The following is a 72,089-nucleotide window of genomic DNA, read 5'->3' as shown; positions in this document are numbered from 1 at the left end:
AAATTCGTCGAGGGTTCTTCTTACCAAGATACCGTCTATGGGGGCTATTATCCTGTTAATGTTGGTAGCGTCGAAGATTTTCACACCGGGGGGAATTTTAGGAAGAGGCAACCACGAGAGAATTCTTTCGTTAATAAAAGTAAAAGCGAACATTACCAGGTTAAATTTGTGGTTATTCATGAGGTTGATGGCGCTGTGGATCAGAGGCTTGTGTTTGTTATCTCCGTACCATCCTTCGTCGGTGGTAAAATCTGATTTTTTTGGTTCCGGTAGTTCTGGAGGAGCTTCCTCGTGCCAACCTGGAATAATAAAATCAGATTTTTCTGGTTTTGCCAGAGGTGCGATTTCGGGCCAACCTAGAACTGTCCTAATCGATGACTGGTAAATATCAACGATATATGGCGATTTTACTTCGATTATCGACGACAACGTTGGATCGTGCGAGGATATTTTTATTCCTGGAGTAGCATCGCCGGTTATATTTGATATTCTACTGGTAAATTCCTTACCTAGTTGCTCAATTTCGTAACTGCCTGTTGGTATGCCAACGACGATCCAATCGGGAGTTCCATCGGGGCGGTTTTTATTGGCAAAAACAAGCGAATTATTCGATGATAATCTACCAAATGATTTCGACCTAACATTGGGCCAGCTGTTATAGACGCGTAACTGTGACAGCGCAATTTCCTTGACGCTAATTGGTATTGGAAAATCGATACTAAATTCTGGCCTGGTTGAGCTTGCCGATATCAGCGTTGTTATCGGCGGTGTCGTGTTTGTCACGATTTGAGTTAGTTCCGACATTATTGATATTCATTTGTTCAATCTCGGAGTAAATGCTTATCATCGAAGAAAATTCTAGGTCGGATATAACGCCATCGTTGAGACTCTCAGAAAGCAGCGATGATAATTTCGAATACGCATTGTTGACCTGGGATAATTTACTCGTGTATAGAGACAATTTCTCATTCGTGCATGATGATATTTTTTTCGCGATGATATTGAGAACACCGGCAATTGTCGTTGTCGACGAGATTATTATCGTTGCAACGATTGGCGCGATTGTTGTTACCGCGGATAAGATTATTCCCGCACCGGCGACTATTGCACTTACCGCGTACACAGCAACATCGATGGCAATTAATCTGCGTTGATATTTCTTTATTTTTACCTGATACTCGTCGAGGAGCTTTTTTAGCGAATCCTGCCATAAACGCGCCTGATTGTAACGGTAATCCGATGCGGTCATTTATTAGTTATTTATCTAACCAATTGTGTGGTATGTTCCGGATAAATATTCGATAATTACAACATAATTGGTTGGTTCTGTCGTGGTTCTATCTGGTGGTTCTAGCGTAAATGTTTCCGGGTAATCTGTAAGTATCAAAATATTTAAAAATTCGTCGTAGATATTATAAACTCCAGTTATTATCTTGAATTTTATCACGGAGAGAAAAAATATTCGATATACTCCATTAATTGGCGCGGTAAAGCTAAATGTGTTATTCTCGGGTGTCCATGTACCCTTATGTACCTTTACCACAAATGGTACATGGCAGGGGATATTTTTTGTTTCTATCTCCGCTGGTATCGAAATACACGCTAATCTTCCAAGATTCATTGACGATATTTTTGTGTTAATATCGTTAATTTTTGTAGTCACATCGAGAAGATCCGAGCTCAATTTTGGTATATCAGTGGCGTAAACGAATCTATCGATCTTTTGGTTAATAGCTCTGTCGTACACTGATGTATCGACCTTTTGACGCGCTAATTCACGTACCACGTTAATTTCATCGTTGATTTTTTTTATTTTCTCATCTATCGATTCACGTATCGCGTTAACCCCCTTGGCAAATTCGGGAGCAACAACATCGCTGAGTTTATTAATTTCCTCGCTGATTTTTTTGTTGAGATCGTCGATTGATGTTTTCTGACCCATCGAGATATTTACTTCGTTAATTTCGGCAAGAATATTAGTAATTTCCTCGTTGATTTTTTTTATTTTCTCTCTGAGATCGTCGATTGATGTTTTATCGATTTTCTGACCCATCGCGGTATTTATTTTGGTAATTTCCTCGTTGATTTTTCTTATTTTCTCGATGAGATCGCTGTGTGTAGTTGAGGAGGTATCGATGAATTTTTTTATATCATCGTCGATTTTTTTTGTTGAGTTTATTTGATACCTCCTCGAGTTTTTTAAGATCGCGATTTAAATTGTTAAATCTTTTCGATATTCTGTCTTGAATATCGTCATGTGATGTCTTATCGGACTTTAGGAGCAGCGCCGCTGATAGCTCGCTATTTTTTGTTTCATATCCACGATATCGGCCTTTGGGGGAAACTCCGCGATAATATCGGTAATATCAGCGATAGATTTTAATACCATCTCCGATTGGCGAGTAAATTGACTAATGTGATCATTATATTCGTCTCGCTTGATTATATCAGCTATTTTGACGTTGCTGGTGTGTAATCTCCCCTCGGTATTTTGAAAAACAGCAACTTCGCCAGGATCCACTTCTGACAGCTATAGAAGATTATTAATATCACTCTTGGTTGCAAATTTTGATGTATCGATGTCGCTTATTTCTGTTTTTTCCTTCCTAAATAGAGATCTACCGTAAATATCAACCATGATATTTATCTACGGCGTATTCAAATACAATTTTATGATACGGACCGGATGATTTTGAAATTGCGTCAAGAACATTAATTGACTCTGGGCCGCATATCGGTGGATCCGCTAATGTCTGTGTTGGAAGCGTCGAATACCAAATCGGAATATTCAACGAAGACACGTAGTTGATAAATTCTTTCGGTGGTGCTAATCCATACGAGTCAAAATAAACAACTTCGCGAGGATTAATCGCGTAGGCAACCCAGTGTGTGCCAGGGCCGGTATTTGCATCAAGATTTATTATTCCTGTCTCGGTGGAGTTCGGTTTTTCTGGTAGTTGATCCCGCATAAATACGCCTCTGAAAAATTTTATTTTTTTTTTTTTTACTTCGCTAAGTAGATCTAAATTTGAGGATGGTAGACTCGACTTAGGCCGGATCCGTACGGGGGTCGTCTTAGGTAAAGGCCGGATCCCTTTTTTTTACCGTATCTTCCTCCCATCACTTTTTGTGCTAATTTGGAACCTACACCTCCGAGCGCACCTAACCCTACTGCTTTTGCAATTGCCGGAATAGCCCCAGCTAGTAGCCCTGGAAGAGCGGCAAATAGGGGGAAAATGCCGCCTGTTTTGACCATGTCTCTGATGGCGCCTATGGAAAGGCTCACATGAACGCCGGAATTTGCTGATTTGGCCTTGGAGAAACGTTCACGTTGACTCTTGGTTAGCGATAGTTTGTTAGGCCCGCCCTGAATTTGATCGTTTTTCAAGGTTAATTTCATACCGCATCGCTTTGATATCGCTGATTGGAGCTTTTTCATCTGACCCGGGGTCAGAGTTACACTGACGTGTTCGTATGGCATATTAATAATCGCTTAATCTAAATTTAGAAATATTCGATTTTGTCACATTTTCTCGACAGGAGCGTCGATGATTCTCATTCTGCCGCTGATTCCCTCCAAGATCATTGTTCTATCGCTGAGAATTACCGCGATCGCTTTGTGATTAAGTCCACCTGTGTTAATTCTGGCTTTGAAATGGATATCAACAACAGATTGCTTTACCAGATCAAGATGCTCCAGGGAAAAGTAATAGATAGGATAAAAATTATTAAAATCTAGCTGCGATATTTGCAATCCCGTATCGATATTTTGATCGCGACCCATGAAACTTAACAAGCGATGATACGCACGAGCCGTCGAATGATTTTCAAAATCAATTGATATTTCCTCGGATGGTTCTTGTTGGCCATTTACTCTCAACGACACATTTGTCGCTCCAATGTGATCAAATATCATATGACTGTATAATTGATGATACCTATTGGCACGCAAAAACGCGATAAAGATATGCCTAGGTGCAGAGGTACCTTGCTGCGATGCAATACGCCAGGTAAAATCACCATTAATATTGGTAGTTGTGGAATCTGTTGTTGTTGTCAGCCATGACATGACAGATTTACCGCCTTGGTTCATGAATGATAATAATTTTTCTTCCTCGATTATTGATGGAGTTATCGCTGGCATCCACAAGGTAAATTTTAGTAATCTTACTATGCCGTTATTATTCGCGGCATCATTGGGACCTATCACGCCGGTAGCGTAATCGACAGCACCTTCTCGCCAGATAGCATCGTTGCTATTTTCCTTTCTAACAAACGTAACGGTGTGTTTTGCTCCGTAGATAATTTTCCTGAAATGCCTGCAAAATCCGAATATATGAGATAACGGGATAGCACAAGCGAATCTTCTGTTACCTGGTGATAGCATGGACTTTCGCGTGGTAAATCCGAGATTATAGTCAGGATAAGGTTTAATGATCATATCTTCGACATCATTATTGGGAACAGCAGGATTGGCGCGATTGTTGGGTTGTCTGATAAGGAACGGCCTACTTTCGGGACGATCAGTATTATCCTTGGCAAACATCATACTAGGGCCAGCTGATCTAGTAAAATCATCCGAGTATCTAGCTAGGCCTATTATCGTTGTTGCTAAGTCAATATCGTTGGTAATTGACTCAATCTCTCTTCCGTCGATCATGTAAGTGGCGCTCTTGAATAATGCCATAATACCGTTATTGACGAATCCGACTCTAAAATCTGCCCCATAATTGGTACCATCCGTTTTAACAACTTCCCCAATAACTTCGATATACGCCTCAGATGGAAGAAAATATCTTGTTGTATCGTGAACTTGAATTTCCAAGCGATTAGGTGTATTTGGTTCAACTGCAATATACGAAAAATACTGGAAATCTCGTACGGATATATCTCTACCTACAGGCTCGTCCATGTCGAACACTTCGTTTGACACTTGTGCGAACATTTATTATTAAGAATATCATCTAAAACGAAGACCACTGCCTGAAATGAAGCTTGTATTTGCAACTTCATTTGCTAGATTTGCGTTAGCAACTTCCTTTGCGAGATCATTTATTTTTTTATTTGCTGCGTCGTTTATGGCTTTGCTGATCTCGGGTGGCATTTCATTGGTGCTAGGTAATTTGACGGGTTGTTTTTTACGCGTTAAATTTAATATTTTACTTTTGACAGCATTGAAGCCTTTGCTGGCCAAATTACCGATACCAGAAATGACAGTCTCGCCGATCTTTCCTATTGCTTTTGACGCGAATTGCTTGACCGTGGGTCCGATTTTAGGTATTACTCGCGTAACAAGACTTCCAATGATATCGCCGAGTCCATTGCCGTGAATATATTTGTACACGGGCAATCGAGAGTTTACTATGCGGACCTGTTTAGATCTGCGCTGATGCTTGTGAACAATCATGTTATTTCAATTATGTTGTTTTAATCGATGAGTTCGTCAACGAACTCCTTATAAATGTGAGAATTGATGATGCCACCGCGGAATAATCGCTGACAAATATCTGAGGCCTCGTTGATTATTTCACGAGAGTTATTTCCGGCTCGTTTTCCCCCGATTAATACCTCAAGGCGAGACACGTCATTGACAACACTGTCAGGGCAAATGGTATATCCGCTTCCTGTCTTTGATTCTGGTTCTGATGATGGCCCTGGCGAATCCGACGTCGGTGGTGAATATGTTTCTGGTGAAGTTTGGGGGGTAGCCCTAAGAGCCTTACCCTCTTGATGGATACCCCATCTTAATTTAGGTGAAGTGGGGCCCTTCCAGTTTGTCGGTGGATATGGTTCTGAAAAGGGGCGGTGGGGGGGCGGGGACGAGTAGGGGAACATAGATTCGTATGTAGGAATCTCCACCTCAGGTGATGGGCTTTTTGCCGCTGCCGCTTTTGTTAATTTATATTGATTAACCTTCAATAAAAAATTTGCAAAATTTTCATCACTGTAAGATATCGGTTTTCCTAAACTACCAAAATAAATTATCGCCTGCCAATCTATATTTCCGACTTTATCAACAATATCTTTTTTCAAAAATAAATTTTTAGTTTCCGGAGAATCATCCGCAGCGACTACCATTTTTTTAATATCGTCATCGATTAAATCCATATATTCTTTGTTCAAATATTTATCAGCGGGTATACTAGGATCAATTATTAATGAACCATTGTACACAGATGGTTTATATTCGCTTGGTTGAATTATCGGTTCCTGGTCACTCTGATCTTGTTTCTTTTTTGATTTTCTCTCTTTTTTCTGGGGTGGAATTTTTTCTTTTGGTCTAGCTCCTAATTCCTGTGGTTGAATATCTTCTTCCTGTGGTATTACTTTTCTCTTCCGTGTTTTAGCTTTTTCTTCCTTCTCCTGTTGTCTTCTTTCTTTCGCTAGCTTCTTTTCTTCCTTTTCTCGCTGCTTTTCTTCTTCCGCTTGTTGCTTATTATAATTATATCTATCTTTTGCTGCTGATATGAATCTTCTAAAAGATGGATCCGTTTCTCTCGCCTGTGGTTTTCCCGTGTAAACTTTATATAACATATTATACCAGTCTTTACGGTTTTTGTATTTTCCCCTTCCTTTATCAGTTAAATATTCTCCTCGACCATCAAAAAAATTTTCCGCAAATTGACCAAATCGATCTATATCATACTGTATCGAGAGCGGTTGTGATATTATTTCCCATCCCTCATCGGTGAAATTTTCTCTTAAATTATCAATATTAAACTTCCCCTTTTTTACTCCCGGTTTTCCTACTACGGGTTTTCCCTTACTACTTATTTTATAAGCAATTGCAGGTTGCCTTTGTTGTTGTGCTGCTATTGCTAATCGATCTGGTAATGTTCGTGATTGTTCCTCGATACCTTTCAACATGGGGAAAATTCCCTTTTTCCTGGTATCTGGATCTTTTTCGTCACCAAATACAACTTGCTCGATTGTTCCAGTCACTGGTTTTAGCCATTTCGACGATACCTCGGCAATTCCATGTTGCACATCTTCGTAACCACGAACATTTCTCTTAAATAATTGTTTTGTCGGGATAAGCTTCTTTAGTGCCGCTAATTGCTCTCGCGCTAATCTAGCAGAATGAGGCTCTCCAACTGTGCTAGTTTTCCGACTCATATTATTTTCAACTATATTATTTTAATGCGAGGTAAAATTAGGATTTGCAGCCCAACCTTGCAAAATCACACACAAAATAAATTTCCCCCCCCCCCCCCCCCGAAAAGTTCTGTTTTTTCCTTGTCCAGAATGATAGATTTTGCACACAAAAATTGCACTCGGTGGGGAATTTACGCAAATTAATTTTCGTAGGAGGCCTCAAAAGTGAAATCTGAGGCTTCTACGGAGAAAGTTTGCGCAGGAGGTTTTATTTTGGTCTGGAGATCTGGTCTGTAGAACTTCCCTGCTGCTAACTTCACAACAATGTGAAAATTATCTTCAAAATATATCGATCAACGTTTAACATAACTGGATAAAGCACTTAGAATTGCTGAGGAATCAAGTTTGAAAATCACATCTCAAAATAGCATGTATCCAATACAAATAAGTAAATGGCAGTAAATATATTAATTTAAGTATGCTTTTCGTTCTTGTTCAAAACAAATTAATGCTTATTAGAGGCATACTGGTGTGGAAACGGAACATATCGTTTATGATAGCAAAGAAAAGAACATTTCTATAATTACAAATGAACTATGTGTATCCTGTTTTAGATGGTTGTACAAGGATTCTGAACGGAAGATAGGAATTATATATATATATATATATATATATATATATATATATATATATATATATACATATATATATATATATATATATATATATATATATATATATATATATATATATATATATATATATATATATATATATATATATATATATATATATATATATATATATATTGCTGATCAACTTTGTTCATAATTTACAGGGAAGCAAGGACATCATGCGACATCCTCAAAGAACAGGGTGAATGGAAACAAGAAAATACAACAGGAAGGATTCGAAAAGAAAAATTTAAAAATGGTCGTCCAAAAGCTTCGTGTCTGTTTACAAGCTCCAGATCCAGCAGACTATTTAGAAGGGTTACAAAAGAGAACAATGAGATGGAGGTTACGAAAGAAATCCTCCTCCTTATGTCGGACCTTTCTGTGTGATGTCTATATACTATTTTTGTTGCAAAATGTGTTACTTAGCTATCAAAGTTAGCAGAATAATTTGAAATAAATATATAAATAATACATATATATAAATGTTTTGTTTTTATTGAAATCAAACAAACTTGTATATAATGCTTGAACGAAAGATTAATATGCATTCTGCCCAAGAATTTTATATGATGACTGACACTTCATGGAGCGTTCGTCTGTCCTATCTAAACGCGTGTACAATGTTGAGCACACGTTATATATGGAACCAATTGAAGCACACAACATGGATGTATATAACAATCACTATATCGATGTTTCACTCTAAGAAGCGATCTTGAACAATATACTACGCTCCCCCCCCCAAAAAAAAAACAAAAACAAAATCAAATGACGTATCCCTTCATGTATAACTTCGATATAGTTCATATTTGCAATAAATTGATGTTATCCAAATATCACAAATTACATCCAACTGCAGTGTTTGGATGATAATGTATTATGAATTACAACTTAAGAGATTATTTACCAAAGAGACTACAATCAGTAATTACAATGTTGATATTAACTTTGGAAACAAATCAACCGGTTGCCATTCATTTGAAAACAAATTAGTGATGATAAGTTAAGAGCTCCTTGTCATATTATACGATAAGGCGTAACACATGGTGATTGGAAGATAAACTGAAAATATCTCCTTGTCAGTAAAACTACCAATAGTCTTTCGCGCAGCTATAACAGTCTTATTATAATGACACTATCTGGAACACAGAACTGAGATGAAACCTGGGATGTGTACTGGACAACTACAACTTATTGCTAGTATAAACTATATAAATAGTAGATTCCGTAGGTTATCGTCAAATTTGAAAAAGAGGCTTTCAAAATAGCCAGTGAATTATAAGGTAATCTGCCCCTTCTTTAATGTTTACGAAGAGAAAACACGTTTACCCATATGATTCTATGGATAGTTCTGATTGAATTGAATTGATAAATGTGTGTTCCTACAAGAAAGGCCGTTCTTTCAGTTCCAGCAAATATCCATACATCAAATGCAGATCACGGATATACTAAAACTCGTAATGCAACAGTAGGTATGAATTCAACGATTCGTATTTAAAAAGAGACTTAAATATGTAAGCAGATTCATGAAACACAATTAGGCGAATGATGCTAAGACATTATGGTTTTGATGCATGCAGCTCATGATTTCACAAGTCCTGGTTTGAGTTGGGATGCATTATTAGACAGAACTAGTGTTGCAACAGAGTTATTATCTGATATCAATATGCATCCTTTTATTGACAACAGCTTGAGAAGCCGAATAAGTATGACCTCATTCAGCTATCATAATGTTAATAATACATTGTCTTGTGATTATAACCCAAATGACCCAACACCTTGCTTGTTTCATTTTCAGTAAAACTTTATACGCTTCGGCTACATTATAGATATTTCTGACAGTTGTTTTCAAACGTGTAACTTCAAAATCAATTGCCAGCTGATATTAATATATGACGATAACAATTTGTTTAATAAATTTGTTTATAAAGATCTAGTAAAAATCAAGATGAAGAGGCCATGTGGCAATTATGGAACTTAGTCCAGGCAGCTGATTTATGCAGTTAGTGTAGATAAATGATCCAACTATTTTGTTTTGGCTAAACATTGTATAGAACACTGATTAGCATTAGTTTTAGATTTATACATAGAGCTATTACAAGAAACCGGTTTTCGAAAAGAAATGACCGTATGAATAATGAGAGAAGTTGAGCACTTATCCTATGACTATTCACTTAATGGATATTTTAGGAAATTATTTGTGATATGGATCCAAACGTACAACCCATATTATAAATTTACACGAAAAAATGTCTTTATAGGAAATAAAGAAAAATTGGTGATATGTCTAGTATTGCTTGCAAACTATGCTATGCACAACAAATGAAAACTTTCTAGTCTTACTTGCAAAATATATTATATACAAATCACGCTGTGCATACAAATTGCCAAATATCACCTATTACGAAAATTGTGTTTTATCGTACAACATGTTGTAAAGCAAAAAACAGACGAAAGTTTAGGAGAAAGAGGGTTATTTTGTAAAATTTAGATTTCACTTAGTTTTTCTTGCATTTCGCATCAAAGGAACAGTCATGGTTAAACTACTTTGGGTTAGTAAATGAGTGGTTCTTTTGGACATTATTTTAAGAGTGTACGTGTCGTTGTGTGAATTTGTGCGTGTGTGTGTGTGTGTGTGTCGTGTCTACCTGAATGAACAAGAGTAAAGCTCAGAATGGAAAAAATTTGAAAGTAATGCTCCGTACGCCTGATCAGGTGGTCATGTAGGAGAAAATGTAAAATCCTGACAAATTATTTTCAATTAGAAACAAATGGCCAGCTTATTATATATAAATCCTAGAACACAATCTGAAGATGTGTTTGGGAATGATTTCAAATAAATAAATAATAGAGTATTATTATTTTGAGAGTGTACGTGTCGTTGTGTGAATTTGTGCGGGTGTGTCTGTGCGTCTTGTCTACCCGAATGAACAAGAGTAAAGCTCAGAATGGAAAATAATTTGAAAGTAATGCTCCATACGCCTGATCAGGTGGTGTTGTAGGAGAAAATGTAAAATCCTGACAACTTATGTTCAATTAGAAACAAATGGCCAGCTGATTTTATATAAATCCTAGAACACAATCTGAAGATGTGTTTGGGTATGATTTCAAATAAATAAATAATAGAGTATTATTATTTTGAGAGTGTACGTGTCGTTGTGTGAATTTGTGCGGGTGTGTGTGTGTGTCTTGTCTACCCGAATGAACAAGAGTAAATCTCAGAATGGAAAATAATTTGAAAGTAATGCTCCATACGCCTGATCAGGTGGTGTTGTAGGAGAAAATGTAAAATCCTGACAACTTATGTTCAATTAGAAACAAATGGCCAGCTGATTATATATAAATCCTAGAACACAATCTGAAGATGTGTTTGGGAATGATTTCAAATAAATAAATAATAGAGTATTATTGGACTGGATAGAAAATAATTGATGTTAAATTAGTTAGAACACGAAACATAAGGTCAGAGAAAATAAATGTTACTGATCAAAGATGGAGACCGAAGTGTCATTCGTCAGTGAACAGCTTATATGAATCCTAAATAGGCCGTTCTATACATCAATATGAATATTGGATTTATCAGAATTATTGATGTATGATTTATATGAAGCTACTGGCAAGCTTTCTCACATACCCACATTGGCCGAATCCGAGACACGAACTCACGCAGACAGATGAGACGACAGTGAGCCGTAACAGAGATCGCTTTAGACCACTCGGCCACTTAGTGCATCTCCAGTCACATAACCAATTTACACAACTAGATCTTAATAGTGACCACTGAACTCCAGGGGCACTTATGCGGCTCTGACACGAATTCATAAACAGTAACTATGACATCATGGAAACTCAATAACCGTGAAGTTTGCTTATTGTAATTGGCTAATTATTGCGGTCTTAGAAATATTTACCCATGGCCGTCTTGTCATAATAAACGGGTTATCATTCCTCTTAGAAATCCTCAGAACGGAACGATATAAACATATTCGCAAACTCCTAATGTATTACTTTACTCCCGCCATCAAATGACCACTCGTCCTCGAGTGACATAAACGTCACACTTATGTGGTCATGAATCAAAATAGATTACTCCCCTGAAATCGAACACCAACCACATTAATGATTCCCAACATAATTAAGAGGAAAAACGGAATAAATGGGCTTGTTTCTTACGACCCGTCGCTCATCATCTTAAATTAATCCTTTTCGTGGAATCGCTGATTGCTTAGAACACTAAATGTGAACAATGAAAGCAAAGTTACAAAGTTGAATTCATCCGACATAAAACTGTTCCGACTAGATATCAGGTGTCATGTTCTCTTATCATAACATTCGGAATACGCCGAGGGAACCACTTCGCAACAAATAGGCCTCAAACAATACAACAAATATAACATGGGACCATTCCTGTTTATCCGAAAAAGTCAGGTCTGGACATTGCGTTTCCACCAGGATGACACGACTCCCAAAAGAACTTATCGCACCTGCGCGAAATAAAAGTTTTTATTTAGTCTTTGTCAGTCAATCCCATCTTACAACTAACTCGATAGTAATTGACCAATGCTACAGCGACCGAACATGGTTCTAAGAGAACCTAATCCCGAGAGCCGAGTCCGAACGTTATCACATAATTGATTAAATTACTCAATGGTATGCAATATCACTAACCTATGCTGCTAATTAATTGTCATTTGCAATGAACTGTCCTTCAGAACTTCACACATGGACACTAATCTTTCCAAGCAGACGATTCAAACTATGCATGATGGAAACCATATTAGACCATTACAAATGTCACGATGGTAGCGAACAGTTTTCAAGAGCCACTGTAGGAAACACTTTCCAACTGAATGGTAGCTAGCAGGTCCAACATATTTAACACAGGAAGATTAGTTTACCACGAGGTTAGAGAAAGCGTTCTTGAGAGAATAGCACGTCTCTTATGAACCCCCAAATGTCAACTATGACTTCAGATCCTTAACCAGCGCAACACACATCGTTGTCAGCACAGCCATGCTTGACTCAAACGCTACCTCACTAATAGTACTTACTGTACAAGGGAAGTAAACATGTCCTCAAAGAAATTCGCATAATAGATTTACAAATCCAATCACTAGATATGTTTTGATGCCATTAATGACATCCTACCCGTCCATTATAATAAAGTATTTCTATAGGAATTTCTCAATCAAAATTATGCACATTTTGCGGCGATATAAAAACTGTGGACCATCTATATTCGAATGTAAACTTGTCTATCCCCTACAAGAGTCAGCTGTAAAATGGTTGAAGAAACTAACTGGAAACTTTGTCAATACATTCTATACTTTTCTTGACTTCGGCCTTTTTTCCAATCAAGGCCTCGTTCTCGAAATCTGAATTGGAAAACCCGTGCATCCTATTATGCGTTATAAACAAGTATGGTTCAAACGTACATGTGCATACTATCATGAAGAAGTGGTAACTACCTATCCTTCTTCTATATATAATCAAATATAGCATCAGGACTGATTTGTAAAGATTAAATCTTGTTCATTGCCCTGATACATAGTGTTTGGCAGAATTATTTTATTCCTAATAGAACTTTGACATGGTTATTGGTATTAGTCAATAGCAAAAATCATACCTTACCATTCATATTTCAATCGACGATTCTCAGAAATTTAGTAACATCTCATCATTTCTTCCATGTCCTATCCTTCGAATATCACCACTTCATTGTATATTTCCAAATGGTGAATAATACCCTTAAGTTTAATTGCCTGCAAACGTCATACGAACTATCCTAGGTTGTACGTGACAACATTATTTTTTCCTCAAGTCCAAATTCACATTTTTCGGCAATACAGGTTAATTCAGCTAAATGTAATGTTACTTTCCGCTATTTTCGGTCATTTAAACCTTGTTGTTTGCTTATAAGTAACATTCTCAAGTCATTTTACACATCTTCGTATTGCCATCACACCTATGTGTCTACACGTCGATCGCATGATTATTCTTGGGCTGCACGTGCAGTAAGTGATATCGTCCCTAGCATTAACGCTAGATTTACTTCTTATTTCCCGTATACATGTTTTGCAGTGTATTTTATACTTTACTAGATTGTTTAAGTCCTGCTGTTTGTCGTTCAAACTTACAAAGTTCTGCAATTGTCACCATTTTTTTTTAAGGTAAAAAAGGCAAATTGCATCGAATGAAAATCTCATCTAAGGCAGATAAAGAACGAAAAAAGCAAAGCCGCAGTGATAGGAAACAGACAATAATAATACTAATACTAATAAAGCTACTACTGTTACTACTAATACTGCTACTACTAGTAATACTAATAATGAAAGACTATATATATATATATATATATATATATATATATATATATATATAATGAGGGTAACTAAATTAGTTATAAAATAGATCGTATCTACCTTGAGGCAATCAAGGATATTACAGGTATATAGAGTGCAATCAATTAAAATTCATCTCACACATATATGTTCACTTACATTATCATTTCAGATCGACATTACAGATCCATACTAATTAATTCTACACACACATAAACACATACGTACTATATATATATAGTTTCTGTGAACACATTTGATGACTATGTTGAATGATCAGTGGTCAAAGTTAAATATTTGCGAAATACATATGGACGATTGCAACATATAAACAAAACAAAAACAAAAAAGAACAACAAATTAAAAACAAGGTGCATGAATCCGAGTGAATTGATTCTGAATCTTATTGACGCCAACTCGGGTGTAGATAACGACTTTGTTTAGATGTCAGACTAATATGCGGCTTGGGATTGACAATGGGTGTACCCGCCGGACGTAAGCCTCAAGGCATGTTATGGTAAAGGTGATGAATAGAGGTAATACTGCTGAATAGGTATGCAATACTATAATCCCCAGCCAATGGTAACTGTTTTAGGGCTGTAGTGGACAGATTTAAAAGTCCTAGCGCTAATCTAATGAGCATTCGACCTCTTACTTCTGTGCGTTAGACTTTGAAGTCTCATTCGAATTTGTCAGATATACACATTTATCGCATCTTGGAGAGAAATCAGATATGGCACAGTCACTGTCCAATGACCAATATTTGGAGGATTATGAGGAGAACTGGGAAACCAAGAAACCCTGTATTCAAAGCTATTACGTAAGTGAATTTACTATTTCCAACGTGCTCTTTAACTGACATTTTCTCATTCCCCAGATATGTCAGGTATGTGGAATTAGTATGCATGTATTTCTCGTTCTCTCGGTCTTCTTGCATAGCTTCATCTTGCTTTTTTTTCTTCCAAATCTTAACGGCACGTTGCATTCCCCATGTAAAAGTGCTACTTCCAAGAAACGTAAAGACAGAAAATGTTTCCTAAATTTCTCTTACGTTTATTGATTTTTCTATAAAACCAATCTAATTCAAATCATCGTTGTTGATAGTATATCACAAAAACCAACGTTGGCAACTGTCACTGTCTCATTTATCGTCATCTTCAGCACTGCTTTTTAATAATAATAATAACAATAATGCATCATGGTAGGAAGAATTTAAGGATTCAAGCGAGCTCAAAATTAATTGGTTTTTAACATAATACAATTTCTAAATTTTCCTAGCGAAATGTCGGTTACACTTTTTTTGTTTATTGTAATATGACAATAATAGCCATCATATGATTAAAACTAAACGTTTGTTGTAAGAACACACCATCGCAAAAAAGTTTCTTTTGAACACGTCACATATTTCTAAAGGGACATTCCATGAATCGTTCAGATTTCGCTTGATAATGTCAGCTAGTTGAAAGTGCAATGAATGAGAACATACAAGTAAAATAGAATGACAGTTACCGTACATTTCACTGGCCGATGATACAAGCCATATCAGATTGACAGCTTGAGCCTTTTTAATTTAAAACCAGCAAGCAACGTGCAGCTGTAGGGCTAAATTTGATAAAACTTGTGTTCAGTTCTTTCCAAATACTAATTATATTAACAATATTGAACATAATTACAGTAGTAATGATAAAAATAACAGTACCAACACGAACTATTATTATTATTATTATTATTATTATTATTATTATTATTATTATTATGTAGACAGATGGGCAGTGACCTTAAATATCACTAGGCATTTATAAATTTAAAAATTTCATTTATAAAAGCCGTATAAAATCGAGACGATGTGCATTATTTAACTTAAACCCATAACTAGGCAACGTCCACCTGCAAGGTTAAATTGAATTATCTTTATTTAATTTAGTCCCATTAGTAAGCAACATCGACCTGCAGGGTTACAGTTGATTATAATTGTACTCTGTTCTGTCCAATTATTAAATAATTATGATAATAAGAATAATATTAATAAAAATAAAAAATAATTCTCATTATTAATATTGTTCTTATTCTTCTTCTTCTTATTTTTAGGAACCAATACACCATAAAAAGTGCTCGGCTGCAGATGGAAAAGTCTATGCTGTCAATGCATTTACGGACACGCCCCGAGCAACTGAATCCAAAGATGGACAGCAGAACAATTCGCCCATCGCAGCATTGGTTGATCGCCTATTAAAGTAAGTGGAATTTCTTTGCTTCTTTTCTACTGTAAAACGTCTCTTTTTTCTTCTTCCGATAACTTCACAACAATGTGAAAATTATCTTCAACACATATCGATCAACGTTTAACATAACTGGATAAAGCACTTAGAATTGCTGAGGAATCAAGTTTGAAAATCACATCTCAAAATAGCATGTATCCAATACAAATAAGTCAATGGCAGTAAAGATATTAATTTAAGTATGCTTTTCGTTCTTGTTCAAAACAAATTAATGCTTATTAGAGGCATACTGGTGTGGAAATGGAAGATATCGTTTATGATAGCAAAGAAAAGAACATTTCTATAATTACAAATGAACTATGTGTATCCTGTTTTAGATGGTTGTACAAGGATTCTGAACGGAAGACAGGAATTATATATATATATATATATATATATATATATATATATATATATATATATATATATATATATATATATATATATATATTTATTTATTTATTTTGCTGATCAACTTTGTTCATAATTTACAGGGAAGCAAGGACATCATCCGACATCCTCAAAGAACAGGGTGAATGGAAACAAGAAAATACAACAGGAAGGATTCGAAAAGAAAAATTTAAAAATGGTCGTCCAAAAGCTTCGTGTCTGTTTACAAGCTCCAGATCCAGCAGACTATTTAGAAGGGTTACAAAAGAGAACAATGAGATGGAGGTTACGAAAGAAATCCTCCTCCTTATGTCGGACCTTTCTGTGTGATGTCTATATACTATTTTTGTTGTAAAATGTGTTACTTAGCTATCAAAGTTAGCAGAATAATTTGAAATAAATATATAAATAATACATATATATAAATGTTTTGTTTTTATTGAAATCAAACAAACTTATATATAATGCTTGAACGAAATATTAATAGGCATTCTGCCCAAGAATTTTATATGATGACTGACACTTCATGGAGCGTTCGTCTGTCCTATCTAAACGCGTGTACAATGTTGAGCACACGTTATATATGGAACCAATTGAAGCACACAACATGGATGTATACAGACTATGAACATGCGAAATCGTTTGAACCAATCGCGTAATTTCTTCCAAAAAGTGTGTCACGTGGTCATGACATCACACACAAAACCAAACTCAGCAGCTGTAAATATGTCGTCAAAAGATGAAAATCGACCATCAAAAATGAACACTGGCGTGCCCAGTACTTCTGGAAGTACACATTATCAGAAGTTACGCAGTGAGAGCAGTGAACAGGTTTGTATTTCAATTTCTTGAAAAGATTACACCAATGTGTATTATAACGTACCAAACAGCTGCCAATTATAAATTATCATTTCATCCGTACCCACCCACCCACCCAAAATGGATGGTCTATTAAAGAAAACAGAATGTGATTTTATTCATAGCCGTTTGAAAGAGGAAATATTTTAGAATTCTAGTAAGTTACTCTTTGCCCATGGATTATGTTGTTCTAGTTTAAAACCTATATTAACAATTTGAATCTTCCTTTAAAACACCGAACAGCTGCCGTTTACCATATCAGGAAAGACTATAAGCACTGCCGCCGTGTATATGATTTACGTAAAGCTATTCGTAGGCTGCCGCATACCTCGTAACACGATATACGTAATATACTCATTACCCGTATTTCGATATTTGCAAGTTATTGTTTAAACTTTTACAAATAAGAATGTTTAAATTAATATTGAGTGAATCTCATTGGTGGAAAATTCAGTATTGTCGCCCAATAATTGCACTTTATTAATAATTAACTCAGTTATATGACATATCAAATTAAATTAATGAATTAAACAAGACTCCAGCTTCTTATTTTATTTTATAAGGTTTATTTAGTATAAGCGATATATAATACAGCATATGATATAAAGGTAAATTCTACGTAAATCTAAGAAAAGGAATAATATACTCAGACCAGTATATGAAAATGTTATTATATGGCCCTGTTTTATGATCTTTTCCAGTGATAGTAATCACTTTAGTTCTCAATAAAAGAAGGTAAACTAATTTTTGCACCAAGATCAATGAGTAGCTCTGATAACATTTCCTTTTTTAAATTGGCAATCCGAGATAAATAGTCATACATTATTTCATATGATTTGAATACAGAACTCTGCCAACCACTCAACATACTTAGGTAATAATGAGATATCATTTTAAATGTCATATTTATATCTAAGACAAGATTTAATGTTTGTTCCATCTTCTTCATCTTGTTTTAGTTGAATTTACCATCAGCTTCCAGAGTACAAGTAGGGATATGAAACTGGTTAGTTTTTTCAATTATTTTTGACCAAATTAGGTTGGCTTTTTAAGGCATGTACTGGTGTTATGCTGAATACCCCCCCCCCCCCCCTACATACATCCAACAATATGCTCAATGATTGTATACAGTGTCAATAGCCTAGTGGTTAGAGCATCTGCCTTGGATGCGTGAAGTTGTAGGTTTGAACCCCAGTCGAGTCATACAAAAGACTTATAAAAATGGTACTAACAGCTGCCTTGCTTTTCGTTCAGCATTAGGAGGTTAGTGTTAAGACTGTTTGGCCTGGATTCAGACATAGCGATATGACTGAAAACTTGTAAAAGCTATTGTTAAAAAAAATAATTAACACCCATATACAGTGTCATATACATGTGGCCATACTGTGTTTTTTAAATTTATTAATTGGTTAGGTTAAATCACTGCATGTAAACTTCCATCTCCACCCAGCATTTTATGAAGGATATTATTTTCTTGCAGGTGCTTGTCATGGGTGTTCCATCAGACCGTCCAGAACTTGGTATATACACAACAACAATGCAGCAAAACAAAGGTAGTTCTCTAAGTGTGCATTGATTATCCATTTCCATATGACTAACAGAAAAGTTTTAAATTACTAAGCAACTACATTTGCAAATCATAATGTGTTTTAATACAGACTGTCAGGGTTGTTAACCTGTATGGCTTGCATTAATTAGATAAGATTTAAGCAATATTCCAAACTAAATGTTAGTGTAAGAAAATATATTTTTTTACAATATAAAAAGTTGAAAGGGAAATACGTGATAAATTGATAACGATAACCATGCAACACCACATCCAGAAAGGAACCTACATATATTTTCACACATTAGTTCATGAAATACATATTTCAATATTTTGTATTATTCATGGTCAGTACTATTGTCTTTTTCATGCTTTTATAATTCCCTTGCCCTGTTAAAACAATCGGGTTCAACAAAAAACATTAGAAGCCTTACAGTGCCCTCCCCCCCCCCTTGAATGTTTCTTTGACCAGTGTCCACCCACTTTTTATGGCCAGAATTCCATGGCACTGAAGAGTTCCTGTTTAACAGTATCCCCAAGAAAGTCCACCCCTCAAATGCAAACAGCAGCAATTATAATTGTGCACAAATGTAAGATTTTCACTTCACAAGTGGGAACATTTTATTTTAATATGTGTCCGAAACCAGTATTTGATTGGTACAGTAAGTAACATGATTATCTCTACTGATGTCTATTTCCCAATGTCAGGTTTGAGTGTACCACTAAGGTTAACAATAATTATCTATAAATGTCAGGATAACAAAATGGTCTTCATGGGCTAAAAATAGAGTTATGGATTAGCACACAGGAAGAAATTAACATTGAACAGCACTGAGTAGCAGACAAAGACCAGAAAATCATGAGACAACTCATGCATCACTTCCTTTATAAACTAGGCATTTTGTCCACAAAAGTTTCATCTTCATAATCAATTGCAGTACTGTACCATTAGAAAAAAAGGAAAAAATCATTAGAAGACTTTAACAATTCATCACGAAAATGGAGACCTATTACTTTAAAAGAAAAGTTAGTCATTCGACTCAACATCCTTGGCTGTGGTGTGTGGGGCCCAAATCGCTTTATGTTGGAAAGGCTCCAATCCAATACATTTTTTGTAACAGATACGGAGGATATTCATCAGCATTGGAAAATGGAGTAAATGGAAAGAGCATTGTATATGTACAAAGATTTAAATGATATTTTTTAATGTTTCTGTAATTTGCATGATAAATATACCTCACCTGCATTTCATTCTTAAGTCGAGAAAAAGAATTATTCAGTTGTTCAATTGAAATACGTCTGTTCTTAAGACAAGAACATTTTAATAATTAATGCTGCTTTTAAATGAAGATGTTAAATGCTTTGAAGTTGTATATAACTTTCTTACTACCGTACTATGTACATTCTATACACTTATGCACAAAACATTTAGTCCTCAATTGAAAAGGCCACATAATAAGAACAGGACCAGTGTGTGTATGTGTGTATATATATATGCATATACATACACGTCTTATACATTTGAAAGATCCTTTTATCTTCAGTCAGTTTTGTTAAGGTGGTGGATAAGATGTAGATATGTAGAACTAATAATGTATTGGTGGTGTGAATATTTCTATAGATAATGATGAAGTAAACAGTTGTGTGCAGTGTCTGTAAACTGCCACAAACTGGTTTTAATTATATATGATCTTTTTATTTTGTGTGTTTACAGAGTGGACTTCCAACCTCAGACGTAACATGGAATTATGTCATGCAGCAGTGACTCGGCAGTCAGCTTTTTGCCATCTTCTCCAAAGGACAACTTTACCAGAAACATCTTACATGTTCCTTTTGGAGAAGAGTATGATGGACATGGCAATAGCAGGATTGTCCGAAGGCTGTGCATATGGTGTTGTATTTCGCCAGGGACGTCTGCACTATTTACGATTTTTTGAAAGCGGCATTTTCAGTGGATTTTTTGAAAGCAAAGGTAATCACATCATCACAACATTATAGCTACATTTGAGACTCATGAAAGCAAATGCTCATGCTTTTGGGACATTCAAACTGGCTCCAAATTACTGGATGGTTAACTGGTGATCAAAGCACAGAGTACATTGTGCTTATGTTTGTAAGCATTTGTCAAATTCTATTCTACGACATCTCTTTGTAATTGCATTTATTCTATATTTGATCTATGACCACCTTAAATAAACCACAGGGGAGGGATAAAAACTATCATACCCTAGTTGCAGCTATAAAAGTATAAAAACGTATGTTGAAATATCAGTTAAGTTAGAACAGTGTAGTTTAAAACCTTGTTTATCCCACTGATAGGAAAGTTTTTAGAAGTTGAATTTGTAGTTTTATTTCATTTAGCATTAAACTGAAATTAAGACTGTCAGAGAACAGTTATTAATCTTCTGATATCTGGTTAATGAAATCACATTAGGCTTACAGTAATGTTATCTTTAACATTGTCATTTTGTCAAAATGTACAGATATAGCTTTTTTATTGTCATTTTGTCAAAATGTACAGATATAGCTTTTTTATCAGGTTATCAGTTTATACAAATATTTAATGTTCTTTTCTCCTTGTTAAAGACAATCTATTGATTATATATATATAATTCTATTGCATCTGATAAACATTGTTAACTTTTCATTCTGAAGCAGTATAGCAGATGAGTCTTTGTCTGCATGATTAGTTATCTCCAGAATCGAGGCACAACATTTTACTTATAAATCTTTCTCTTTCAAGGTTTGGATATTATCAAACAAGCGCTTGAATGCGATAGAAACGAGGATTTTTTTTGGGAAAACATATTTACATTGGATGATATCAAAGCAGCTGAAGGAGAATACTTTAATTTGCTAACCGAGAAACGCAAAAAGCTGCCAGAGCCAGGTTTGTGCATTATTCATGGCTTTCTTCTTACTAATACGTGACCAAATATACCTGTAGCTTGCCAGCTTTCTAGTTAATACTGAAGTGTTTAGAAGCCACAAAATCAACTATCTTAAAACGTAACTTTGAACAAAAATGAAGTGAGAACAAGATAGGCATTGTTGATGTGAAATGTGAACAGAAGATTGTCTTTAATGTTTAATAGTGCATTTAATTTTATACTTTGTAGTGTTGGTGCCATAGTAATATACGCTTACCAACTCCTACTTCAAGTTTGAGAATACAGCTTAAACAGAAGAATGTCTTGTAGTGTCCATAAGACAAGTAGGTCATTTGGATGTCAAGTAATTTTTATTTCAAGAGGTACATGAGGAAACAAAGTAGAACACATGATCTTATGAGTGATAAAAATGGAAAATGTCATTTTATAAGAGAAAAGTAGCCAGAAACCAAATGGCAACAACATCAAAGCAATTTAACCAGACCTTCAAATTGTTAAATATTAAGCAGCTACAGTAAGGAAACAAGTAAGATAAAGTGAATGACATCCACAAAGAGCACTAAACCCGCAAACAAAATTGCACCATTCATCCCAGTAAAACCTTTATACTTTATGTACATTTTACAGAAATTTAACATCTATACCTTGTATATTTTGCCATGTATATAACTTGCATCGAAATAGTCACATTTAGTTCTTTTGACAGAGGGTATGGATCTTTTTTTGTGCATGCTGGCAAGTAGATGCATGCCATAACCTACATTTGATTGTCTGTGGTGGGCAAGTTAAACACAGTAACATTATGCTTATAGTGGTTTTTTTTGTTTCATTACAGATTCAAAGAAATTACCATCCACAGGAAGAAGGTATTTCGAAATACTGTTCCAAAATAAAAACAGTATTAGGAAGTCGTTAGATCATTTTCTTCATCACGTACAAATAAATATTTTCAAAGAAAATAATTTTGAGTGTATATGGGTGATGGTGCAAATAGAGAAGAAAAAGAGCTACAAAGACAAGCAGAATGCGAAGTAAGTATTAAGAAGAAATGCAGGAAATCATTATTACCTTTTCCTTCAGTCTTTCTATATCCATCTTTCATTTTCCATTTGTTATAACCATGCCCATATACTAATCCATATATGTCTATCCTTCCTTCCATTCAGCACACTGTTAAGACAATTAGTCTCTCATATATTTATATGAGTTGCCATAAAACATGTTATATGTACTGGTCATTACCTAAATAGGCACCAACTGTCCAGTCACTTTGCCCCAGCTGTTGCTGTAGGGTTTAACGCCATTTTTCAGCACAAGATAGGCTATACATGGCGGCCAGTATTAATGTTGGAGGAAGAACCCGGAAAACCCTCAGAAAGAACCACCGACCCACGATAAGCTACCGGCAAGCTTTCTCACATAACCACATTATCCGAATCCGAGACTCCTTTGCCCCTGCAATTTTTATTATATGTATTGCTCTTTCTGTCACTGAATGTCACAATCTTGTTAGTACAGTTAGCAAGGGTTGATGTGACACAGACTTTTTCCATTGGCTGGTGTGACCATCTTGTGTGAAAATCAATTGGCCCTGCAGAAAATCAACTGGCTCTCCCAATCAGAGGAAAATAATGATGGAGGAAAATTTAATTGGGCCGATGGCCATCAATTTTAAATGACCTTCCTCAGAACCCACAGGTATTGGTCGGGCAAGCCAGCAACAAAATTGCCGCCTGAACTAGTCCTTTTGTTTTTTATTAGACTGGAAACTTGGTAAATGCTATGGTCATTATCAGAAGATACATATATATCAATGAATCAGTGTACTTCTGCAATTTTTGTTCAGTTTTCTTTTGTATATCAATGCAGTGCATGATACAAACTTGTGAGTGCAAATTGTACAACTTCTTTATGGATTGTAATGAAATTCAGTAAAATATTATGTTCATTAACAAATAATGCATATATCAAATCACTATTCCACTAATTAAGTTTAGAATTATTGCCCTTTATTGATTTCAGTCTAAAAACAGTGCATAATATAATCTAATGAATCATCTAATCTTTCAGATTTCACTGGATTGCCATGACATTTGGAAAAATGTTTTCATCATTATCGGAAGTTGCATACATTGACAAATCTCTGCTGCTATTTCAGTTAGAGCTAGTTACTTTCTTAGATTAATGTTTGATAGGATTTTGTGAAGTCAGCTTGTCTCACATTTTTCATTGGATTGCCATGTAACTGCATGTTACAGTCATCATTTGAAAATGTTCATATAAACAATTCACTTTGCTTTTGCAATTTTAGTCTGATGTATTGTCGTGCAGCAGAATGCATTGTTAAAATCTTGTCAGTGCTACCGATTGTGGTGCCTTTTTGAAAGGATCATGAAAATTGGCACATGTGACAATATTCATCTAAAACTGCATGTACAAATCTTTGTGCTCCCATGATATTTGTAAGGGTTGTGGACATTTTTGGATTACAGTTGGATACAGTGTATGACCAAATTTTGTTAATGCAGTTACTCAAAGTATTTAGTTGATTGCCCTGAAACTTGGTACTTGTTCTGCTCATCATGAGAGGATAAGTTTCTTTACAGGCATTTCACTTGCACTTTTTTTAAAACAGTTGTGCACTGTTAAGCTCTACACGTCTTCATCATGGGCTAGGGGTGTGATGTAGAGGAGGCATTGGTATATTTATATGATCAAATCGCTCACATTTCCTCTAGCTGTGAGCATCATTGTTAGTAGCCTTTTCAAAAGAACAAATACAATTCATTAAGTTAACTGCATTGTATGTGAACTTGATTCTTTTAATGATTGTGTCTTTGCAGCTCAATTGCTGACTTAGTTATTGGTCTTTTTTAATAAGAACTGAATCTGTACAATACCCGTTTGATAGCCCAATTACTGGAAGAAAGATTCATTATTGTGTTTGTGAGTGATCATTGTTACATGCTGCCATTCAAGTATGTGCATGATATTGTTGAAATGTGACATGAGTAATTGACGTGAGTAATTGACTTATGATCATTTTTGCAGGGTACAAAATTGATGGAGATCTCATGATGGGTTTGGCTTTACTATTTGCAATCTGTAACAAATACACTAAAGAGAAAAAATTGGTACTCGAGATTTTCAATTGCTTTAGTAGTGTAGTCATTTTGCAGGGTCTTAGGTTTTGCATAAAATCTCCATCGAGAAATATTAATCACAGATTTGTTTCAGCTAGCATGCAATAAAATAATAATATGTTTTCTTTTCCTACATTTCAGGTTTTTTTTTCTGCCAGTAAATGTTTTGATGGGACTGCCTTTCAGGCTGCTTTTGAAACTCACAGAACTGAAGGTTGTATGTGCCAACAAGTTACATTCTCAGATGTCTTTGTTCCACTTGAATATCCAGTTTCATGGGATCAACAGCTTTTCCAAATTGGCATAAATGGCAGCACAAGACAGTTTCTTATTCCCAGTGGCTATCAATTCCAGATATGAAAGAAAAGTATAAACCTGCTTCACTAAGGAATCAGGTGCTGTATAATTTTAGAGAGGGTAACATGGATAAGGTCTATTCCATTTGCTCCAAATATAAAAACATTGCCTTAGATCCAGCTCAATCTAATTCCACATTTGAAAGTTTACCAGAGTCATCTGATTATGGTGACATAGTTCCCCCTGCATCCAAACGCAAACGTCATGACCCTACTAGACATTTGACAATTGAAGAATTGATGACAAACATACACACTGTAGACCCTCAGTTTTCTTCAGAAAATATAGCTGAAGAAAGATCTTGTTATGATAAATTCAAATATGCAATGATTGAAAATGGTCATGTAATTTGGCGACGTAGTGCAGCTAATGTGAATATTTTTTCAATGAATGAAGTTAGTATGAAAACTGGACTGTTTCAGGAAGACTGTTATGTTCATTTGACCAAAACAGATATAGATAACACAACTGAATTGTCTTGTAGCTGTGGAATGTATGGCATATTACTGCAGTTAGCCACAATAAGTATACCTCAGGAAAACCTTGATGAGGTAGATCTGAGTGACGTGAAATGCTGCCATATGAGACTTTTTAATGAATTGATCAGTGACCATATACCTTCTCTATTAAATAATTCTTCCAGGTCAGAAAATAAGATAATTGAAAAACTTGAAGCTGCCAAAGATCAAATTAATGAGCCTATTTGCCAGATGCCAACCTCATCTGATAAAACTTTGAAGTTCTCGGTGTATTCTGATGATGACAAAACATGTACTTTTGTTCATATCACTGACAATAGTCTATCTTGTCAGTCTGGATTTTGTAATGCACTTTATTCATCTTCAAAACGTAAAGTTCTCCATCTTGACAACTCTGAGACCCTTTGTCCTCACCTCAATCAATTGAAAGTCCATGCTGACAAATGGATGGATCTGCTGATACAAACTGCTGATTCCAGTGATTCTGTATATTTTAGTGGTGATGAGGATGAAGAGGATGTGATTCCACCAGCATTAGCAGCTACAGTTGCTGAGGATATAAAGGTACTATCAATAGCTGATATCCCTTCTTATATATTCCAACTCTTTATGAAGTGGAATTTTCTATTACCATGAGTTTTGAAATTCCATTAAACCAGACATTTATAGTTATACTCTGAGCATACTCTTTCAAATGAAATCTGAATTGATGAATAGCTCAGAAGAATTATATAGAAAATTGTCCCCAGAAATTAGATATTAGAATATTCGATTCAGAGGAAGTCTGAATTACATTAATATTTTCTATAAATGCTTAAATTATTTAACGTTGGATATACTTATAGATAACTGATAGTCCCATGGTTTACTGTTAACCTGTACATTCAGAATCATAATGTTTGGTTCATCCACTGAGAAACTTCTGACTGGTTGGATATTACCTTTGATGACGAGGATACAAATAGGTGCCAAACTTAATACCAATTTCTCTTGTTTCGCTTTATCAGGACACAGACCTTTCAGAGAATGAGTATATTTAATGTGTCCTTTTAACAGGGGCATCAGTTTAATGAAGATACTGGCCTGTGGGAGTATCCAAGCCTCAGCAGACACATACCATCGCAAGATGGTTCATTGTTACTTCAGCAGGCCATACAGTTGAGACATACCTTTTGTGATGCCAGTTTTGGCCGCGACATTGATGGATACCTTCACACTGCCCCTGATGGTGGATACCATGAGTTGCCTCCACCGACTGTTCCAGACATGTGCAAATGTGGTGTAAGTAAATGCTGTGTTCAGCTTAACAACCCATTTTTATAACCAACCACTTCCAAATACATAGTTTATCCATTTGTCTCTTTTTTTTCTCCTAAGCTATTATATAAAACTCTGTAGGCTTGTAGTGTATGTTTTTAACAATTGCTGATAATCAGGGTATTGCTGGTTATTGCATTATCTCACTGACTGAAAGTGAGGCCTAACCTGTGTATCTCATGTATGTGACTAAAATCAGTGTGGCTCTAGCTTACTTAGCTCTGCTTTCACTTTTACATGGTCCAAGGTTTGGAGCTGCAGTTGCTAAATGCCAGGGTCATGACCATGATGGTGGAGGTTCAAATATTAGTATTAGATCAGCCCAGATACAATTACAGTGGTGTGTTCTTGGCAAGGTACTTTGCCCCAATAAACTACATTGTGTTGATGTACTGTAAAATGCCAAACCGAACTTAATTTGTGAGAAAGTATTTAAAAGAGAATGAAAATAACCAATATTAAATAAGGGTCTATGGTAAAATGCATTCAGGTAGCTCAATATTATGCTCGTGATCACATCAGTAACTGACATAAATCATTACAGCAATTATACAAACTGTATGCATGTAACAGAAGTAAATTACCTGTATTTACCATTTATTAGTGGTTACAGTTTTAATTAGATAGTCACCATACATTATTTTTCTAGTGTATCTTTCATCAGCTCTTTTACTTATTATGAGTAGGAGCATGAACATACTGTTTGAGAAAAATCTATGATGTTTACATGAAAAAACTGAGGTCATCTATCACTTTTGCATGTAAGAGTTAGTGCATTATCAACTAGTGTGTAATAAAGGAAGGATAAATTGCTTGGAGAAAAAAAAGTTATTGCCTAAAGAAAACATCTGGAATACAGAATAATCATCATCTTTGTGACATCAGTATTTGTATGAACCGAGGATGGATGTACTTTCATTGATTGAATATCATACAAAGTTGTCATATGCATATTACTTATTATGGAAAATTATACAATGTATGTACTAATTGCTTATCCACAATTTAAATGAAATTTCATTCTAAAAAAATTGTTATCAGTGTCAGATTTTTCTGCATATGTTAACTGGATTCAGTACAGGTTCAGATGGACCAGGACTAGACAGTTAATATCACATCCTGTACACAATAAATAAAAGTACATTTACTTTGGTTCTGCTGCATCTTCAGGAAATATTTGTCACATTGCAACAAGAAATTTGGTTAAATTTTGGTCCTTGAACATTCACTGTCTGTTCATACTTTTCCTCAGTCATATTTAAATTACTTAAAGTTTTGTTTAATTGATTGGTTTCAGGTAGGATATGTCTTTCCTAATGGAGAGACAATTGCAGTATCCCATATTTTCACTGTATATACACGTCATGGACCTGTAAAACACAAGGTATAAATTTTTGCTTTATTTTCTTCTTTAAATGAGCTTTAATTCATTGATGACGAACTTACTCATCTTTTAAGTAAACACTTTATTAGAAAGCATTGCATTTTTATTTGTTCCTATCTATTCATATCTCTGTCTTTCTATCAAATATTGTTAGCATAAATATGCACACAAAAAAAAAAAAAACATTTTATACCAACAAATGAAAAATATGTTGTTGCTTATATTGGCATGCATAAGTCCTTTTTATCAAGCTAAGATGTATCAGCTAAGTTATGGGGATGTGGGAGAATAATTTTTCTGTTGCTTTACAAACCCAAATCTAGTTCTTTGAAAACTCACAAATTTCACAACATGCATTAGCATCTAATTTTATGGTATTAAAAGATTGACTTCAATGGTCAAGACAGTGTACTTGCCTTAGTGTTTCCAGCATTATAAAAGATAATAGTCTTAACTTTTTATCAGTGAGGAATCTGTTTTTACATTTGTGTTGTTTGTATAATGTTTCATTTATTTGGTAAATGATACATTTTGTGTGTGTGTGTGTGTGTGTGTGTGTGTGATTTTATATTTAGATTTGTTATCACAGTTGTTTAAGTGTTAATCAGGATACTGATATTTCTTATTTTATATTTAGATTTGGTATCGCCGTTGCTTAAGTGGCACTCGGGATTGTGACATAGGTCCAGGAGAGAGAGAAGCCATCCACTTTCTTACCAGGGATACTGGAGCTGGCGATGAAATTGGCTGGGACTTTGTGGACCATGTTCTGAACTCATATATTTCTCTTGGCTCCTATTGTACAATCATGAATAGTTTCTACAAACGTGTCAGTCATAATTCAGTTTCTTTTATGTCTAATAATACTTTTATTGCATGTTTTTTTTCCTGGATAAGTAAGTTCAATTTAGATTATAGACAGCCATGTTCCATTTGCAAATTTAGTCCAAAAGTGTTAGCTGCTGATGGAACTAAGATAGGCATCAACATTCGACATTCAACAGTTGTACCAATAGAGACTCCAACGAATGACTTTTCAATAGATCCTTGTCATCGAAGGAATAAGAGGGCTTTCATTAGATTTGCCCAGGGTGATCATGATTCAAAGGAGAAAGCACAGAGTAGAAATCACTTACTCTACCTTTCTAAGAAAGTGCTTGGTACCTTGGGCAGTGCTAATGAGCTACCTTTAGAAGAGGAAAAAAACCGAAATGATATTCTGTTACAACATGTTGATAGAAACTTTCGCTCACTGTTGACTAATTTTCTGCAAAATGGTTGTAGCAACCGAGTATTGAGAAAGTTAGCAGTTCTTTTTATGATATTGTCTTCAAATCATTCCATTTCAAGCATTATTCCCTATCGATTTGTTGACGACTTCCAATCTATTTTGAATTTACTTAGGAAAAATTCAAATTTAGACACAAATGTTATAAACAGAGTTGCCAAGTTTTCTCCTGAAATTAGAGATGTATTATTTGCAGTCATGAATACTTGTATATGTTCAGCAACTTTAGAATTTTTGGACCATCTGGTGTCAAGAGTGAAACAGCTTTTTTCAAACTGTAAAGAACCAGACCAAATTAATCCTAAACCAGGTAGTTATAATCCTGCTAAATTTGGGAGAGCATATTACTTCACCCCCCATGGTAAGCAGTTAAGAGAAACTCCAAAATACACAATGGATAAAATATCTCATAATAGTACTTATGATGATGAACCTGCAAGAGCTGAAGAAAAATGCCATAAAAAATACCCTGAAGTGGGAAGGAAGGGTACAACATACTTATTTCTCTGGTTTGACCCACAGCATTATGGGCATTGCTATGGATATCATATGATACCAGGACATGAAGGGAGAAAAGATCCTGCTTTTTCTGCTTATGCATACATTGAAAATGCCCCAGAAGAAATATTTTATGATTTTAGTTGCCAGCTTGAGGAGTACTGTTTGAATCGAGAACCTGGTTTTTGGAAAAACACTCGTTTTTTCATGATACATTTCATGGCTTTTCCCATAAGTGTCCACCAGTATACAAGTCATCACGTCTCATGTTGTTAAAAAAAATTAACACTGAAATATGTGAGCAAACAAATGCTTTTCTTCAGCACATCAAATATTCAGCAAGAGCTATGGGAATGGGTAAATTAAATCACTACTTGCAGTTTTTTATGCACCAATGGAGCCAGAAGAAAAAGAAGAACTTCTGCAAAAAATGTACGTTAGCTTTGAGTTATGTTGGATGATACACTAACCACACTGTACTTATATCAATCAGTCCAGTACAACAAATTTAATATGCATGATTTACTGTGCAAATGGATGTACCATATTTGAGCAAATTATTGTCCCTGACTATAATATGCATCTTAAGACTGTTTTAACGCAGCTCTCTTACAAAATGGATATATTTATATTGCAGGTTGTTTGAGAATAAAATATGATGACAGTAGAATAAAATATGTAGATCCTTCAAGTTTGCCGGTTTTGGATAATCTATAAATATTTTGATATGTTTGGTACGAATTTCAGATAGTGTTGTGGTTAGCACATGATATACCAAATCTGTTCTTAAGTTAATTAAACAGACCAGTGGTAAAACTGCAGTGATTAGTATTTCATCTATTTTCCAAGACTCTTAAATTGAGTATACATTAAACATGTTGTCCCCATGTATTTGTAACCTGTACAAAAGTGTCTGTACTTATCTATAATGTGACACATTGTCCCCACATATTTGTTACATGTAAAAGTCTGTCCTCCTTTATCATGTGACAGAATTTCGGACAGCATTTGTTTTTACAGTTATGTGGAAAAGTGTAAAGTTGTATACATTATCTTTTCTTAAATTTAAAAGAATTTAATTCATATGAAACCTCTTTGTATCATTTTCATTCCCAATTGTTTTATTGTGGTCATTTTCTAAGATTATTTGATGCTTAAGGATTTTATAGACTTATTTACTTCATGAAAATACCCAAAATGTTTTTTCCGTAACTACCAATGTAATGCTGATTATGTCACTTATCAGGTACCAATGAGTCTTCTGTCATGGATTTAAAGTGGACTTTTTTTTACACATTTTTTGTAAAATATGAATGTTAAGTTCAGAGATTTTTAAACAGGAAGTAATAGGCATTTGTGTTTTGGTAGAAAAATATTTCCTGTACATGTATCAGTTGCTGTGAGAAGAATGGAATTTTATGAGAGCGTGTGTTCTGCTTAAGGAAAATTTAGACTTTACATGATTGGAAATTATGTCTTATAGTACTTTGCCTAATGTGTGGTATTTCCAGTGTGTGTGTGTGTGTGTGTGTGTGTGTGTGTGTGCTTAAGATTTATTTACCCCAGTTACAATTCTGGGTAAGAAAGGTTCATAGCCATTATACAGTTAAAACGGAATAGAATATACTTGATAACATGTTAGACTGATAACTTGTAAATAGACATTTTTATTTTTGTGAACTGTACTTTAATCATTTTGTTGCATTTACAAGGCTGGTCATCTCCGGAAAATAATGCATTTATATGTTTGCCATAACAGTACTTGGATCCATGCATTGTTTAGGATTTGACATGCATTTATATTTGAGATCTGTATTATTTTGTTCAGTGAATGGTTATTGTTTGTATTTAAGAATTGTAATGCATTTGAAAAAGAGCAAAAATAAATGATTTGCTTGTTGTGAATGTGTTGATATTTTACCATGCAAAATATGAATAAATTGATTTCTCATTCACTGGAGTAAATTTTATTTACATATATGATTTATGCTCTGGTCATAAGGCTGACATATTATGATGTCAGTTGATCTTTGACTGTATTCATTTTGGCAAAGTGGTACTAACTGTCCTTCATCTTAAGTTAAAGAACTCTGCAGATTCTTACACTTTGGGTAAGATAAGCCCTATTGCATTTGGGATCAAGATGTGAAAATAGTGTCTTCTGTACATTATGTTTAGTTCAGGGTAGTATACCTTGACCAATGATCAAAGTTATTTATAACCATTATAATGTACCATGCATGGTATTCCTGTTATGTTACTGTTGCCATACTCCATGAGTCCATGTGGCCATCTTCCCTGTCTATGATTAACACAGATTTCAGGAGTGCAATGAAAACTTGCACTGTAGGTACATCTTTGGATGGTGGTGTGTTGTACATTGAGATCAATGCGGTATAAAAATGGTAAAAAGACTCTAGCTTGGCGCTCAGCATTTAGAGGTTAGTGTTAGAACTGGTACGCCTGGCTTCAGGATAAAGATACCGGGGTAGGGACATGATGCTACATGTTTGCGACATAATCCACACACACACACACGCATGCAGGCACGGTTACTGAAAGACTTAAAACATGGTTTCCGCGCAAAAACAAAAGTTGAAAACGACATACCTCACCCAAACTCTACGATTGCTTGCAAAAGAGGCGAGGAAGAAGGTTGTGGAATTTTATATGAAAGGTTGAGATCACTTGCTAAAAGAAGAAAATTGGTTTCCGCACAATAACAATAGTTGTACAAATGTGGCGCAAACTTTGAGTATTACTTGCACTTCGGTTAAGGAAGAAACCAAGCGATTGTGGGGTGAAACGGACAAAGGTCGATGACAATCTGCATAAATCTTGTTACGCTTGATAAAAGAGAGGATGAAGTCCTCAAATACGAGATAATCCCCAAGATGTGCATATTTATAAAACAATAACCTTTTAAGGACAATTCTAGCTTTTGTGACTGTATTTTAATTATATGGTACCTGACGAATGCTCCATGGAAGAATCATTGTTACCAAGCAGATATTCAATAACCTCGATTGGAGGATAACAATTTTAGCAGAAATTTTAATTCCAAACAAATTATGTTTAATAGATTTGTAAAATATTTGCAACGGTCAACAATATATTTATTTAGTGCTTGTAGTGCACTTAGTTAATATAAACGTTTTCTTGGAAAAATAACAAATAATACTACAAAGCAGGCATGCTCGTGTAGCCTATATACACCTAGCAATGGATGTAGCTGCAGCACTTGTCCATGTTTTGTAGAATAAAACTCTCATAGATTAATGTAGATTCTAGCTCAAGTGACATCATGTATGCAATTATTAAATATCACTTACCGTACTACATCTTGAAAATGCGGAAAACTATGTATGACATGCAAACCCAACACATAATGGCAAATTTGCAAGGCTCATATTTGATATCAAGCACAATATAAATGAACCGGCCCGTAACCATTTTAATGTCACAGAGTCATTTGTCAAACAAGTGATTGGTTCTTCCAACATAATTACTAATAGACCAAGACAATCTAATAGATTTATAGGGCAATGAGATTATAAAATTAAAACCTTTAAAATCTTTGGGCTTTAATTTTCACGAATAAATGGACATCACTACATATGACACGACATTAACACAACTATTTGATTTAGAGAAAATCTATAAAACAAATTTAAGTCAAATTTGACCGAAAATGTTCCATATAAATTAGTCGGGGCCTACTGCAAAAATACAAATTTATGTTTCTTTTCTTATTAAAAACATTTTCAAGAACACGATTAATTATCCCTAGGTCAGTGCAAATTAGAGTTACCGTACACTTACACCTAACCGTAACTCCAAATCAAACACTAACTACAATGCGAAAAACTTGGCAAAGATTACTGAAACTTTGCATAAAGGTAATAGTATGCAAGCAGAACAAAGAATGCAAAAGTCATTAACTGGATTGTTCTTCCTGCCTATCAGATCATATCAAATACTAATTTCTCGACATATTCAATATGATCCTCGTGTATAAGGAAAGATGTATGTATGTGAAATGTAATGAACTGTGCAACGTTTATGCTTATTCAAGGATGGTCTTGTATAATATCTAATTTATCTCTGTTGACCTCTTACACAATGCTGCAAAGTTAAACATAATATATTAGATCTATTAAATTGCTTTGATATGAAAAATATTATCTTAAATAAAATGTTTTTAAAAAATATTCTTCAAAATTTTAATACGTTATGGCATTCGGAAGGTTTTCGGTATACCAGCAACGATTGCAGATTTGTGAACACTTCAAGCATGCAAATGTTTAAATTTAAAAGCCATTAGAAGGAAAAAAGATTTTCCTCTATGCCAGATTATGTTAGAAAAAAAGAGTGACTAAACCGAGAGCAGCTTTCAGTTAAACTTTTGATGAAATAATTCAATACATTAAAAGGACAACTTAACAATTTTAGTTCCAATCACACTTAAATTTCGGTATTCATTGTGAATTATATTCATTATGAATTATAAAACTTTGGGATGGTGTATAATTCGGTATAAATAAAGACAGTCGATGACATTGACATTGGCCGGATGTTGTGGGGAATCAGACCAGTTTTTCCGAACCCGGTATTCAAACAATGAAAACTTTGTGAAAACTATAATATTCGTCAGTACGTCATTTCCAGAGAAGCCTAACCCTCATCGCTAAACCTAACCATAAAAGACAAAAATCCACTTTTCTCCCAGACGGCTTGACAGATTCTCATGAGCGAAGTACCTGTTTGTCGGATTAGATGAGGCAAATATTGCAGAGAGAATCCTGTCAAGACTGTCATTTCGGTTCGTACGTTATCTCCAGACAACTGTAACCCTAACCCTAACCCTAAAAGTCACCAAAATTTATTTTTCTCGCAAACCGCTAAACCGATTTGCATCATCCAGGTACCATTTTATCGGTGTTGATGATACACGTATTGCAATAAAATCCTGTTAAATCTGGCCTGTCCGTTCATACGTTTTCTCCAGAAAAGCTTAACCCTAACCCTAATAGCTAACCCTAAAAGCCACATAAATTCACATTTCTTTCAAACGGCTGAACCGACTTTCATTTCAAGGTATGACTGGATTCGTCTTAATAATGCACGTCTTCTGTTCTATCACGTATGATAATCAAAGGTTATGAACACAGCAACACGTACATATGCAAATGAAATTTGAGTATAGTTTTTATTTACTTGCATTCAGTGAACAAACTGATAATACACATTTATTGGTTTTACGGTCAATGGGTTTGTCTCAGGCTTACAGCTGTGTACTCTGGTTTATGAGCATGATACCACAAACAATAATTTTTTGTTTTAATGAATCCCAGTTTGTGCATATGCCTGCTGAATACGTTTGAAAATGATTTTGCTTTGAAAACAAGAATCACTCAAATAAACAGATTATGCTGGCTAAAAAGAATTTAAAGAATTTCTAGATAAGACATTTATTCCTTTTAACTGCTAAGTGTTGAAAGTATCTGATATTCTTAAGCAATAAGATTTTCAAATTAACTGTTGTGTAAGTCATATTGATATCAGATTGGCACCAATTTCATTTTGGATAACGTAGACATCAGCGGAGGTCTTTTGGTGAAAACCTCATGTCAGCATCCATTCAGTGTGAGTGGTGGCAACAAGATTGTCAAGACATTCATCATAGCAGCCACATTGGATGTACCATATACAAAGTCCCCAGATAAAAACCTCATATCAATATGACTTGTCCACAAGAAGTAGCAATAACAAGATTTTCAAGATGGTTGATGTGGTGGCCATATTTGATTTAGGACCAACTAGCCATCACATTCAGTCTTAAAGTAAAAAGTCAAAGTTGATATGACAATCCATTCAAAGGAAGAAGTAAAGATTTTCAAGATGGTCACTGGTGGCCATAGTTGATATCCAAACAGCCACATTTTCAAGTTGGAGGAACTAGACCATGTGACGAGTGTAAAGCTTCATGGCAATATTCTATGTAGTTTAGGATGGCAGTAACGAACTCTTGCCAATGGATAGACAAAGAAATTAACACACCATACTATAAACTCTCTTGGTCTATGACCAGTAGAGACCAAAAATCTAAATTATGGATTAACCGAATATAGCATGTTGGTAAATCTTGACACTGAGACAAGTTTTATGACGTTCTATCCATTGTATCAGGTTCAAGGTCCATCACGAAGAATTTTGTACTGCACTTACAGGAATCGTGCAAACATGTCAACTTGGACAGGTAGGAAAAATACTATTTTTATAAAAATTTGGTTTGGTGGAGTTTTATAATGTATCAATGATGGTTTAACCATAACGATTAAAAAATAACCTGACAGTCAAGTATTTGCCCCTTTGAGGGACCTTTCCTTTTGTTAAATCTGACTATAAGGTCTGATTTAATTATGCACTTCACCGATAGGGAAGATCCTTGTGGGACAGCATATGATTACCGATAGGGAAGATCCTTGTGTGACAGCATATGATTACCGATAGGGAAGATCCTTGTGGGACAGCATATGATTACCAGTAGGGAAGATCCTTGTGGGACAGCATATGATTACTGACAGGGAAGATCCTTGTGTGACAGCATATGATTACCAATAGAGAAGATCGTTGTGGGACAGCATATGATTACCAGTAGTGAAGATCCTTGTGGGACAGCATATGATTACCACTAGGGAAGATCCTTGTGGGACAGTAGTGGGACAGCATATGATTACCAATAGGGAAGATCCTTGTGTGACAGCATATGATTACCGATAGGCAAGATCCTTCTGGGGCAGCATATGATTACCAATAGGGAAGATCGTTCTGGGACAGCATATGATTACTGACAGGGAAGACCCTTGTGTGACAGCATATGATTACCAATAGAGAAGATGCTTGTGGGACAGCATATGATTACCGATAGGGAAGATCCTTCTGGGGCAGCATATGATTACCAGTAGGGAAGATCCTACTGGGGCAGCATATGATTACCAATAGGGAAGATCGTTCTGGGACAGCATATGATTACTGACAGAGAAGATCCTTGTGGGACAGCATATGATTACCAATACAGAAGATGCTTGTGGGACAGCATATGATTACCGATAGGGAAGATCCTTCTGGGGCAGCATATGATTACCAATAGGGATGATCATTCTGGGACAGCATATGATTACCAATAGAGAAGATCGTTGTGGGACAGCATATGATTACCAATAGGGAAGATCCTTGTGGGACAGCATATGATTACCACTAGGGAAGATCCTTGTGGGACAGTAGTGGGACAGCATATGATTACCAATAGGGAAGATCCTTGTGTGACAGCATATGATTACCAATAGGGAAGATCCTTCTGGGGCAGCATATGATTACCAATAGGGAAGATCGTTCTGGGACAGCATATGATTACTGACAGGGAAGATCCTTGTGGGACAGCATATGATTACCAATAGGGAAGATCCTTGTGGGACAGCATATGATTACCACTAGGGAAGATCCTTGTGGGACAGTAGTGGGACAGCATATGATTACGAATAGGGAAGATCCATTGTGGGACAGCATATGATTACCGATAGGGAAGATCCTTCTGGGGCAGCATATGATTACCGATAGGGAAGATCGTTCTGGGACAGCATATGATTACTGACAGGGAAGATCCTTGTGTGACAGCATATGATTACCATTAGAGAAGATCCTTGTGGGACAGCACATGATTACCAGTAGGGAAGATCCTTTTGTGACAGCATATGATTACCAATAGGGAAGATCCTTGTGGGACAGTACTGGGACAGCATATGATTACCAATAGGGAAGATCCCTTGTGGGACAGAATATGATTACCAATAGGGAAGATCATTGTGGGACAGTTGTGTGACAGCATATGATTGCCAATAGGGAAGATCCTTGTGTGACATGATTACCAATAGGGAAGATCCTTGTGTGACAGCATGATTAGCAATAGGTAAGATCCTTGTGGGACAGAATATGATTACCAATAGAGAAGATCCTTGTGGGACAGCATATGATTACCAATAGGGAAGATCCCTTGTGGGACAGAATATGATTACCAATAGGGAAGATCATTGTGGGACAGTTGCGTGACAGCATATGATTACCAATAGGGAAGATCCTTGTGTGACAGCATATGATTACCGATAGGGAAGATCCATTGTGGGACAGCATATGATTAATTAATCTGAATCCTCATATTCATTTCATGAAGATTCTTCTGATCTGTGATGCAATTTTTTCATATCAAATTACTGTTTGCATCCTATTGCCAGTAATCGTAAGACTTACCAGTATGTTATAGATATAGTATTAAATGGCAGATAATAACATGTAGCAGAAAACACTACTCACTGAAATACTTTTTACGGTCTAAGTGACATAGAAGCAATATCATTTATATTTTTTGAGTTGTTGATATAAATAAAATGAGAAATAGTGGTCAGCTATTTGAAAATGTATAGGCAGCTCCATTGTTACCAGTCCAGCGATTGATGTACACTTATATCTCAATGTATGCTCCAAAGTATGTTTAGGTATTGATCATGGAATCAAAATTTGGTCTATTAATGATTATCCAGCTGACAAGAATTAAGTTCAAGAAATGTGAGGATTTCAGGAAGACAATCTGGTTGAAAGGCTTGTAAATTAAAACGTGTTTCTTAGCACATGACATGACATCATTAATGAAGCATAAGTAGAAATTCTTTAAAAATGGATCACATGTAGGATAGTTCCTTCATGAACAGTTTACTCTTTGGTGTCAATGTGTCATGTATAATTCATTTGGACTTAAAAGTTATGCCAGCTGAACATGTTACATGGAAGGGATTGAATTTATTTTCTCCCCAACTATGCATTTACAAATTTTTTATATATGGATGTACACATTATACTAGCAATCAAAGACAAATAAAAATATTGATCCAATATTTAAAAAATTACTTCATTGTTAAAATTGTAAATGTTTTGGCTAAAACTATCATTAGTTCAATTATTATTTGCCTACTTATTTTTCTCTCATTTCTTACAAAATAGGCACACAATAACACATACCTGGCATAACTGAAGAACATTTAACCTCATGATTCAAGCTATGAAGTGTTCGGGTGAACATGTAAGGCAAGGTCAAATCAGATAGCGCTAAGTTAGCAAAAACATCAAATGTTGTCACAAATATCAGGCAACAGTCACTGTACAGAGCTACATGGAGGACTTTGGAAATTCAGTACAGCCACATGGACTTGTAGCTTCCTAAGAGTTTCCATTTTCCATTTCTGGCTGCGTCTTCAGATGGTTTTGTAAAGAAAACTCATTGTGTAAGTCATATGTACATAGATGTCTGGGGATTAAATTTTGTTCACCGCTCTCAGTGCCATAGAAGTACCTGACATTTATAGAAATTTTAACCTCAAAATTCAATCTAGGAAGTGATTTGTTTATCTATTGAAGGTAAAGTACAGACGTAATCTAATTAATTGACCAATAGCAGTGGTGGCACCTAGGTAGTAATGATAACTCACTACTTGCTCCCATGAAACCATCAAGACCTTTTACACATTTATAAGTGGGTTGTTGCACTTGAACCATATTTACAGCATTTGTTGAGTGTATAATCTTTTATGACTTTTGAATGACTACATCTTTACACTTGCTTCTTTCAATCAATGAATCAATCAATATTTATAACTAAAATGTCAATGAGGTACCCATGCTGTCATGGCTACCTTCTTAATGTAAGGAAGCAGAGTACTGTTTGATATTCCTATGATCCTAACATGAACCCTGATTAGTGTGGGACACTAAAGACAATAAAATGGTAAGATAACCCTAACATGAACCCAGACTAGTGAGCCACACTAAAATAGTAAGATAACCCTAACATGAAACCCAATTAGTGAGCGACACTAAAATGGTAGAATAACCCAACCATTAACCATGACTAGTGAGCGACACTAAAATGGTTTGATAACCCTACCATGAACCATGACTAGTGAGCAACACTAAAATGGTAAGCCAACCCTAACATGAACCCAGACTAGATAGCGAAACTAAAATGGTTTGATAACCCTACCATGACTAGTGAGCGACACTAAAATGGTAAGCCAACCCTAACATGAACCCAGACTAGATAGTGACACTAAAATGGTAGGATAACCCTACCATGAAACCAGACTAGTGAGCGACACTAAAATGGCAGGATAACCCTAGTATGAACCTTATGACCGTTGCTCTAGTAGTCAGTGACATTTAGGTCACTAAAATTGACTATTATTACAATAAATGGTTATAATGTTACAAGTTACTACCACAAAAAATACATTATTCTAAAACCTCTGAGAAACACTTTTGGGGGAATTATGTATTGAATTAAAATTTTATATTGCTGACAAAAACATAATAAAAATCACCATGACCTTTAATAGCAGACACTAGGAGAGAGGTAAATTCTGTATGATTCTCACAGAAACATTTCTTTCTGAATCAGAGAAGCATACAAGCTTAACTTTACTGAATGTCTGGCTTAAGGTGGAACAAAAAAATTAAAAAAATGGTAACAGAAAGCAGGATGTTGTTCCATTACAGAATATTTTTCTCATCTTTCAGCTAATGCAAAAAAAACAATTAATCATGTTATTTTCAATAGTGTGAGCAAGTGAGACAAAAACACAATAGAGACTTAACTTTCTCAAAATGAAACATTTATTGAAGAATGATAGTTGATGTCTCAAAACATTTAAAATGGTGTACAATCTGCTGTAATCATGTCCAATATTATCTCATCAGAAGCTTATGAGCTTAAGCTTGTCATTAAATACACAATGGGTAGTTATCACTCCAAAGGATCATTTGGCTTCTATCGTCAATTATGCTGCAAATAACCAACAGAATAACCACTGATGCTCCAACGAGACTGTCATGCTGGCAACATTTAAGATGTAACAATGTGATGCTGCTTTGTTTTGATCTCATTATATATTAATGCTCAAATGAATTAAATTGTAGTATTTTTTACACATGTCAATCAGCGAGGACTGCAAAACTTATTTCAGGTGAACATCTGTATGAAATCATGTATGATGCTCTTTTCTGTCCATATTGTTCACAATTATTTCCTTCTTGGAAACTGGTTACTGCAGCACTGTTCACTTGTCAAAGTATCTAGGATCTTCTCAAAAGAGGTTCTGAAAAAGTGAGAAATAATTCATGTGATAATTCTGTAATTTGTTCCATCTCATGTGGATTTTACTACAGAATAAAACAGACACTAACAGGGAAATGTCATCAACCACTATTATAAATGGATGACATCATTCCTACAAACAAACTTGTATTATGCTGAAATCTATTATGGGAAGTCCCTCAAAGCTAGATCTTATGCAAAGATCCCCGCCATTTTAAGTAATTTTAAAGATCTGGTGTCGAGATTGTCAAACCACTCTATGACAAGATGAATTTAGAGTCAGTGCTGACCAAGTGTTGCATACTGGTTGGGCTTTCGGAGGGGGGGGGGTATTTTATGTATCTCTGGTCCCTAAAATTATCAATATATGGGGGACATTGCCTGTTTGAGATGGGAGGGTGTCACAGGCCTCCCTCAAAGTGCAACACTGCTGATAATTGCTTCTAATGTCAAGAACACTGCCCACTTTATTCATTAAAAGTTCATACATTCTACACTAAGTTTGTTTTCCATTTGTTTTTATCAAACTCGTACAAGTTTTCACTCTTCGGTACTTCGTTTACAAGACGGTGAGTAGACTGGTCTAAATTTAATTACATTAACTGTTGTCAGAAGGGTAATATAGTATATTCCATTAACAATCCTTCATATGACTGATTTCAGGTTATTAACGTTAATTTTTATATTTGTATCATAACTGGTAGAGTAAAACTTTATTCTAGTCAAATAAAAAATTTAGTATTTGCCTCACTGGGTGAATGTTGTATTTCGTTATTAATTGGAGATTTGTCAAACCAGGCTTTAAGTTCACCAATAAAATTATAAATTTCACACTACTACAAAAAACATAATGTGTAGGATATTATTGGCAAACAATAACTCTCAATAGAATGAAAAAAAAATGTATGCATCATGCCGAAAGGGCTTGAAATGATGTCTTTGATTATCCTACATAAAAATAAGTGAACCATATTTTGTTGTTGTCAAGTTGATGTGCTTGATGGGTGAAAATGGCTTTTAAATATTTGAATTTATGCAAGATATGATTGTTTCAAGCCTAGTTTAAGTCACAACGAAGATGAATAAAGGTCAGATTAGTCAAAATATAGTTACATATTCTGGCATTTTTTTTTGTTTCTTCAGAAATACAAAGATTCACTAGTAGCTAGGGAAATAAGTTCAAGTGATTGTAGCAAGTTATTATTTCAATAGGTGGAGACACAGAAATAGCAAGTCCCAATTTTTGTTCCTTCTGCAGGTATTATGGTTTGCCAGAACAAATATTACATCTTGTATTAGCCCACAGCATGAATGATTCATAACACAAATATCAATGAAAGCAAGTAATGTCTGATATTAACTTGAGATGAAGCAAAAGATTCATTTTTCAAAACTGCCATTGTAAAGCCTCTGCTGAAGAAACCAACACTAGACCATAACGATTTAAAGTACTACCACCAGTTTGTAATCTCAAATTGATATAAAAATCTTAGAAGAGCTTGTTCTACCCCAGCTTGCATCCCATCTGAATTCAAATAGTCTTTTTAGTAATGGACTGCTTATCGTCCTTGCCACAGTACTGAAATTACTCTTCTAAAAGTAGTTAATGACATTCTATCTGCTTGGGATATACAGTCCTCACCCTCCTTGATTTGTCTGCAGCAATTGACACAACAGACCATGATATATTACTTCACTGTCTTCAGCATGTATTTGACATTCATGATACATCCTTACTGTGGTTCAAGTCCTACTTGGTCAACAGGACACAAATTGTATCTGCAAATGGAATACACTCCAGCCCAGTTGATCTATGTTGTGGTGTTCCACAGGGGTCTGTTCTTGGACCTGTTCTCTTCATTCTATACACTCAGCCGCTCTCAAGTGTCATAGATCATCATCCAGTGTCTCACCAATTTTATGTTGATGACACCCAAATATACAAATTTAGCCACCCAACTGAAGTTGATGCTATCATCCAAGGTGTAGAGAGGTGCATTTAAGTTGTGAAATCATGGATGACATGCAACAAGCTGCAGATGAATGATGATAAAACTGAGGCCATTCTAATCACAACAAAAAGACTTTCTCATTCACATCCTTTACCTCAAACAATAAGTATCAGCAACACCAACATTAATTTCACACAATCAGTACGAAACCTAGGTGTTACTCTGGACAGTACTCTCACACTGCACCAACATGTCATGAACATATGCAAGGATGTATCTCTTGAGCTGATATGCATCAGCTCCATTCTCAAATATCTTTCAGCTGATGCCACTTGTGTGTTCATTAGTACTTTCAAGACTGGACTATTGTAACTCAATTCTGTCTGGTTCATCTCAGTATCTACTCCAGAAATTTCAAAACACAGCTGCTCGGATCATACTTAGAGTACCACGATCAGAGCACACCTCCCTGCTGCTCTGTACCCTACACTGGCTATCCATTCCATCCAGAATCAAACACAAAATTTGTTCTCTGTGCAACGTTTCACTGTCGGACTATAGTCCAACATACCAATCCGACCTCACCCATATGTGCACACCAGCAAGATACTTACGCTCCTCTTCTGACAATCATATACTCATTATTGCCACTATGAAAACAAAGTCATATGGACATCGTTCTTTTGCATACCAGGACCCAGCAACATGTTATGAATTGCCCACTGAACTCAGACACAAAGACACAGTGATCCCATTCAAGAGTGCTCTAAAAACTCACTTATTTCGACTGCAAGAACAAACTTAAAGACCTAATGTTTCCTACCTTAAATATTCTCAGCATGTTTGTTATGTTTTCTAATTTCATAGCATTTGTTTTGTAATCATATCATTATATATGTTTTCTTATCTTATAGGTGTTGTCTGATGTTGTAAAGTGCTTAGAGCTTCTAAAGATTAGGTGCTATACAAAGTCCTCATTATTTCATTATTATTATTATTATATGCTACATGAGACTATAAGGCATTAAAATTTGGTTCTTCTTTTAAAACAGTATATCTTAATATACCTTCTTAATTCCAACCTAGTATATGACAAATATACTGTTATTAACTTCATTTTATCATAGAAAATGTTTATTAAAAATAAGGGAGTCCCAGATTCCTCCTTATCCTCTCTTGCAAAATGGTCCATATAATATGGAATGTGTTAAATGGCTGTTAAAACCCAATCAATATACAATTCAGTAAAAGCATACGACTTAAAATACAAATCATACACCCATTATGAAGAAAAAGAGTCTTAACAATAAAGATAATAATACTCTGATATTCTTAACTTAATTATTTTCAAAATCTCATTAAAGGTTATGCCTCCTGTAACAATACAAAATTCCATAATCAATAAGTAAAAAAACCTCACGCAATGTTGACAGCTTTTTAAAATTAAAAGTCACGATGAAATCGCATATTCTTAATTCAAATTTGGGAAAATATTGTTTACTTCATCATAATGTAACTTCTATCTGAACAGGAAGCACAACAAGTTAGTGGGATCTCAAATAAAAATTAAAAGTCCTCATATCAAATCTGATAATGCCAAAAAAATAAAATTATATTCTATATTCTCTACAATAAAACTAATCATTCATTATAGTCTATAGGTAAAAAAAAAATTGAGAATGCCAGTCTTTAGACATAACGTATATTCAAGCAATGATGACATTTGCATTTGAAAATGTAGTAAAAAAGATACCTTCACTATATCAATTTTATCACTGTTTGAAACAAAGTAACTGAAAAATGAAAAAGAAATAAGCTGTTTAACTGAAAATGACATGTTGCATACAAATTGTGGCATGTTTAAAGACTAAGTTACTCCACGTAGTAAATATCTAATTATTCACAACAAATCTTTTAATGGTACATTGATTTTATAATTTTAGGGAAATTCATCTGTTAAAATTATAAATATTTAAAGGAACAAAGATAATTTTTCAAAATAACACATATTCCATTTCTTATGTAGCTCTCAGAATATGTGATTTTCCATTTCTGACAATGATTATGCTTAATATTTAATTACCAATTGATTAACTCCTTATTTTGGCCAGATAACTTGTGTTTTGAAACTCCTCTCTGAGAACCTTCCTTTCGTAGTATGATGTCTATAGAAGCATACAGACAGCCAATTGTTCTTTATGGTAGTTAAGTACAATTTCCTAGTGCTCAAAGGTATTATCTTTTATCTTTTTGATACTTCTGCTCCAAAACTGAATTTTTAACAAACTTAAGCTGTGCCAAAGTTTCACTTTCTCAAATTAGTACTTTACTGAATGCTATGATTAGATTGCTCTGGCTGGCCTAAGTGGTTACAGCATCACCATGGATGTGGGAGGTCGCAGGTTAGAACTTCGGCTGAGTCATACCAAATTCTTGCAAAAATGGTACTAACAGCTGCCTCACTTGGCGCTCAACATTAAGATGTTATTTTTAGGACTGGCTGGCCTGGTGTCAGGTTAATGTGACTGGCTAGGACATTATGTTACATGTCTGCAGCATGATGCCCAATTGCTAGCCATCACTATAAACAGCCACACTGCAGGCATCATAGCAATATGACATTTTTTTTTTAAAGCTACATTAAAAATCCAAATCACACACACACACTACTGACAGATTTCTTATCTGTTCTTCAATGCTGTATTAGGGTTTTAGGTCCATAAATGCCATAGCTTGCTTGCTCCGACAGAGGTGTTTTGACCAAATAAATAACTGTACTTATTATCATGTGTTAGTTTTATTTATTCAACAGATCTTAACCCTTACAGGCTGTATAGTCTTGAAGCACATGATCCAGCAGGGCTAAATTGTTTGAGAAAAGAAATGAAAAGTGCACTCTAATTTTAAATTGTATGTAATTTAATTAGGTTTTGTATCATGTCTGCTTTACATTAAATTTTGATTTACTGCTCGCGGGGCTGGGGTGGGGGTGGGGTGGGGGGTGGACTGGAAAAACTATTTTGTCCATTCAGAGTACATCGGACATGTATTTAACACCAATCAGTCACTGGTATCTCCATTAAAACTTTCCCAGCTCCAATAATCAGATATATTTCATAATAACAGAAATCACTGTCTTCATCAGTGTCAGCGGTCAGTATTTGCGGAACAAAAGAAAATGAACCAAGCAGGAAATTAGCCTTTTTGTTTTTTCTAGGTAGGCTGTATTTTTAACATGCACTTGTAAAACTTCCTTTTTACATGGCTTATACTATGACATAATGCTTACTACAGGGCACAATGTGCCAATAAAATCTAGTTTAAGAACCATATATGTCAAGTTGAAGAATCCAGATGTAAACAGTTGCCTACCTGAAAAAAGACTTATGTTGCAAAAAACACGACGATACCTCTACTGGTGTGACTTACCCAAAGCACTTTAAATAAAAATTGTTTACAGTGCAGAGTACATTTTCCTATGAGTGACTTTAAATTGTTGGAGTTCCTGTGCATCAATATTTGGGAAATTCATACAAATTTTGCGTGATTGATGCCCTGGAAGCATCTCTGTATCTGCTTTGTAATGAATCTAAAGATAAAAAACAACCACTGGATAATAAATTGTTTCCAAACTTAACAATTATCAATGGATGGGTAATGTGGGGTTTAAAAGATCTTAAAGTAACTTTTATGTTCTCAGAAATTTTCAAATATATTTTCAAATAATGAAAACAAAACATTGGTGGCTAAGCTAACAAAACCCTAAATCACAAAATTTCTATCATCACATCGGTTAAAAGTAGCATTGTGAATAATTGTAACCAAAATTAAAAAGAAATAATGGCCAAAATTAATAGGTTGGAAACAACTGGGTATTCAGTTTACTACTAGGTCAATGATTATGCAATCAACTTTTTACCCATGATAGCAACTAACTGATACATGTAAAATAAAATTCTAATGAGTCATTATGCATACAATAAAAAGAGTGGTCATGCTATACCTCCTACTACGGTTTGTGGTCATTGTGGTTTCAGCTCTGTATTCCTGTCTGGGTGTGGTATTTACCTATCTGCTGTGACACCAGGTGGTTTCTCTGACAGGTCGTCTCAAGCAAAATAGAGGTATACAGTGCTGAAAATACAAAAATAATTTAATTTTGCCACCAGAACAACTTCATACAAATTTGAGTCATACACTCTACTCTTACAGCATGGCTGGTTAATCTAAAGAGTACAACTTGTATCAATTTATTCCATGCTACTGCAGATTTATAGATAAGCAGTGAATTTTTATATTTTGCACAATCAAACTGACTAATGTTTTGGAGACAAATTGTTCAATGCGTTGATAACACAGTATTTAGGCATATACTACTCTTGCTGTACGTACAGTATGTACTTCATTTTGGGAATGCTGAAATCAGATAAAGTTGAAGTATACTTAGCTAATTAAATGCATAAAAATATATTAATACTTAAGAAAGTGCTTAGATAGCTTCATTTGATTCAAGATACTTCTCATCCTTTTAACCAATTTTGGCATTTCTGACTTCCATTGCATTACTGCCAACTGAAATGTAGGCCAATGAACTTGAAAACATTTCTTATGTGAGAATTTGTATTAATTAGAAAAAAAGACATCAGAGTTAGTAAAGTCTGATAAACTTTATTACTTTAATTTGTAGAAAAATGTGGAGACAGGCTGCCAAGAGTGTGAGATATTCCTGACAATTTGACTTCTTGTTCTGATGTTAGTCAACATTGGAACTCAATACACATACCGTTATTTAATCAGTAAAACCTAAATCCCCAAAACATAAATATCAGGGTTGATGTCTTACACTGTTATGATTACCTTAAGGCCATTTTTCATGCTACACAACAGTAAATATATCTGTGGAGGAAGAACCTGAGAAAACCACTGGGAAAAACCACGGACCCATTGGAAGCTAGTGGCATGCTCTTTCAAAACGGAGCAGAACCTGAGACTAAATTTTCCTGTAAATATTAAATGTACTATATAATAATAAATAAATAATTTAAAGAGTAAATTGTAAGCAACAATAACCCTGACCTGCGCATTACATTATACAAATGACTGCCTGTAATGCTGCTGATTGGTTATGAACTACTAAAGTATTCTCACACCATACCCTTTGATTGTACCACCATACTGATCTGAAAAACAGAAAGAATAAAATATATCAAACACGCACAAAACTTAGCCATTGCATTCACTGATTTATGAATTCTAAACTGATTGCCTCCAGGTGGGTCTCCAACACTGCTGACTTTTTCTAATCAAAAGGGAGCTTCTTTAGCAACATGGTCGCCATTTTTGCTTGGGCCAGCTTGTTTTCAAGCACTGTTGTGATTGAAATTACTGTCTTTGAAACTCTGTAATTCCATAAATTTCGGATTTACATCTCTTTGAACACGTGTATACAAGAATTCCTTCTATTTATTTGTTCAAATTGTTCATGAAATATTAGAACAAAACATTGCACATATTGGACGTAGATGGCACGGCTTCTACTTAGTCCTACAATGTAAGACATAGCACATGTTATTTTTGTTTTAGTGATATGATGCCCACAACATAAATATCAGTGTCGAGGTCTTACATGTAGGACGAGGCTACGACTGAAATAGACTATTATAAAAATCAGAAATGGAAGAGTGCTTACAAACAAACGGGAGGATAAGCGAATACTATAATTATAATATAAATCTACCTACCTCGATGCATTTAAAGTCTCTTGTATAACAGTTTCGGCTTTAAAACAAAGCAGTCTAGGTGAATTACTAGGTCTACGAAAAATACTAAACATCTTGCCCGCCATGACTTTTGTACATTTTGTACTCTTCAGTACTAGAGATTCAGCATCCCGCAGCATTTCGCGAAACAGCCAATGAGAGTGAATCTTACAATTATTTTACTGAATACTAGTATACTATTGGTTCCAACGATTTCGCATGTGAGCGATCTCTATATAACAATCACTATATCGATGTTTCACTCTAAGAAGCGATCTTGAACAATATACTACGCTCCCCCCCCCCCAAGAAAAACAAAAACAAAAACAAAATCAAATGACGTATCCCTTCATGTATAACTTCGATATAGTTCATATTTGCAATAAATTGATGTTATCCAAATATCACAAATTACATCCAACTGCAGTGTTTGGATGATATGTATTATGAATTACAACTTAAGAGATTATTTACCAAAGAGACTACAATCAGTAATTACAATGTTGATATTAACTTTGGAAACAAATCAACCGGTTGCCATTCATTTGAAAACAAATTAGTGATGATAAGTTAAGAGCTCCTTGTCATATTATACGATAAGGCGTAACACATGGTGATTGGAAGATAAACTGAAAATATCTCCTTGTCAGTAAAACTACCAATAGTCTTTCGCGCAGCTATAACAGTCTTATTATAATGACACTATCTGGAACACAGAACTGAGATGAAACCTGGGATGTGTACTGGACAACTACAACTTATTGCTAGTATAAACTATATAAATAGTAGATTCCGTAGGTTATCGTCAAATTTGAAAAAGAGGCTTTCAAAATAGCCAGTGAATTATAAGGTAATCTGCCCCTTCTTTAATGTTTACGAAGAGAAAACACGTTTTCCCATATGATTCTATGGATAGTTCTGATTGAATTGAATTGATAAATGTGTGTTCCTACAAGAAAGGCCGTTCTTTCAGTTCCAGCAAATATCCATACATCAAATGCAGATCACGGATATACTAAAACTCGTAATGCAACAGTAGGTATGAATTCAACGATTCGTATTTAAAAAGAGACTTAAATATGTAAGCAGATTCATGAAACAAAATTAGGCGAATGATGCTAAGACATTATGGTTTTGATGCATGCAGCTCATGATTTCACAAGTCCTGGTTTGAGTTGGGATGCATTATTAGACAGAACTAGTGTTGCAACAGAGTTATTATCTGATATCAATATGCATCCTTTTATTGACAACAGCTTGAGAAGCCTAATAAGTATGACCTCATTCAGCTATCATAATGTTAATAATACATTGTGTTGTGATTATAACCCAAATGACCCAAATGATTGTTTCATTTTCAGTAAAACTTTATACGCTTCGGCTACATTATAGATATTTCTGACAGTTGTTTTCAAACGTGTAACTTCAAAATCAATTGCCAGCTGATATTAATATATGACGATAACAATTTGTTTAATAAATTTGTTTATAAAGATCTAGTAAAAATCAAGATGAAGAGGCCATGTGGCAATTATGGAACTTAGTCCAGGCAGCTAATTTATGCAGTTAGTGTAGATGAATGATCCAACTATTTTGTTTTGGCTAAACATTGTACAGAACACTGATTAGCATTAGTTTTAGATTTATACATAGAGCTATTACAAGAAACCGGTTTTCGAAAAGAAATGACCGTATCAATAATGAGAGAAGTTGAGCACTTATCCTATGACTATTCACTTAATGGATATTTTAGGAAATTATTTGTGATATGGATCCAAACGTACAACCCATATTATAAATTTACACGAAAAAATGTCTTTATAGGAAATAAAGAAAAATTGGTGATATGTCTAGTATTGCTTGCAAACTATGCTATGCACAACAAATGAAAACTTTCTAGTCTTGCTTGCAAAATATATACAAATCACGCTGTGCATACAAATTGCCAAATATCACCTATTACGAAAATTGTGTTTTATCGTACAACATGTTGTAAAGCAAAAACCAGACGAAAGTTTAGGAGAAAGAGGGTTATTTTGTAAAATTTAGATTTCACTTAGTTTTTCTTGCATTTCGCATCAAAGGAACAGTCATGGTTAAACTACTTTAGGTTAGTAAATGAGTGGTTCTTTTGGACATTATTTTAAGAGTGTACGTGTAGTTGTGTGAATTTGTGCGTGTGTGTGTGTGTGTGTGGTGTCTACCTGAATGAACAAGAGTAAAGCTCAGAATGGAAAAAAATTGAAAGTAATGCTCCATACGCCTGATCAGGTGGTCATGTAGGAGAAAATGTAAAATCCTGACAACTTATTTTCAATTAGAAACAAATGGCCAGCTTATTATATATAAATCCTAGAACACAATCTGAAGATGTGTTTGGGAATGATTTCAAATAAATAAATAATAGAGTATTATTATTTTGAGAGTGTACGTGTCGTTGTGTGAATTTGTGCGGGGGTGTGTGTGTCTTGTCTACCCGAATGAACAAGAGTAAAGCTCAGAATGGAAAATAATTTGAAAGTAATGCTCCATACGCCTGATCAGGTGGTGTTGTAGGAGAAAATGTAAAATCCTGACAACTTATGTTCAATTAGACACAAATGGCCAGCTGATTATATATAAATCCTAGAACACAATCTGAAGATGTGTTTGGGAATGATTTCAAATAAATAAATAATAGAGTATTATTGGACTGGATAGAAAATAATTGATGTTAAATTAGTTAGAACACGAAACATAAAAGTCAGAGAAAATAAATGTTACTGATCATAGATGGAGACCGACGTGTCATTCGTCAGTGAACAGCTTATATGAATCCTAAATAGGCCGTTCTATACATCAATATGAATATTGGATTTATCAGAATTATTGATGCATGATTTAGACTAAGCTACTGGCAAGCTTTCTCACATACCCACATTGGCCGAATCCGAGACACGAACTCACGCAGACAGATGAGACGGCAGTGAGCCGTAACAGAGATCGCTTTAGACCACTCGGCCACTTAGTGCATCTCCAGTCACATAACCAATTTACACAACTAGATCTTAATAGTGACCACTGAACTCCAGAAGCACTTATGCGGCTCTGACACGAATTCATAAACAGTAACTATGACATCATGGAAACTCAATAACCGTGAAGTTTGCTTATTGTAATTGGCTAATTATTGCGGTCTTAGAAATATTTACCCATGGCCGTCTTGTCATAATAAACGGGTTATCATTCCTCTTAGAAATCCTCAGAACGGAACGATATAAACATATTCGCAAACTCCTAATGTATTACTTTACTCCCGCCATCAAATGACCACTCGTTCTCGAGTGACATAAACGTCACACTTATGTGGTTATGAATCAAAATAGATTACTCCCCTGAAATCGAACACCAACCACATTAATGATTCCCAACATAATTAAGAGGAAAAACGGAATCAATGGGCTTGTTTCTCACGACCCGTCGCTCATCATCTTAAATTAATCTTTTCGTGGAATCACTGATTGCTTAGAACACTAAATGTGAACAATGAAAGCAAAGTTACAAAGTTGAATTCATCCGACATAAAACTGTTCCGACTAGATATCAGGTGTCATGTTCTCTTATCATAACATTCGGAATACGCCGAGGGAACCACTTCGCAACAAATAGGCCTCAAACAATACAACAAATATAACATGGGACCATTCCTGTTTATCCGAAAAAGTCAGGTCTGGACATTGCGTTTCCACCAGGATGACACGACTCCCAAAAGAACTTATCGCACCTGCGCGAAATAAAAGTTTTTATTTAGTCTTTGTCAGTCAATCCCATCTTACAACTAACTCGATAGTAATTGACCAATGCTACAGCGACCGAACATGGTTCTAAGAGAACCTAATCCCGAGAGCCGAGTCCGAACGTTATCACATAATTGATTAAATTACTCAATGGTATGCAATATCGCTAACCTATGCTGCTAATTAATTGTCATGTGCAATGAACTGTCCTTCAGAACTTCACACATGGACACTAATCTTTCCAAGCAGCAGAGGGGGCGAATCCGACATTTTGTCCAATCGTTATTTTGCTTAATTATTACTTTCTGCACTCAACGATCTAGTGTCGTCAGCGCCTGGTAAAAAAAAAACGACGACGTCGTTGGGGGGTCGACGCGTCGTCATTTGGTTTAATTAACATCTTCTGCGCGCCGATCCCCAGCGTCGTCAGCGTCCGGTAAGCACATCGACGACCGCGTCGATGTCATCGCCCCCTCTGCTGCTAAGTGGTTATTTACAATGAAAATTATTTACAACTAACCGAATATTTGGTCAAGTCCGATACGATATCGTGTCCGAGGATCATGTAAATTTATCGTTATGAATCCATGTGGGGTCGACTGAGCATGACTAAAAAAGTTTCGAAAAACATTAAAGTCCATGTCACCGCCGCACCATGTCTGCCAAATATTTCGTAGCGTGTGTGTATCAACGCCGTTGAACACAGCAAGAATATTACAGTTGTCTCTAATTACTTTTGGAATCTGAGTGTATCGTTGAGTGACATATATCACGTCGGTGTTTTTATGCCTGCCTCTGGAAAATATCCTAGCTGGGTTTTTTTGATTGTCTAACATAACATCATCGTACACGACTAGATTGTTAACGTCGCCATCAATATCATCAATACCTGGTGCATCATTGATATCTGTAATAAACTCAATAACATTTTTTTTAGCGATCGCTGATGCATTCTCGTTGAAATCTTTCAACACCTCGTAGCATCGTTGATCATCTACGCTAGGAGCAACCAAATACAACTTATCCCACTTCATCCATCTCATTATTAAATTGAGTAACAATTGCGTCTTGCCGGATCCAGATGGTCCGATGATAATCATCCGGATCGAGTTTGGTAACGCTGCAACATGCTTAACTGGTTCTCTTGTTTTAGTCGCCGAAAAATCAATTATATTCATATCTCTATACATAAATTATGGATCTATATTGTGTGAAGTGTAGAGTACGTACTGGCACAAATGATATGACAACCGTTACGACAAGAAATAACAGATCGGCCCTTACTGGCAAGTGTGTACAATGCGGTACAAAGAAATTTAGATTTATTTCTATTAGACCCGGAGATGTTTTAAAAAAAAGCGAGGAGGTGACATCGCAGCCAAATTGGCAAAACTCCCCGGAACACCGTGGGCAAAGTATCCAGGAGAAAAACACCTCCCAGGATATAACTACTGTGGCCCCGGAACACGATTAGATATTAGACTCGATGATCAAAATCAGCCCAAACCCGGTGAGTATCCAATAAACGCTATCGATAAGGCGTGTCATGCTCATGATGTTGCTTACAAAAGTAGCGATCTGCAACAGCGTCATATCGCGGATGTAAAATTAATTCACGCATTAAATGCTATTCCTGATAAATCCGTCAAAGAAAAATTGGCCTCATGGTTGGTAAAATCGGCTATGAAAGGTAAATTAATGATTGGCGCTGGTAATTAATAACAATCATCCAAGAAAAACGATGGATTCCATCTATTATTCTCCGAGAGGATACTGGAAGGGGAAGGCCGCAATTGGTAAGCTTGCAAGCGCTGCAAAGGTAACAAAGACCACTGCGGCTAATTGGTTATCCAAACAGGCTATATGGCAAATTTATCTACCACCGCCTAAACAAATCAACTTCTCGCGCTTTGATGTCGGCGTGCCTAATGAAGTTCATCAGGCTGATATACTATTTCTGCCGCATGACAACGGTTACAAATACGCGCTAACCGTAGTTGATGTTGCGAGTCGATACAAACAAGCGGAGCCGTTAAAAACAAAGTCAGCAACTGAAGTAGCCGCTGCGTTTGAAAGAATTTATCGAAGAGGCCCTCTGCGCTGGCCAAATCTATTACAAGTTGATCCCGGTAGTGAATTTCGCGGTGCTGTTTTATCAACGCTGAAACATCATAGCGTCGCGATACGACGAGGTCATACTGCGCTACATCGTGATCAGGCAATTGTTGAACGATTCAATCGGACTCTCGCTGAACGGTTATTTGGATATCAATACGCGAAGGAATTCATCCAAGAAAAACGATCTCGTGAATGGGTTAAAAGGTTGCCAGGTGTAATTGCAGCGTTAAATAACGAGATTACCCGAGCAATCAACATGAAGCCCAGCGACGCGATTAAATACGAGTATATACCCGGAAAATCAAAAATAAATAGCGTTTTCAAGCCGATTCTCGGCAATGTCACCGTGAGATATCTGTATGAACCAGGAGAGCTTGAAGGCGGTAAAAAAAGAGCTACTGATCCTATTTGGAGTGTTACCACACATAACATATCAACGATAACACGATCAACTGGTAGACCACCGATCTATAGGCTGGATTCAACTGCTCCTCAGCGCGGATTTACACGCGAGCAACTACAAGTGATACCTAACGATACTCAATTACCCCCACGTGGTCTTAACTAGCGCCGTTGCGTCTATTGCACTCAAGACAGGTCAACCTCACATTGTTTTTGACATGACCGAGACTGTTATCGATCCTATCCACGGTAAATTGGCGAGTGTCTTTATCCGAATAACGCCAACTCATTATACAATTGCAACTTGCGCAGTGATTATTCTGTTGTTGTCGTAGCGAGATTATTAATTCGGCATCAATATCAAAACGCCGCTGTTTTTTTTTATCCTGTTGGCGGTAACCCGAGAGTTTTCTATCAATGACGCTTGCATCGATGGTGACCTTGTCGCCGGCTTCGTCACCGGCTCCGTCAATAACAATTCTTCGAAGCTGATTTATCCTTCGTACTCTGGACACTGCAAGATAGACTAGATTTGACCATTCGATGCGATTATCAACTATCCAAACAATTGTGTCCGTGATGGTTAGTCCCTGCGAGGAATGTATTGTTGTTGCGTATCCTAGCGTCCACGGGGATTTATCAGCACGTAGCGCGTCCTCGACGACGCTGATATCAACGAGCACGATATCATTCAGCACGAGAATTTGTTTTTCTGTCCCCGACGCTGTCGGGCCTGGAATTTCAACTTCAATGTTCTGCCGCCGTGTGTCCGCGGGTCTATAACATAACGGCACTGGACGCGTTGGAAACTTTTCCTTATGCAACGTAAACAACTTCCGCTGAAGTGTGTCTCTGACTATCTTTCTACTCGCTACAATCAAATCGTTTGGTCTCCATGTTTCCCAGAATTCATTCAACGGCGTTTCCGGAATCACCTCGCGGATTATTTCACACTGAACTCTATCCGGCTGTAATCTGATTAGTTTTTTAACCTCGCGCAGTTGTTCATCAAGTGCTCGGTAATCAGTATCGGTTTCTTCATAATAGTCCACGAACCCGCTCAACCAATCATGTGGACCCTCGCCGACAAATGGTGGTGGTTGGCCATGGTCCCCACACATGATCACCGCTGTATTCGCGCGCAGCAACCACTCAAGAAACATTTGTAAAGTATCTAACGAAACAGTACATATCTCATCCCAGATGATAATGTCGGGAATAAATTTTTCACCCATTCGATCAGGAGTCCACTCGCCGCCGCTGTATCGAAAAAAGCTGTGATAAGTAACGGCGTCAACATTTCGTTGTTTTATTTCTCGCGCTAGTCTATGGGTCGGTGTAAGCACGATTATACTTGCCCGCGTTCGAAATAATTCAATTGCCCGAGTCGTCTTTCCTGACCCGCCACAGCCGCTTAAATAAACCGTCTTGTGTCTACAAATTGGATCAGAACACGGTGGTGCATTAGACCATTCTGATAATTTATCACCGCGTAAGTAGTTGTTCTCAACGGTGACATCTGCTGACGGGGAATAATCGCGTCGTATTTCATTTTTAATTCTCCATGTACCCCAACTCTCGTCCGGACTAGTAAACTCGGCTACGTTTCCCTTATACGCTACGTCAATATAAAATGAATCAACGGCTACTCTAACCGCGGTGTCAGGAAATCTATTTATCATCGAGAATAAATTAATAGCGGCATAACCCAGCATAGACGCCCTCAAATGTGGATACGCCGGGCTGTCTCCGTCGCTGTAGGTAACAACTGTACCCAACCTCGTTCCATTGGACAAGAAAGCTGTTTTGCAGTTCACGTATCTATTTTTCGCCACTGCGTCCTTGATTACGAAATCATATTCTGCGTCATCTATAATCAGCCGTGAGCAATATCGTTTGTAATCGCAGTTTTTTCCACCTTGTGTGAACTTACCAATTATTCTTCTACCGAGATCTTTTGCCTCGCGGTTTCGTTGGTTAAATATCCTCCTGGACCATTCGATGATATATTCCTCGTCGGCATCAATGTTTTTTCTGGACTCGTCAATTATGCTATCTAGACGCTCCGGTTCTGGTAACCAGACTTCAGTCTGCGCCCGGTATGATATAATCGCGTCACTGACAATCAACGAAACTAGCATGCTACAATCAATCATATACCGTAGCAGCGCTATTGGCAACCACTTCTTTTCAGCCATGTGTCTACCGATCCAAATATAGCAACAGCGATGGAGTCCTGCCGCGAATTCAAATGATACTATGCGAGCGAATCCGGTTAAATCAAAATCAGGCAGTGGTCCATTAATAGCAACACGAGTCATTTCATGACTGGGGTGTCCAAATCGTTTGAAATATTCAGCGGCGGATCCATACCCGAGAAAACTCGCTGGATAACAGGCAACCATATCAACCGAGATCATAGCGTCGCGGTTGTATTCAGTGTTCCATAGTCCACCGTGATAGTATTCCAAACAACTGGATTGTACATCCGGTAGAAATTCCTTGCGCGTTGGTCTCCACGCATTTTTCCTTGCTGCAACATGAGCTACAACCGATGGAATCGTAAAACAATTTGTTAGCAGTTGTTCATCATGCTCTTCAAATTCCATGGCGGTTTTTTTCATCCTGTTGTGAAATGCTTCAGTGCGATATAATTCACCGTTTGGTCTTACAAACTGATCAAAGGTATCCGCATCGTTTTCAGCGCTGCGAAGTAACCACACTGATACAGGGTCGTTTTTACACAAGTAGGCAATAGCATCAAATAGTTTCCTCTCCGCGAGAAAACCATCCTTGGAGAATTGTTCTCCCAGGAATTCTTCGGGTATATACTTTACTGTTCTATCCCGTGGAAATATTGTGATCACGGGCGTCCATGCGTGTTCGTTATGATCAATAATTTTGATTGGGGCTCCATTCGATTTATACTTCGATTCGTATAATACTTCACCGGTTATCGTTGTAACGGTTATTGGAAATCTCAGCGATGTTTCTAATCTCGCTATGTCGCTGATGGTCGCTCCACGCTCTTTTACGGTTAGTTCCCACTGGTTGATTTTGCTACGACGTAAATCAGTCAATTTGTTTCCTCGACACGCATTTGTAAAATGCTCTATTATTCGTTCTGCTACACAATTTATCCCCGTTGACTGTTTCATCGGTTTCAGTTTTCCGATATCAGGTTTCTTATTTAACGGGTATATTCCATAAACAACTGCTGTTTCAGGATACGCTCGTTCATAGTATGGTCTGTCAATTCCGGTTAACAACCCCGGCTTGGAGTCGCGGCTGACAGTGACTGTTTTCTTGTCGCTGAGAACTGGTTCAAATTTATCACGTATGATCCAATCGCCTGATTTCACCCGGACAATGAATTTTACTCTGAAGAAATACCTTTTACCGTCAAGTTGTGACATTATCATTGCTGCGCGGTTGTCGTTCATGGTAGCATCAACAACGCCATCAATTCGAAATGTTGACCAACTATGAGATGCACCATCACGTTTGAATTCATCGATACAATCGCGTATTTTATTTAACAGGGTTCTATCGTTTATTAACGCTTTTGGTGTGTCCTTGAGGACTCTATCGAGATTGAACTTAATATTTTTCCAGGGCTTAATTACTGTTAATCTCTCAAACTCATCCATATAATTAAAACAAGTATTTAAATGAAAGAATATAGTATAATGAATAAATGCAAATGGTTGATGATTGGGTCGACAACCCCGTGCAATAAATCATGTAGAGGTGAATTCTGCGGGTATCATTTACAAAGCGTTCGTAATGGTTCTCTTGGCCCCCTCCCGTGCTTGGTTTGTCACGTCGGTGTAAGAGGAAAATCGCAGTTGTGTATCAATTGTGGCGAAAAGCGATACAGGGAACTAAAACGATATTACGATAAACGAATAAAAAACCCCGTCATTGACCCCACCGCCGACTTCGTCATCAAAAGCCCCCAAGACTACGTTGAAAGGTTTATAATTAAACCAAATAATAAATTAGACAAGTAGTATTATTATACAAATGGACCAAGAATTTCAGCCGCATCCCCTGGTCGTCAATTACGAGGCATCTCGCGACGGCATTGTTAGAAATCGTAGACTGAAGAAGCCGGTTGGTACCGTAAATAATCACGGATATTTGATGTTTACTGCTGGAGGGAAAAAATATCTCTGTCACAGAATCATCTATGAATGTTTCCACGGATTGATCAAAGATCGTCTCGTTATTGATCATATTGATGGATGCCCTCAAAATAACAGACTGTGTAATTTGCAAGCCATCTCTCAGAGTGAAAACAGTAAAAAAGGCCAAACTGGTAAGTACTCAAAAGCAACAAGGGGCGTCAAATCATTTGATACAATAACGCACGAAGAAAAAATATTTCGCTCTATGAATGCGGCTGGTAAATACTTCGATATTTGTAGTAAATCAGTTCGAGATGTTGCGGAGAATATAACTAAAACAGCGATCTCAAAAAAGACGGGTCACAGAATTCGATTTTCATATATAACATCAAAGGGAGATAACTCGTTTTGTGATAGCGTCGCATGACAAGAGTTACGTCCCTTGAAGTCCAATTAATGTTGCGATTAATTAATCATTTTACGATGAAAACTAATGAAATACACGCTGTTATCTAACAGCTGTATTCTTTTTTTTAATGTTTTATTTGAGTATTTGGTTTCATTTAAATGCCGTGAAACACCATTAATAAGTATTTAAGGATTCAAACGATTCAAGGGAATTCAAATTAACACACACCTTGTGACTGACGCCGCTGTATTAGTCACTTTATATACAAGATGACTCGTTATAAGCCTGGGGCTTTCGAAAGCCAATTCAACTAATCAAAACTAACCCACGCTCTTAACCCGGGCGTGTGGTTGTCTTTTGTTCACAATCATGCAACCGGGTTAATTTAATTGGGTTGCTTTTGATTGGTTGAATTGGCCGTAGAGTTCCGCCCCGCCGTTTTATGTTTGTGCTGTCTTGTGCCGTCCCATCATCCATCAATCATTTCATCCTTAATTAAGTACATGTAGTGATGTCCCCCAAGCATATCTTCTGGGCGGTCTACGATGACGTTTGTCACCCTAGGCCTCCCTCCCGGAGATGTATGCTTTGGGGTTCCAAGATGTGAATGTCCTTAATTAAGTATATGTATATGCCTGTAATCTGCCACAACACTCGAGTGGAGATTTACGGCATTGTACTGTCCATGTATGCCTGTAATCTGCCACAACACTCGAGTGGAGATTTACGGCATTGTACTGTCCATACAAAAAACGGGGTCAAAAATGACCCCAATAATTTTATTAAATTTTAACTTAAATTTTATTAAAATTTTTGATATTAGAAATAAGATGTTTATAAGAATAATGAATATCGAAGACATCAATAATATATTAACTGAGATTTCAAAATTAAAAAATCAAGGAATTGAATTATCTGATGGTCTCGACAGTGAAAAAATATTATCCGATTATGAGATTATTAACGAACAGTCGAAACGGGGGCGTTTTACCCTGGCCCGCGAGTACTTTTTTATAAAACGATTACAACATACGATTAATGAGAACCTGTACCACAATGACGCAAATGCATTCATTGGACTATTCACTGCCGTTGAAATAATACGAAAAAAACTCGGACGTGTTTATGAACGACGCCGGGAGATTTCTAGTAAGATCAAAAACATTAGAAGGATTATAGACGAAAACTCCGTGGAGCCCCCGATGGTACACTCGGCGGAAAATTAGAAAATTGCGGATCAATTTACAATAATGGTAGGTGAATCACTTACTACTCGGCTAGCCAGAGAGCGGCTAGGAGCGCTTAAAAAGTTTATACCGTTACGAGACAGGGTGAGAGAGAAACTTCAAACGCGACAACAAATGCAAACCGATTTTACTGTTGGAAGCGAACAACTCTTTGCCCCGGTAACTAAAGCGACTAAGGATGTTACGGCGGCAACTGTACCCGTTCTTGGTGCACTTGAAAAGATAGCGGCAGAGACAAAACAAACAAAAAGGTCTTTAGAAACACTCCCTGCAAAAATAGCGGCTGCTACAACACGGAAGCCACCACCACTCGCTATAACCGAACCACAAGAACCTTATGTTACAATGGCCGACGAGGAAGAATTAGGTGCTACTGCGAAAGAACCAGAAGAAGAAATACCCGAAGAAACACCCGAAGAAACATCGAAAGAAAAAAAGAAAGAGGGAAATATACCCCGTAATGTTCTTAAAAAGTCCGCAATAGATCAAATTAGAGACATCGACGACGATGAAGAATTAGTTAATTTTGTTGCTACAACATCAACTAAGAGCATTCGAGATGAGTATATCAATGAAGGTTACAAGAAAAAAATAACCTCGACGGAGAACTGGGCAAGAATAGTGTATTTAGCGAGTAAACATAGAGAAGCATTACCACATCGTGGTGATCCCGATTACGATAAATTCCTCGAGAAAGTTAAGAGTAGAACACCAAAAAAAGGAAAAGGATACCCTGTTGGTAAAGAATCCTACGGCGTTACCTGCCCTAATAGTGTTCTCAGTGATATATCACGGCTGGAAGTACTAATTGGAGGAAAACGAGCCGGAAATAACTCTCCGGAAATAATCAATGAGGCCGCTGATATTTGCAAGCGGTTATTTGCAGGCGGTATTATGGACATTAATGCATATCGAACGCTCATAGACGAACTCGTGGATGATTAATTGGAAAACTGGTGTTTTTAATAAGGATGATCATACACTACAACCATGATAAACCAGTACTCGTCTACGTGGTAAACTCGCGATTGCCTATTTACCGCGCGTACTATGGAGATGGTCTCGGTAGCACCATTGCGGGGTTATTTACAAGAATGGCTCCAAAAGTAGCGCCGTTAGCCAAACAATTAGGAATGAAGGCTATTGATGTTATTCGTGATAAGGGTATTAGTGCCATTGGAGATGTTGCCGGAAGGGCGTTTTCAGCCGCGCGGGACAAACTAATGTCATTGGTGAAATTCAGGAGAAAAAAACAGAAACCACCGGTAATGCCATCAACGACAGTGATGCCTGCAAATGTCAGTAAAGTAATAAATAACGCCGTGGAAGAAAAATTAGAGTCGTTGGCGACGACTTCGCCATCCGCCGATGCGGCAACCAACGCGCTCATGAACGCGATAGCGGGGAGTGGTTTAAATTCAAAGAATTTACGACGAAAAAATCGCAATTGAAAACATCAACATGATAAATAATAGAATGTTTGCGCGTACCGCTGATCCCGCGTTTGATATGGACGCCCCAGTACGCAGGGATGATTCTGTCCGTGATTATCAATATTATTCTTATTATGCAGCGCAACCTGACCTACGATCGCGAATTGAACTTCAAGTCCAAGATACCAGTAAATATTTTTTGCCGTGTGAAGCGTTTATCGAAATCGAGGGAGAACTCGTGACAAATGCCGCCGATAATGCACCATACGCAGATGACCATCGTGTTCGAGTTGGCTTCGTCAACAACGGTATCATGGCGTTATTTGAGAGCGCCAGATATCTTATTGACGGGCGAGAAATTGAATCAATAGAACGCGAGGTTGATGTTGCAACGACGATAATTGGGTTGGCGAGATACTCGGATGATTATACAAGATCGGCGGGCCCATCTATGATGTTCGCAAAGGACTCCACCGATAACGCTGATCATATTCAGTACATCAACGTGCTGACACCACGAAATACCGCAACTGACCAGGATGAAGCAGCTAACCCAGACCGCAGAGCAAAACCAGGTGACAATTTCACTGTTATAAAAAGCACCAACAATGATTTCAATCTAGGATTCGCAACACGAGTAGGAATGTTGCAAGGACCACGCCGAAAGTTTTCATGCGCGATTCCACTCCATCACATATTCGGATTCTGCAGAAATGTCAGAAAAGTTGTCTATGGGGCTAAGCATACAATCGCGCTGACGCGAAGGGGCGATGATAACAATGCAATATGGCATGCTGCTGGCGTCGCTGCCGGTAAAGTCATTTTAACTAAAATGGCATTGTGGATGCCGGTGCTGACTCCATCAGTTACCACGGAAGCACGACTGTTAGCATTTATGGAACAGGGAGGGAAATCGTTGTTGAGTTGGCTAGCGGTAACAACTGATGCTAAAGAGGATAACGTCGCCGATACGTTTACATGGCACCTAGCATCAAAACAGGGTGTTTCAGCCCCGCGTCATATATTCATAGCGCTACAGAATAGGGAACGATTGGGTAATCAAGAACGCAGCCATATGATATTTGATCGATTAGGAGTCATGGAGGTTTCGCTGAGAATAAACGGACAACAGGAACCATCCGAGGATATACAGCTTAATTACGGTGACAACCATGTCGCACGTGTGTATCATCGATTGCTGTCATATATGGGTCGTGATCAAAACGTCGACACCGGTTTGCAAATATCACAACTTGATTTTAAAAACCTGTATCCGATTTATTATTTTTCGCTGGAACATCTTGATTTAACGAGACAATCCGTCGTTGATATACACTTCCGAGCTCGTATAGCCCCGGCTGGTGTTAATTATAGAGCGGTTGCTGTCATTCTCAGCGATAAATCAATGCTGTTGGAAGGCGTTGGTGGACGAATGAGAATCGTTGATGCGCCAGTGGAAAACATGTAATTGAAAGCACAAACGCGTTTACAATAAATGTCGTATAGTGTCGTCAGTGTAGAGTTGACTGATGGTCAAGTCAAGAAATTACGATCAAAGTCGGCTAAACAATGCGGGACCACAATAACGCTGAAGCCGTCGCAGATGGCGGGTGGTAATCATAAGATATCGTTGACGGCGCGTCAAATAAAACATTTCAATGATGCGATGAAGAATAAAAAGGGTGTTCAAATAGATTTTTCAGCCGCAGCAATTAAAAACATGGAAAAGACCGGTGGGATATTTCCGCTGTTAGCCGCGATTCCAGCGTTGATTGCCGCGGCCGCACCAGCAGTGGCTAAGGCGGCGGCGTTAGGAGCCGTTGGTACCGCGGCGGGAATGGCATTGAAGAAGGCAACCGGGAAAGGCTACAAAAAAAAACGACCCGTGGCCGGAAAGGGTCTAAGACTACCGGGAACCCCGTATTCATGGTACTCGGGAAAGGGTCTAAGACTACCGGGAACCGTTTATTGACTCGGGAGTCAATGACTCCTGAGTCTATGACTCCAATGTCTAATTTTGATTTAATAGATGCCGCAAACGCGCTAGCGATAAAAAACTTCAGAGGTGTTTTTATGAGGGATCAATTACCGGCGGCACCAAGAAATATTGAAACCGGCATAATTAACCTCGATGGGTCCTCCGGAGCGGGAACTCATTGGGTTGCATACGCAATTGATCCGCGTGCGATCGTCTATTTTGATTCATACGGGTTAGCCCCGCCGAAAGAGTTCATGCGGTATGTCCGGGCGTGTTCAGCCCGGGCGTGTTCAGCCCGGGTTTTTTATTCCACGCTGCCAACACAGCGATTAAGCGACCCACCGATATGTGGCCGCGAGGTATTGAACGTACTTGCGGCGATTTCATCATCGCGAAAACCACCTCATGTGGTTGTAAACGAATACACTAGTGGGGTCGTAGAAGCTCAACGGATTTTAGAGAATAACATTTACAATAATAATGATTGATATCTGGGGACGACCGGTTTCGGCGCTGAAAAAGCCCACGGAAACGCCCGCCACCGATGACATAAAAAAACTAATTGAGGATGAAATCGCTGATACGTTGAATTTAACAAGTGTTGACCCGGGCGAAATAGTTGTGTTTCAAGACCGCCAGGGTAAATTGAAATCCAGTAATGTGTCGCTGAATGACGTTTTAATACGACAGCGTGATGCCGCCGAGAACGCTATCGCGCTGTATACCAGCGACGGACGACTCAAACCGGGTGAAGATATATCGATGATAGATGGAAGAATAAGTATACTTGGCAACAGTTATATAACCATGTCGAATTCGTTAAAGGGTTTACGTGGTGAATTTAACTTTCATGGAGAACAGTTCAGGTCGATGCTAACGCGTTTCACCAATGTGCAACACATTGTCGATAGTTTTTTTCGGGGACCCCCGACGGCAACCGAACCAAATCTTGCAACAATAACAAATGCTATTTCGGAACTTATGGCGCTGTCGGCCAATTTACCACCGTTACGAAAAAATGTTAACAGGATCGATGACAACTTTGATAAATTCTTTGGTAAAAAAAATACCAAGCCGGATGAGATTACAATAACTATAAATGATATCACTGCGTATGGACAGGAAATAAAAACAATCAAAACTGATATTGAAGCGAACAAAAAAAGTGTAGACGTGCATGAACGGGAAATAGAAATAATCGGCGCTAATGTTGCAACGATCATAAATAATGTAGACTCGCATGGACGGAAAATAGAAACAATCAAAACTGATGTTGCAACGATCATAAATAATATAAACGCGCATACACAGGAAATAGGAATAATCAAAACTGATATTGAAGCGAACAAAAAAAATGTAGACGCGCATACACAGGAAATAGGAACAATCAAAACTGATGTCGAAGCGAACAAAAAAAAATGTAGACGCGCATACACAGGAAATAGGAACAATCAAAACTGATGTCGAAGCGAACAAAAAAAATGTAGACGCGTATTGGCGGGGAATAGGATTAATTAAAACTGATGTTGCAGCGAATAAAAAAGGTATAGACGTGCATACATATGAAATAGAAACAATCAAACTTGATGTTGCAGCGAACAAAAAAAGCATGACCGAGAATACACGGGAAATAGAAACAATCAAAACTAATGTTGTAACGATCATAAATAATGTAGACGCGCATGGACAGAGAATAGAAACAATTAACACTAATGCTATAGCGAGCAAAAAAAGTATAGACGTGCATGAAGGGGAAATAGAAGTACTCAAAATTAATGTTATAGCGAACAAAAAAAGTATAGACACGCATATACAGGAAATAAATACACTCATTACTAGGGTTGCAGCGAACAAAAAAGATGTGGACACGCATATACAGGAAATAGGAACGATTAAAACTGATGTTGAAGCGATTAAAGACGGACTACCGAGAGTAGCAGAGCAATTCGAAAAAATAAAAATCCCTCATGAGAACATCATCAACACAGTATACACAATTCGGCATGGATCATTCGATTGGACTCCTACACAGAATACAGTAAATATCACCGCAACTGTTAAGGGCATTTATCGATTGACACTGATTTCAATGATGCAGTTTAATATATTATCGTCGAGTTCATCCGGGTTTAACAATACAATATCAACAATTATAGACAAGAACGCAACTGAACAGTTTACAATTTATGCCGTTGATAGAAATCTAGCCCGGGCAAACATTACATGGTATGTGGAATTTGCAGCGAATCTAAGTAATTAAAAACACTAGCTCTTTTAAAATAAAAATGACCACCAAGGAAGTTGAATCAGAGGTATCACCGACGTCACATCAATATCGATTCGATACCGCAAAAGAATTTTCCGCGAACTTGAAAACGCTTTCCGAACAATACCGTGTAAAAATAAAAAAATACCGTCGTAAAATAACCGCCATCGACGCGGTCGTGTACTCGGTGTCGGGTATAGTAGCTGGCGCCGGTGTTATTTTATCCACGGTGACCACGATAACCCCGATCGCTGTTCCAATCGCTGTCTCCGCAATGACAACAGTTGCTGGAGTTGCCAACGCAATCACTAGGAAGATATCATCGTGTTTTCAGAAAAAACTCAACGAGTATACAGTAAAACATCAAATAGTATCCGACGCATACTCGAAATTATCCGGGTTGATCTCGTTATCGATTGATAATTTGTTCGTATCCGATGTTGAATTCTCCACGATGGTCCAGTTATATAGCTCCGCGATGTCAAAAATCGAGGATTTTCAACTGGAAGCCGAAACCACCTGGTTGTTAAAATTAGACACTAAAAACAACGAATAATAATAATGTCGCTGAACCCCGAAGGGTTTCAATTACTTCAGCGGATCGCGGAGAACACCACTCCGGTACAAACAAATATGATATCAATAACGTCAACGAAACCCGAATTCAGTGTGAACTTCCCGTCGCCGGTTCCAGTGAAGGAAATAGCGCTGGCAAAATTGCGAGTATATCACAGTTGGCCTAATATTCGAGCGGAAGCATTTAACGGACAACAACCTAATAACTCGCTGGTTTTTGCACGGAAAAATAAACCCGATGGAACCCCAGACTGGGAGGAGGTTACAATACCAACTGGGTCATACCAAATAGAGCAAATCAATAAAGAATTTCAACGCAGAATAAAATCGATCACAGGAAAGGAATCAAAAATCGCTATTACGGTTCATGAACCGACGTTATCATCGACGATTGAAATAAGCACACCGGGGTATATGGTTGATATTTATAACAGTTCAATAAGAACCATACTAGGATGGCCTAAGAATCCACCCGCGGATTTGCACACAAATATGCAATCGTATCATGAGATTAATCCCAGTTATCTGAATGATTTGTCTATTATAAGAAACACGTTATTACCCAGCGAGTTTATATTTCAAGACAGGAATACCATGCAATGGTTTTTTCCGTATAAGAAAACTCCTGAATTGTCAGCCAAGGTCACAGTTCGTTTAGATGATATCACTGGTGCGTTTGCCGAGATTAATCATTATTACCAATTACAACTAGAACAACTACGAGAGACAAAAGCACAAAAACACGTTGAGGTGTTAAATCAACTTATATCAGACATGGAATATATCAATGAACGAATCGTTAAAGTAATATCCGATAGCAGCGATGATAATAAACAAAAATTCCTAACCGGGTATAATATCACAGAAGCCGATTTACCCGATTTCAAGTTTCCAGGATACAACGCGCCAGAACTAAGAAAGTCTCTTAATGATTTTCTCGATCCATCAACTTATATCCTCAGACACGATAACGGAGATGGTGGTAGGCATATTGCTCCATACAACGTAAATATCGCATCGGTGATAGCAATCAATCTAGTGTGTGATGTTATCGAAGGGAGTTACCAGGTAGATACCAATCAATCAAATCAAGCTCAACAGGGGTATATCCTTTATTCATTTTCACCAACAGCCCCTCCGGGATTTTTAATCGTTGAGAATCCGATTAATCCGGTCTATATGCGATGCCATGATCGGTTTTTAACGAGAATTAATTTTAAACTCACCGATCAGTCAAATAACCTAATTGATCTACAGGAGGAGGAGTTAGTGATCACTCTGTTTGTAAGATCATTGTAAATAACCACTTAGCAGCAGAGGGGGCGATGACATCGACGCGGTCGTCGATGTGCTTACCGGACGCTGACGACGCTGGGGATCGGCGCGCAGAAGATGTTAATTAAACCAAATGACGACGCGTCGACCCCCCAACGACGTCGTCGTTTTTTTTTTACCAGGCGCTGACGACACTAGATCGTTGAGTGCAGAAAGTAATAATTAAGCAAAATAACGATTGGACAAAATGTCGGATTCGCCCCCTCTGCTGCTTTCCAAGCAGACGATTCAAACTATGCATGATGGAAACCATATTAGACCATTACAAATGTCACGATGGTAGCGAACAGTTTTCAAGAGCCACTGTACGAAACACTTTCTAACTGAATGGTAGCTAGCAGGTCCAACATATTTAACACAGGAAGATTAGTTTACCACGAGGTTAGAGAAAGCGTTCTTGAGAGAATAACACGTCTTTTATGAACCCCCAAATGTCAACTATGACTTCAGATCCTTAACCAGCGCAACACACATCGTTGTCAGCACAGACATGCTTGACTCAAACGCTACCTCACTAATAGTACTTACTGTACAAGGGAAGTAAACATGTCCTCAAAGAAATTCGCATAATAAATTTACAAATCCAATCACTAGATATGTTTTGATGCCATTAATGACATCCTACCCGTCCATTATAATAAAGTATTTCTATAGGAATTTCTCAATCAAAATTATGCACATTTTGCGGCGATATAAAAACTGTGGACCATCTATATTCGAATGTAAACTTGTCTATCCCCTACAAGAGTCAGCTGTAAAATGGTTGAAGAAACTAACTGGAAACTTTGTCAATACATTCTATACTTTCCTTGACTTCGGCCTTTTTTCCAATCAAGGCCTCGTTCTCGAAATCTGAATTCGAGAACCCGTGCATCCTGTTATGCGTTATAAACAAGTATGGTTCAAACGTACACGTGCATACTATCATGAAGAAGTGGTAACTACTTATCCTTCTTCTATATATAATCAAATATAGCATCAGGACTGATTTGTAAAGATCAAATCTTGTTCATTGCCCTGATACATAGTGTTTGGCAGAATTATTTTATTCCTAATAGAACTTTGACATGGTTATTGGTATTAGTCAATAGCAAAAATCGTACCTTACCATTCATATTTCAATCGACGATTCTCAGAAATTTAGTAACATCTCATCATTTCTTCCATGTCCTATCCTTCGAATATCACCACTTCATTGTATATTTCCAAATGGTGAATAATACCCTTAAGTTTAATTGCCTGCAAACGTCATACGAACTATCCTAGGTTGCACGTGACAACATTATTTTTTCCTCAAGTCCAAATTCACATTTTTCGGCAATACAGGTTAATTCAGCTAAATGTAATGTTACTTTCCCCTATTTTCGGTCATTTAAACCTTGTTGTTTGCTTATAAGTAACATTCTCAAGTCATTTTACACATCTTCGTATTGCCATCACACCTATGTGTCTACACGTCGATCTCATGATTATTCTTGGGCTGCACGTGCAGTAAGTGATATCGTCCCTAGCATTAACGCTAGATTTACTTCTTATTTCCCATATACATGTTTTGCAGTGTATTTTATACTTTACTAGATTGTTTAAGTCCTGCTGTTTGTCGTTCAAACTTACAAAGTTCTGCAATTGTCACCATTTTTTTTTAAGGTAAAAAAGGCAAATTGCATCGAATGAAAATCTCATCTAAGGCAGATAAAGAACGAAAAAAGCAAAGCCGCAGTGATAGGAAACAGACAATAATAATACTAATACTAATAAAGCTACTACTGTTACTACTAATACTAATAAAGCTACTACTGTTACTACTAATACTGCTACTACTACTAATACTAATAATGAAAGACTATATATATATAATGAGGGTAACTAAATTAGTTATAAAATAGATCGTATCTACCTTGAGGCAATCAAGGATATTACAGGTATATAGAGTGCAATCAATTAAAATTCATCTCACACATATATGTTCACTTACATTATCATTTCAGATCGACATTACAGATCCATACTAATTAATTCTACACACACATAAACACATACATACTATATATATATAGTTTCTGTGAACACATTTGATGACTATGTTGAATGATCAGTGGTCAAAGTTAAATATTTGCGAAATACATATGGACGATTGCAACATATAAACAAAACAAAAACAAAAAAGAACAACAAATTAAAAACAAGGTGCATGAATCCGAGTGAATTGATTCTGAATCTTATTCACGCCAACTCGGGTGTAGATAACGACTTTGTTTAGATGTCAGACTAATATGCGGCTTGGGATTGACAATGGGTGTACCCGCCGGACGTAAGCCTCAAGGCATGTTATGGTAAAGGTGATGAATAGAGGTAATACTGCTGAATAGGTATGCAATACTATAATCCTCAGCCAATGGTAACTGTTTTAGGGCTGTAATGGACAGATTTAAAAGTCCTAGCGCTAATCTAATGAGCATTCGACCTCTTACTTCTGTGCGTTAGACTTTGAAGTCTCATTCGAATTTGTCAGATATACACATTTATCGCATCTTGGAGAGAAATCAGATATGGCACAGTCACTGTCCAATGACCAATATTTGGAGGATTATGAGGAGAACTGGGAAACCAAGAAACCCTGTATTCAAAGCTATTACGTAAGTGTATTTACTATTTCAAACGTGCTCTTTAACTGACATTTTCTCATTCTCCAGATATGTCAGGTATGTGGAATTAGTATGCATGTATTTCTCGTTCTCTCGGTCTTCTTGCATAGCTTCATCTTGCTTTTTTCTCTTCCAAATCTTAACGGCACGTTGCATTCCCCATGTAATAGAGCTACTTCCAAAAAACGTAAAGACAGAAAATGTTTCCTAAATTTCTCTTACGTTTATTGATTTTTCTATAAAACCAATCTAATTCAAATCATCGTTGTTGATAGCATATCACAAAAACCAACGTTGGCAACTGTCACTGTCTCATTTATCGTCATCTTCAGCACTGCTTT

The 72,089-nt window shown here is 36.7% G+C and overlaps 2 protein-coding genes across 2 annotated transcripts; both read left to right on the top strand.

Moving 5' to 3' along the window:
* The first annotated feature begins 17,511 nt into the window (after positions 1-17,511).
* Positions 17,512-21,468, top strand: LOC149770724 (uncharacterized). Its single transcript, XM_089949195.1, has 3 exons — positions 17,512-17,592; positions 19,100-19,172; positions 20,880-21,468. The coding sequence occupies exons 1-3, from the start codon at positions 17,521-17,523 to the stop codon at positions 21,161-21,163; spliced, it is 429 nt and encodes a 142-aa protein (XP_089805321.1). The 5' UTR covers positions 17,512-17,520; the 3' UTR covers positions 21,164-21,468.
* Positions 21,469-25,621: 4,153 nt separating this feature from the next.
* Positions 25,622-36,267, top strand: LOC149770723 (uncharacterized). Its single transcript, XM_089949197.1, has 6 exons — positions 25,622-26,599; positions 27,092-27,316; positions 28,650-28,736; positions 29,374-30,703; positions 32,840-32,916; positions 36,088-36,267. Exons 1-6 carry the CDS (start codon positions 25,622-25,624, stop codon positions 36,265-36,267), a joined length of 2,877 nt encoding a protein of 958 aa, XP_089805323.1.
* The last annotated feature ends 35,822 nt before the right edge of the window (positions 36,268-72,089 follow it).

This window comes from Sinohyriopsis cumingii, unplaced genomic scaffold (assembly GCF_028554795.1).
Source record: "Sinohyriopsis cumingii isolate HCF-2022 unplaced genomic scaffold, ASM2855479v2 utg002447l, whole genome shotgun sequence".
Lineage (NCBI taxonomy): Eukaryota > Metazoa > Mollusca > Bivalvia > Unionida > Unionidae > Sinohyriopsis > Sinohyriopsis cumingii.
The sequence above is the reverse complement of the archived record's forward strand: the minus strand, read 5'-3'. Positions and strand labels throughout refer to the sequence as shown.

Bases quoted from the DNA above. Each gene is read 5' to 3' on its own strand.
- LOC149770724 (XM_089949195.1), top strand. From the start codon at position 17,521: ATGAACACTGGCGTGCCCAGTACTTCTGGAAGTACACATTATCAGAAG. The intron at 17,593-19,099 runs GTTTGTATTTCA...ATTTTCTTGCAG, and splicing joins GCAGTGAGAGCAGTGAACAG to GTGCTTGTCATGGGTGTTCC. The intron at 19,173-20,879 runs GTAGTTCTCTAA...GTGTGTTTACAG, and splicing joins AACAATGCAGCAAAACAAAG to AGTGGACTTCCAACCTCAGA.
- LOC149770723 (XM_089949197.1), top strand. From the start codon at position 25,622: ATGGATAAGGTCTATTCCATTTGCTCCAAATATAAAAACATTGCCTTA. The intron at 28,737-29,373 runs GTATAAATTTTT...TTTTATATTTAG, and splicing joins ATGGACCTGTAAAACACAAG to ATTTGGTATCGCCGTTGCTT. The intron at 30,704-32,839 runs GTTTTTGGAAAA...TGATTAACACAG, and splicing joins CTGTTTGAATCGAGAACCTG to ATTTCAGGAGTGCAATGAAA.